The sequence below is a fragment of the Oratosquilla oratoria genome, chromosome 21 (assembly GCF_046742065.1).
Source record: "Oratosquilla oratoria isolate Oo_2021 chromosome 21, ASM4674206v1, whole genome shotgun sequence".
Classification (NCBI taxonomy): Eukaryota; Metazoa; Arthropoda; class Malacostraca; order Stomatopoda; family Squillidae; genus Oratosquilla; species Oratosquilla oratoria.
The window spans coordinates 31,112,077-31,174,126 of record NC_134797.1 but is presented as its reverse complement, the minus strand read 5'-3'; the positions used below and the strand labels follow the sequence as shown (position 1 = coordinate 31,174,126).

Here is a 62,050-nt window from a genome sequence, read left to right as displayed (position 1 = left end):
TGAACAGATGAGAGCTCTTCTCGCTGTATGGCAGATTGGTTAGTCACTACCCCATCGCCTGTTGGCTCCGTGTAGCGTGCAGCTACATTAAGAGGCGGTCAGGGTCGAAGGATTGGGGAGAGAATGTTGATAAGGGCACACTCGCGACGATACGTGACGTCGTACAACAGATGAGACATGATGATCTAGTGAGAGGACGGTGGAACGCACCACAACAGGACCCTGGTGTGGTGAGGTGCGATGCTAGCAGCATAGCAACAGGCGTCGTCTTAGAGATAGGTGTGGTAGTCGAAAATGGAGCGTGCCAGCGAAAAAAAAGGATGTCTACTATCACATCAACGTATCGGAATTGGACGCGGTTATAAAGGGAGTCAAGTTGGCGCTGAAATGGGCTACGTACATACATTACATACTTATACCAAAGGCTTTCCCCCCTTACACGGGGGGTAGCCAAAAAGAAAAAGGCATAGAAACCACTCCCACCCATTCCATTTCCTATATATTCCACTCCCCTCCACCCTCCCTCTTATCTTGGCACCTCCTGGATGACGGGTCATCCCTGCATCCTGTCCACTGCCCTGGGTCAGAAGCAGTGTCGCAAGACACAGCACATCCTCAGCAAGGCCGCTTCATAAATTCGGCGATCCCCCCTCTCCGTCCCCTCATGCAGGAAAGGAGAAGACGGGGAGAAATCCCTTCGGGCTGCGTCAAATTTGTTCTCATACATACTTCCTCATCCCCCACCCACTCCCCCTCATGCATCACAGCATCATCCATACACAACCCTTTTCCATTCACCCCTATCTTCTTTCGTCTCCCGTCCTTCCTCAACAGACATTCCTCTCTTTTGTAATACCCCTTTCACCCCATCCATCTATCTCATCCTAGGACGCCCCCTCATATTCACTCCTTCCACCTCTGCCTTCCACACTTCTTTTACTAATCTTTCTTCACTCATTCTTTCCATGTGTCCAAACCATCCTAATACTCTTTCATCAACCCTATCTTCCAGCTCCCTTTCCACCCCTGTTCTCCTCCTCACCTCCTCATTTCTACGGCTACGTGAGATCGAAATTAGGACTGACTCAGCTAGAGTAGCGGGGTGGATGAACTCAGTGCTGCTGAGAAGAGAATACGCACTAATGGGGCTGCAGAGGTCCTTGTGAAGTAGCACCTTGGGATCCTGAGGGATTTGATAGACGAGTTCGGCGTGAAGATGAGCGTGACCCAGGTGCCGTCGGGAATGAACAAAGCGGATACACTAACCAGGGTGAAGAAAATATGTCTGAAAGTGCCAGAAGAACAAGACGAGGAGAAGTTTGAAGTGTGTGCTGCTGGGTCCCTCTGCGCGAAAGAGTTGCATGGAACTCATCACCTAGGCGTCGATAGGTCATTATTTTTGGCAAGGAAAGTTGACCCAAACAGAACAAAGGAAAAAGTCCGGCGGGCGGTGTGAACGTGCGTCCGATGTCAGTCAATAGACCCCACCCCCAGACCGCACATAGCGGAGGAACTTAGCGTAGAAGAAAACTGGAGGAGGTTGGCGGTTGATGTAACCCACTATCGGCGGGGCATGATGTACTTATAGATGGTTGACTACGGCCCGGGACGCTTCGCTGTCCGGCGGGAGCCGAAGACGGAGACAGGAGAGGAAATTGCACGGGTGATGAATGAGATATTTCTGGAACGGGGTCCAGTGGATGAAATCCTGATGGATAATAGCACCGCATTTCGGCCGGGGGGGCGCTGAAAGAAATGTTGGGCAAGTGGAACACGAGACGTTTCTTTCGGGCTGCTTACCAGCCGAGAGGAAATGGAATAGTAGAACGACACCATCGCACGATTAAATCCATCGCCGAGAGGGCGCTAATACCACCCATAGAGGCAGTCTTCCTGTATAACATGTCCCTTAGGTCAGGCCAAGACGGCTCGGTTCCACAAAGAGCCTTATCTAGATATGACTTACGACATCTCCTGGTAGACCCCGCCTCAGTACAGGTGGGGAAGGAGGTATGGGTGAGGTATGTCACAGTGGACGAGAGGGATCGTAACGGAGATAAATTAGTAGAACAAAATCTCTGTCGAGGGAGTGTCTCGACACATCTTTGATCTTCGTCGTGTGGTGAGTGACGGAGAAAATGAGGAAGAGAGTCACGACGTGGTAGTGAATGAGGGAGCGGCGCCCCGGAGACCCCAGCGCGACAGACATCCTCCAAGATGGCTGCAGGACTACGAAGTAGGAAATGGAGGAGACGAAGAAGACGAAGAATAGGTTGATCTCGAGATCAAAGGTGTATGTGAATGTGGTACAGACGGGGGTACGCAGTTGGCACCCCCGGGGCGGGGTCAAAAGGTGAGAATGAGGCGGGGGTGCCCGCTGGCACGCCAGGGCGTCGGGGCGGGCAGCGAGTGAGACGAGGGGGAAGCTAGCGGAATTGTGCTAGGATTAGGTTTACTAATAGGCAATGGTGTTAGGTAAGTTAGAATAGGGAGTGAGAGAAGTCTGTGGTGCGAAACGAAGGGAGATTAAAGAGTGAAGCAGAAGCAACCGCGGCACCAAAGGTTGCACTGAGATCAACTGAGGGTGCCGCCAAAATTCAGGGCAAAAATTACTGTCACAATTATATTTCTGTATTGTCATCCATTTTTGTTTATTAAAGTAGCGTTAGTGTAAAGATGAGTATTTTCATATTATCCAGGGACAAAATTTTGTTACACTGATGTTGAATCAACAAAATACTGACAAACTAGAATTTAGATTTTCTAATAAGGGTGCCGAGGACTTCTGAAAGGCTTGGCAAGGGTGTCTCAAGCCAGAAAAGGTTGGGAACCACTGATATAGAATATCGAAGCTAAAGGGGGCGGGGGATCCTGAGTAAACGTATGAGTATTCGTCTTAGAGAGTGGATTCGTCAGTTGATTCGAGTACCAGAGTCGGTAATCGGATTCGTCAGCTCTCCTTGGATCCGTGGGATTCGGGTCCAGTACTCGGATCCCGCCTGAAACTACTGCCTACTGTCATTAGTAGTACTGGCGATGATTGCAGTTGACAGCAGATTTTTTTCTTGCCACTATTTCTTTCACTCCGACAGTGGAATTTTTGTGAGATGCACAAATATGTTACTACATTTCTCTAAAGTGTAGTTGCTACAATAATGTGAATTATTTGTTCACCACTATTACTTCCTAATGTGTAAGCGAAGGCGTTGAAATAGAGGTTTCACGTGACTTAGCATGTAGGCCTTTCCCAGTCTTCAGATCTTGCTTTAAGTTGCACAGGAAGCATTAAGGTCCTGGATTGGATTCCCGGGCGGTGGCACCTTTGCAATGACGCATCCTATCACTCGGCAAAATGGCGAGGTGTCTACAAAGTCTTTTGATAGACAGAAAACAAAGGTTTATTGTGGAAGGAGAACTCATCAAATGAGACAATGAGAAGTGGTATCTCACGAGCCAACAATGGAAACAATATCATAGGCTATTCCCAAGACAGTCCTTTGTTTACGTTTGCAGACGACACAAGAAATTATTGACCAATCAGGAACCAGGAAGATAAAGTATAATTGCAGAAAGATGTAAATAAAGTGTGACCTACAAATGTGCACAAAAGAATGACGTGCAGTTCAATGAGGACGACTTTGAGGAATTTGAAAAACAAGAAAAACGGAGCGTATATGGTTACCCCAACAAAAATATCACAAATAAAACGAATAAAGTAAGAGACCCAGGAATTATACTATCTAAAGATACCTCTTTTGATATTCATAGTATGTCATTGGCTAAATACAAGAAAATAATGAGGTATACATTAAGAATGTTCAGAACAAGACCGACACTCATCATCCTATTGAAAATCACAGCAAGAACTAGTCCAGACTAAACATCCTGAATCCGAGACATTAAATTGTTGGCTCAAAGCAATAAAGAAATCGATTTATACCCAATAGAAAAGAGGATGGAAATATATGAAATCACATGCACTTGGAAAATTTTGGAAAATAAAATAATTCCACCAAAAACGGAACCCATCAGGCCTGCAGAAGTCATTAGATGCAGGCCCGCAGCCAAGTGGGAAGGATATTGTGATGGAGGTGCTTAGCCCCCCCCAAACTCTCAAGCTTATATTTTTGTATTTTTCAGCCATTTTTCATACATATGGATTGTCAGAATAAAAATGCAAGTTAGTTTGGAGTTCGGTGCAAACTAAAGGGTTTCGAGAATAATCTTTGCTGCCAACATATATGTCCTAAATCGTTTTACAACTTGGCACTACTTGGACGTGCTTGTACTGTACGACCCGTGCATGATGCTGACAGATGATCTTATTATCTGATGGTTCAGCAGTGGTGTCACAACACTGACGTGTTACTATTTCATTAAGTGCTACACAAGATTAGTTATTCTAATTACGTTCAGCCCTCACCCCAAATATATACAGGACCCCCCCCCCCCCGTCCGCCTCAAGTCATAAATTCAGGCCACGGGCCTGATTAGATGTGAATCCAGAGCTGATAGAAAAGCATATCAAAGAAAGGAATTCGTCTGTTCAAGCAAATACCGAAAGAAATAAGAAGTACCCTGGGTGACAAGACAGATGTGCTCAAGCTAACACTCGATAGCTTCCTAACAAAACAACCTGACCAGCAGGGAATACCAGGATACGTTGCTCAGCGTCTGGCAACTCCGAGAAGCTCCTCATGGTAAATACAAAGCAACTTCAAGGTAAAAAGGGTCGATCAAGTAGCTGCATGGGCGTCCGTTTTTCGTAAAAGAAGGGAAGGGGACAACGGCAAATTTACACTATTATTTGGTGTATTTATGGTCTTGTATTAGAACACTTTACAAGTTTACAAACTTCTCACACAGTGAAGCACGTAAATTATACAAGTGGTTGTTTGAACATACTTTGTCAGAAATACACACTTATATGCACAACTGCAATTCACTAGAGCTTTACAAGAACACTTCCGTCACCATGGAGAGAATTTTCATTTTTTTTATCCGAAGTTTGAGTATTCCTCCTTCCATATCACGATCTTCGCTTCTAAAGTGTGTTTGGACACCTCATGAAATTTATTCCCGAAACTGTGGACGTTGTATTCAAGAACTGCAGATGCTCAACTTACGAAATGCTAGTTAGGTGCCAGAAGTCAAAGGAAAAGACGTGGGTCTCTTGGGTCTGTGAGAGGGTTTCATTTTCCTCGCAGAAAAACCTTTTGAGATGTCGATGATTCCTTATATCACCTTGGCTAGTCGTTCAACACCACGCGACCTTTACAAGCCATACTCAAGCAATATAAACTCAAATTTTCCAAAGCGGGACGGGGAAACTGATTCTGTTGACCCCCACCACTCTCTCTCTAGAGTCTAGACGATCACTCATGAATCACTGAATCAGTATACACTTTCTAAACTTTGAAAATATTTCGGAATTGCTTTTGGGCCGATCATTCCATATGCACCGCAAATTCAAGAAACCAGGCAAAGTCTTGTCCCACAATTGTAATATATGACTGAAACATTCCTTGTCTGTTATCTAATCACATGTATCAACTGTATCTACTGTGCCTACTTTGATATCTTTTATATTTACACCTGGAAAGATAACCATATAATCAAACTAACCCAGCACATACGCACTACGTGGTCTTGTCCACTCGATGTAATGTAGAGATCAGCAACCTATACCAATCATGACTTTACGCGTAAGTAATAAGAACCTTTGGACTATCAAGTGAAAGTGGACCAAAAAAATATGCAGTTGTATGAAGCGTAGGGAGTTCCTAAACAAAAGTCCCAAATCTGCAACGAAAGGAAAAACATTGACAATTTCAGTAGTCATTATTTCTAACTTTCTGTTTATCTATTTGACCGAAATATTGGATAAATATGCTGATCGTTGTTGAATGTAAAGGTATGGCCATGGTTAGCTAGTGGTGCAGCCAGTTTTACATGTATCTTAATTTAGGGTGAAGTTAGCGAAATTTAGATTAAAGCTTTGGGAAAAAATGTCATTTAAGCTTGGCATGTATAATCAAAACGATGAAAAGATTAGCCTTATATCTATTCTTTTACCCAAACAGATAATGCAATTCATTACTTAAGGTGTTAAACTCAACTAGCTTCTAACCTACTAAGTATTTCAGCGGCTTTGATCCATCGTTTTTCGCTCATATTTCCGAAATAACCATTCACATCAGTATGATATATTAGCACAGCCTAATTCACACCCGGCCATAATTTTTGACGTTAGAGTGCATTTACAAGTGTATTTAATTACGGCGTTTACTCTTGACATTAAGTGTGTCGTAGCCGACACCCGTGAAGTAAATCGAACAGGTGAAGTCGTGACGTCATCACAAACTACCTCGTGTATCCCAACTTCACTTGTTCGATTTACTTCACGGGTGTCGGCAACGACACACACGATATCATGAGTAAACACCGTAATGAAATACACTTGTGAATACACTATAACGTCAAAAATTATGGCCGGGTGTGAATTAGGAAATAGACGAATAGATATGGATAGATATATGATCAGAAAACTCAGTGAATAAGAACAGATTATGTTAGAGAATAAACGAAGAAATAGATAAACTAAATAATGAATTTTGTATAAATGATTCAATGAATAACTATATCACTAAATTCGAATAAAGGAATTAATATATAAAGAATAAATTAATTGATAAATGAATAAATGAATGAATGAATTAATTAATGGATATTATATATATATATGTGTATATAAGTAGATGGGTTAGTAAACGTAAGGTTATATAATAAGCACAGGTGGACAAATAATAACTAGACAGAAAAAGAGTGAAATAAAAGGTAAGAAAGAAATTAATATAATTTATGAACTCATAAGTATACAAATGGAAACATATATTACACACATACATACATATATACATACATACATGCATACATACATACATACTCGTACATACGTACATACAAACACACACACACACACACACACACACACACACACACACACACACACACACACACACACGGCTCGGTGGCGGATTGGTAAAGCACTGGCCTCACAAGTCAGAGAACCGGGGTTCGATTCCCCGGCCGGGCGGAGATAAGTTGGGTTTGTCTCCTTTCACGTGTAACCCCTGTTCACCTAGCAGTGAGTAGGTACGGGATATTAGTCAAGGAGCTGTGACCTTGCTGTCCCGGTGTGTGGAGTGTGAGTGGTCTCAGACCTACCCAGAGATCGGCAAATAATGAGCTCTGAGCTCACTGCCGTAGGGTGGTGTCTGGCTGTCTCGACAGAGACTGCAGCAGATCCGAGGTGAAGGTGAACACACACACACACACACACACACACTATAGATCGGTTATATACGAGCTCTGACATCTCTTCCGTGAGGGAAATAGCTGTCGATCATGAGTCCAACACATGATCCAAATACTATGGTGAATAATACACACACACACACACACACACACACACACACACACACACACACACACACACACACATATATATATATATATATATATATATATATATATATATATATATATATATATTTGTTGGAGGCCATGTTGTATACATGATTTCAAGAAATCTACAGCGACAATGGCGTTGTTGAGTTTATATTGAAGTTTTAATTTCTCTCGTGCAACAAGTTTCTGTGTTGGTTCCAAGTAGCTGAGAAGGTGTCCAAAAGAACACCGCATCTAATGTCTTTTGGACACCTCAGCTATTTGGAACCGACACAGAAACTTGTTGCACGAGAGAAATTAAAGCTTCAATATAAACTCAACAACGCCATTGTTGCTGTAGACTTCTTGAAATCATATATATATATTATTAATATATATATATATATATATATATATATATATATCTATATATATATCTATATATATATATATATATATATATATATATATATATATATATATATATATATAAGTATGTATATATATTCGACAACGGTAGTCACCTCTAGGAGGAAACTCTTCCAGCCCTGTCATGCAAATTAAACGTGCACATCCGTCTCTATCTTGGTAGCGTGAAACTCGTCACGTGGGACCTTTTGCGCTCAGATAAAGTTTTTAACTTGGTCTCATTGTGATACTGCGATTTATTTATTTATTATATATATATATATATATATATATATATATATATATATATATATACATATATATATATATATATATATTTGCCAACTGTAAACAATTCTCCACTAATGTATTGGCCCGGAAGGCTTTGGGGACGTAAGGGCCGCAAAGCGGACCAGGTTTTCTATAAAGTATATACAAAAACAGATATGCAAATAAATGGTTGGCTAAGAATATAGTGATACGATTGATGGATGGATATTAATACACACACAAGTAGATATACAAGAAATTAGCATACATAAATGAATAAGTAAATGCATGAACACACACGTGTGTTTGTGTTTATATGTGTGTGTGTGTGTGTGTGTGTGTGTGTGTGTGTGTGTGTGTGTGTGAGAGAGAGAGAGAGAGAGAGAGAGAGAGAGAGAGAGAGAGAGAGAGAGAGAGAGAGAGAGAGAGAGAGAGAGAGAGAGAGAGAGAGAGAGAGAGAGAGATTCATCACGGCCGTGGTCGACAGCTATTACCCTCCCGAGCGAGAACGCAGAATCATATATATAGCCCGATCTATGAGTAATGCTGTGACCTTACACATACACAACTTCTTGCTCACTAGAATTGCCCGGAGTGCCGGCTCGCAGTGCAGCGATCCTGATGTTATTTTGAGTCCTTGTTGGACTTTGAACGCGAGTCACTAAATTAGCCGTCGAAAAGTGTACTGCTGCACCGTCCACGAGTGTAGAAATAAGTAGATAGACACATACATCAGTGAATCTATGTATAGAAATACAGTATTAACAACGTGTCAGAAATTTAGGGTTGAATTAACTAGGACAAATATCGTTTAGAATTATAAACAAAACAGGAGAAGTATTACAGGTTCCACATAATTAATTGAATATTAATTTCTTTAATCGCCTTCAGCATTATATTTGGGCTCCCTCAACATATAGTATCACAGGTTCTTGTGGCGGAAGCCAAAGATTATTGAAGATAAAAATCAGGGCCGCTGTAGGTCGAAAGATATATCAGGAATCAAGTAATTTTTGTGGCCTACTGTGCAAATGGAGGAATTAGCACAGCGTGTCCAAAAGATATGGTGGGGGTCCTTAACATATCTTATCTGTCGTACGGGGCGGTGGTGGGTATCAACTAAGAATTAAGTTATCGTGTAACTTTATACTATTGCTTTTGATTTGAATCGATAGTTCATATTCTCTCACTAGAAACAAATCAACATTGCCAGCATGAATACACACACACACACACACACACACACACACACACACACACACACACACACACACACACACACACACACACAATACATGAATTTAAAAATTGTTTAGATAAAATGAGAAATGAAGACGGGACCCCACGAGCATAGCTCCCCTTCCCGTAAAATACAACTAGGTAAATACAACTAGGTAAATACACACATATATATATATATATATATATATATATATATATATATATATATATGTATGTGTGTGTGTGTGTGTGTGTGTGTGTGTATGTGTGTGTGTGTGTGTGTGTGTGTGTGTGTGTGTGTGTGTGTGTGTGTGTATGTGTATATAGAAACGTAAACACTAATCTTGGTGAGGGAGTTTTTTTTTCGACGTTTCGACAGGAACTGCGCCGCCGCGCCGGGGCGTGCCACGTTCCTCCCATGCAATGTGCCATCCCCCCCCCCCCCCCAATGAATACAGGACTTACACCAATGTGTTTTCTGTAAATTCTCACATACAAACATAATTACGCACATGCCGATTCATCCATATCTTGTATGACCATCTGCAAATATATTCATGTGCATCTGGGGAGGATGTAACTGTTTACTACTTTGTTGGTGTTGATATCCGGATGTCGAAATTAACGACTGAAAATGGGAGAGGAAGTCCTCGGTAGGGGCGTGCCGCATTCCTTCCCTGCCACGGGACTATTAATACAATTAAATCCAAATTAGTTATATACACATACACGACCAAATATATATTAACCTATTCACGAATACACACATACACATCTTCCCAGGACTGAAATTATTTCAGTATTGCTGCGCTGCGAGTCGTGACTCCAACTCGTGGGTGGGGAGTTAGGGATGTGTGTGCGCGCGTGTAAGGTCACTGCATTACCCATAGATCGGTCATATACGAACTCTGAGCTCTTCTCCGGGAGGGAAATAGCTGTCGATCACGAGTCCAACACGTGATCCAAGACCATGGTGAATCACATGATAGAGATGACAGGCTTTTGTCAGGCCCTCCAAGAGCTCCAGCATCTATAATATTGTCACTGTAACCCTGTTTACATCTATACATAAGTTGATTCTCTCCTCTTTGGTCGACCAGGCCTCTAAGAATAGTTCCTACCCAGTGAAGGAGGCACTGAGCATTGTGGCATTGAAAAAAAAAAAAAAAAAAAAAAAATGGACAATTTTTGGAAGGACCTGGAAGGTCTTGCACGGATTCTGAAGTTGTGATCTGAGTACGGAGGTTTCTGCACTTGTGCAACTCACCTAAGTAAAGCTCAAGAATAAACATGTCAAAGATCTTAGGGTTCCATGACCGTGTACTGTTGCATAAGTATATTGTAACTACTATAGTCTTACACAGTAAAAAGTGTATATGTACAACTAAATAAATATTTTGTGTTATTGTAGCTGAAATATCCAACTCTGACTAAATCCATATCCGAAACTTGCATGGCTGGGACGTCCTAGATCGAAATATCGGTCCATCCCGACAAGTATATATGTTTATATATATATATATATATATATATATATATATATATATATATATATATATATATATATGTAAATACTCACGTACGCACACACGCGTACCTCAGTTAAACCCACTCCCATACGCTCATTTACATTTGGTACCTCACTCACATTTGCGGAGTCAAATTCAGTGACTTACCTACATAAGCTGTCACTAAAATAATCCACAAAAGAAGGTAGCAATTAAATGTTCCCTAGCCTGACTGAAAAGTCAGACTATCTGGCGAGATTAAGGGGGTTGTAGCGATGCTATTGTTGGTGAAGAGAAAGAAGTTTTGGTGAGTTCGTCTCCTTTATTGGGAAGAGAGATGTGGGTTTTTGTAAGTGCGTATGGGCCTGTTAATGAGAAGAGCGTAGAGGAAAGGGAGGCTTTTTGGGTATATTTAAATGAGTGCATAGAGGGATTATGGAGAAATGTCAATGTAGTTGTATTGGGAGACCTTAATGCTAGGGTAAGAAACGAACCAATAGACAGAGTGATTGGGAAGTATGGAGTTCCAGGTAAAAATCGTAGTGGAGAATTGATAGTAGAGATGTGTCTTGAAAGAGAATTGATGATAGCAAATACAGTGTTTAGGAAGAAAGTCAAGCGTAAGTACACATGGGAGAGAGTGGTGGATGGAAGGGTGGTAGATAGAGCGTTAATGGACTATATAGTAGTGACCAGGAGTATGATAGGAAGAGTTAAAGATGTACATGTTCTAAGGGGAGAGAGTGGGGAAGTATCAGATCATTTTCTGGTGGAAGGTAAATTGAGAGTGGAGAATAGGTGGAGAAAGAGGAAAAGGGCAGAAGGTAGGGAGGTACTTAGAGTGAACTCCTTAAATGAGCAAGAAAAGGAGAATGAGTATAAAAAGAAGCTGAGAGAGGAGTGGGAGGGAGTGAAGGATAGAGTAGAACTAGGAGTGGAGGAGGAATGGAGATGGTTCAAGGAGGGAGTCATAAGGTGTGCAAAGATGGTAGTGGAACAAGGAGGGCGGGAGGAAATAGAAGGAAGGGTAGTGAGTAATGGGATGAGGAAGCAAAGAAGGGTGTAGAAAAGAAGAAGCAGGCTTTCATAGATTGGCTACAAATTAGGACGAAGGAATCGTATGAGAGGTACAAAGTAAAGAGAAAGGAAGTTAAGCATAATATAAAGGAAGCAAAGAGGAGAGCAGATGTGAAATGGGATAAGAGTATGACAGAAAATTTTGAAAGTAATAAAAAGATGTTTTGGAAAGAAATTAAAAGAGGAAGAGGAGGCGAATCAAGTAGAGAAGAAAAGGTAAAAGGTGCAGATGGAGAGATGATAATGGAAAAGAAGGCAGTGAGAGGAAGGTGGGCAGAGTATTTTAGGGAGTTGCTAAATGTGAAGAAGGATAGGGAGGGGAAGATAGATGCAGTGGGAAGCGCTAAGAAAATGAGAGTGATGAGTGAGGAAAATGGAGGAGATATAGGGAAAGATGAAGTGAAAGCTACTGTTAAGATGATGAGAGCAGGTAAGGCACCTGGGTTGGATGGATGCCATGCAGAATGTCGTGAGATGTCTAGCGTCTATGACGGTGCGGTTTGGAGGGCAGTCAAGGCGGCAGCTGTTGCGTAGACCAGATGGATGTTGGTGACGGTGACCAGTAACCTGTAATAAATGGGAAAGTCAGCACCGAGGAGAGGTGTCCTGACGTTTGCCAGGACGAAGCTCCAGGAGTCGTGGCGACTCCCAGAGGTTAGATGCAGGTCTGCAGTGCATCAGATTGCGGTGGTCCAGTGTCTGTTGTTGGTGCCTGTAGGCTGGCGCTGCTGCTGCGGTGATTATTTCGTCATTAACGTTGCGAAGGACAAATCGGACTGGCGCTAGGGGGCGCAGGAGTCACATCTGACGGCTGTGGGTAGGAGGCGGGCGATGGACAGCATCTCGACGTATGCTGTGCTTGGTTTAATGTTCCCCCGTGGCCGTTGGGAGAGATGGAGCGGTGGTGGGGGCGGCAGCAACGGGAGACGGGTCCATGGTGGTCACTCCGGGGTCACCAGTGTAGCGATGCTACTGTTGGTGAAGAGAAAGAGGTTTTGGTGAGTTCGTCTCCTTTATTGTAAGGTACGAGTGAACTGATTTTATATGCGGCGGGAGCCGCTATATACAGGCGCGGATACAAGGGGGGGGGGCAGCCTCCCCACCCCCAACGCCCCGAGTATGAAGAACAATGCTAATGGTCCATTACCATTATTCACTCATCTCGAGTTTGATTCTCTTAGGATAAACATTTTTTAGTGCGAATTTATTATTTGAATTATATTTGTGAATTATATATGATTTTACATACAATTACGAGCAAAATAGACTTAGGTTTCTGGACCAATCTCCGAGCCAACAGCATTATTCTTGGGGTTAAAATATCTGTGTGTTTCAAGTATCGGTTATCGGTCCCCCCCCCCCAATAACATTCCCGGATCCGCGCCTGGCCATAGCTATCGCGTGGGTAGTCACCCGTGGTGCGTAATTACATAATTGTACTGGGTTAGGTTAGGTCGGGTCAAGCAGGGTCGCACTGGCAGAGAAGCGTCAGGTCGTGGACGACATCATGCACGTTCCATGCCACGTGATTGTCGCGGCTGTACAGGGGAATGGGACTGCCCATATTAGAAGACTGAAGAGACATTCATTACACTATTTGTTTCATTTTTCAGACCCGATATAGAATATGGTGACCAGGTCTGGTGCCCTCACGCAGTGAAGGATATTGAGGCATTGGGGGATTTTCAGCGCAGGGCCTGGCTCTAAGTTATTACTAGAAATAAAAATATGTTTCCTATGAGGAACGACTTAAGAGGTTAAGTTCACCAACACTGGCATATCATAGATTTCGTGGGGACGTTATTGAGGGTTACATTTTAATTGACAATGTGTATAACAGCCATTGTGATTCGGTTTAACGTCACGGTGCCCCTTGCAGAGGACTTTGTAGCGTGGAATCTAATTAACCATACCCTTGGTCCAACTCACAGGTGGCAGAGTTCGAACTGGCTATACCTCGACCTCCGCCGCAAGTAGCGACGCTCTAACCCGCTCGGCCAGCATTACAATGACAGTCATTGTACCTAAGGGACTTTCAGACTGGGGCAGGAAGCAGTACCGAGAGGCAATTCTAAGAAGATTTACAAATCTAAATCAAGGGTAAACTTAAGAAAATATGCATTTCCGTCAAAAGTTGTTAATAACTGGAATATGGTCATACAAAAAAGTCAAATTCATACATACATTGGAAATATCAGGATCAAGTTTATAAACTGTAGAGCTCAAATGATGTACACTGTGTACGGACAAGACCAGTTCTGCTTGCAAGATATACAAATGGAGTCACAGGCTGTATAATTTTCCAGGAGACTGTCTGTGGATATCTGAGAGTAATTATATTTAGAACAGAGGGAGGAATGAAAATGGTCCTGTTATTATGGAAGGAGAGAACGTCAAGAAGGCCTCTTCCACTTTAAAAAATGAGGAATCGTTAAGGAAACAGTTGTCCATATACTGCAGATGCGTACATTTTGGAACAAATTGCAGTAAATTATTCATTATAGTTCCATAGATGAGTTTAAGGCATCGTTTGGCAAATCTCATACTCCGTGCATGACAGTTAAATGCAATCAAATAATCAAATAAATTCATTAATGAATTTGACAGTATCACTACTTGTTAGTTTTTGTATTGGTGTGGTTATCTTTCGGATTTTCTGTAGAAATCAACTCAGTTCTCTGATGTATCGTTTCTTATTCTCTATATTTTGATTTCATAATGCGTTTTGTGAGAAAGAAGGACACTGTTGAAAATAAAAGAAAAACACAGGGTATCGACCACTTGTACTTACAAGACCCGGGCCTTCCCCTCACCGTGGGATGAACTATAATATATCAACGCCACGGCTTCACTCGTTCATTTATTATGGGATATTAATACATACAGCTTGTAGAGACTTGGTGACATCCCTACGGACCAGAGTCACGCAAATTTATTTGATGGTTGAAGATTTTTTTTTTAAATAGTAGCTTCTACTATCCCTCACTTCTACTACACTCCTAATCTTTCCTTTAACACCATCTTGACTTCACCTTTTCGGAACGATATTATTCCTAAATTTTGGAGTATTAATCATCAACGAAACAAGACACTAATTTTCCAATCATTATCGGTATTATTTGACAGAGAATCGCAACATTTTGGGAATTAATTACTTCTTATACAGATTGATTTACAGATATTTTAACAAAACGTTATAAACCTAATATCACTCTCTCTATATATACATGTAGTTTATAAATTTGCTTGTAGTATAAGAATTTCTTTTGTTTGTTTTTTGTTTTGCATTACCCCCTTCAGCTCCCAGCTGTTATTTGTAAACAAAGACGACTGGGGGGTCGTTGGAAATATGAAGTAAAGAAAATGAATGTTGCATTCAATAGTCAGGATGTTCTTCATCTTTCAGTTGCACCAGGGATACGGTCATGGAGCATATTTGTTGGTAATGTATTATATTATTTCCATGTTATAAGTCATACTATAATTAACTGAAATTTTCAATCAAAACCTCCACAAGTCATAATCTCGGGTCAAAACGTTCGCTAGCAACAGCCAAGTACCTTATTTTTTATTTGTATGTATATATAGAGCCGTTTACATTGAAAATATTCTATTGATCTGACAGATAATTTGAAACCGTAAAATGTTACATACATGATATAGTCATTTTGATATACAGGAATACATATATAGACAGTGATTGTAGAATGTGGAGCAGATAAGGGTCACTACTCACTTTTCCTGGTTCGTCCAAATCTTTTGTTAGCTTTTGTTTTGCAATCGTATACACATAAATGAAAAAAACGCTATAGAATTGCGAGGATGTCACAATAAAGCACATGACACTTTATTTCCAAGTACATAACACTTTTAGTCAGTTAATCCCAAACTATTTTTTAAAGGGTAATTTTAATCCAGATATAGATTATATTTCTAAGCGAGAAAATTTTCAATCAAAACAAAGATGATACAAGTGCCTGAGTGAACACTTTCTTTCTGAATGAACTATTGAAAATAACTGCTTGAATGGCTCTCAGCAAAGTTTGAAAGTCACATCAGTGTATCAGGGTTTAACATTTCTATTGAAGTGACTACCAATTATTGGTGACCTTTTGTCAGTACTTTCTTATTCAGGAGAAATTTGGATTGTTCAGTGGATACTTGCAACCTCATATGGTATTTTGGTATTGTCCAGAAGATGTAGATTTAATTAGATAAACTAAAACAGTGACATAAATAATGATGGAGGCCTCCCTTCAGAAATCATGATTAGTAACTTTGTGCATCTCAACAACTGTGAATAAAAGAATTGTCTACTTAATCCTTCCATTTGAAAAAGACCCTAAAATCCTAACCATCTCCAGTTCCTTCCCCATCACCCTTGCATTTACCTAATGTATCACCCCACCTATGTGCGTGTTGAACAATCATGGTGACAAAACACAACCCTGGTGCAGCCCCACCTTGACCTTATACTGCTCATTCTCATCATTTCTAACCTTAACACAAACCATACTAGTCATGTAAAAGCTTTAAACCGTCCTTAACAGCTTTCCCCTTATTCCATGTATCCGCAACACCTCCCACAATGCTTACCTGTCTGCCATGTCAAAAGCTGTCACTAGATTCAGAAAACATCCTTATCTTTTGTTAAAAACTTCTTGCATATCACCCTTACTACAAAAATATGATCCATGCACTCTTTACCTTTCCAAAGCCCACACTGTTCCTCCCCCAATTACTTCCTCTGTTCCCATCCTAATCCTCTCACTTAACAACCTTCAACTACATTTGCCAAGCTGAATCCTCTGAAACTATTACATTCATATTTGTCTTTTCCAGTTCTATGGCACATTCCCCTCCCATAGGCACACATTAAACAAGCTCTCTTGCCAATCCACTATAATTGATCCTCTTTTTATCAGACACTCCACATGATGCCAGTCCAACCCAAATGCCTTAGCCAGATTTCATCACTTTCAGTGCTTACTGTATCATCTTTTCCTATGTCCTATCATTTTCCCCTTCCATCACAATCATTTCCCTAGCTTCCATCACAATCATTTCCACTAGCTTCCATCACAATAATATTCCTAGCTCCTCAAACTGCCACAATTATTCCCTCACAAACATCCTTCATATTCATCAATTCTCTGAAATATTCTATCAAATCTTTACCATACCACATTCACTTCCATTGATATCTCTTTATTTGTACACTTTACCTTTTCCTTTCTACCTGACATGCTCCCTTCATTCTCTTCAGTTCTTACCAAACCATCTTTTTATTCTTTATTTATTAATTTATTTTTTTTGTCAAACTCCTACCCCATTTTACATCTGCCCTACTCTTTGTCTTCCTCACTTTACATAAGAACATAAGAATGAAGGAGACTGCAAGAGACCATAAGGCCTACACTAGGCAGTTCCATGTCTATTACCACCTGTCATCCTGCTTGTTGGTTATGTTGAAAGAGTTATCTCAAAAGGTTGTTGGTTTCATAAGGGTGACTTAATTCGGGCTAGATAAACTCCAAAACGGGAGTTTTCTATTTATTAAACAATGAAGATCTGGTTAAACTACAAATGGGCCCTATGGGCTAAATACTCGTACAATAAGTGCCAGGCCTTGACCTAGGGCACAATAGGCTGGCAGCCTCTCGGTCTGCCTAACCTGGCGTCTGGCAGGTAGGCTCTTCACCTACCCCCAGCTCTGACTACTGGCCGGTAGGCTCTTTGACCTACCCAGCCTCTGGCTGTGTGACATGGGTGTTATAGGGTATATATGTGGTTAGTGGAGGGTTGTAAGTAAAGGCGTTAGTCTCGCTATTCTATGCATGGGGTCAGTTCTATGTATGAGGGTTAGTCCTATAATTGGTGGATATTGTTAGGTATATTATATATATATGTTAGTTTATGCGTAATATACTAGGGCAGTTATAATAAAAGGACTTTTAATAGGTTAGTCTGGTGACATTGGGCATCTATATCTTGTTTGTCTTGAAATGTGCTGTGTTAGGTGTATGTTGTGGGAAATGCAAGGTAAGCAAGAGGGGGAGTCTCACTATGTTGCAAGCATGTGGATCACATGCATGGTGGGTGATGGTTAGTAATGGTTACATTGGGGAGTTGTTCTTGATATCTTATGTTCCCTTTGTTTTGCTGTTTATGTATTAAGCCAGAATGGGTGATATGTGTTCAGATCATCTCTCACTATATATTTGTTTGTGAATTGAGTGGTTGGAGTTGTGGGGTGTAGCCTCAGAGGGGCGGTATGTAAATATTTGTGATGTATGTTTTTTCCATATTTGTGTTTGGTTTGAGATTATTTATGTTGTGTCTGTGAGTGTTTGAGTGGTTTCTTTTATTTTGTTGGAAATGGTTATGTTATTGTGTATTTGTTATGAGATGATGAATAAACTGAGAAATGCAGAAGAAATCACTTGAACGCGTGATACTAGTATGCAGACAAACCACTGGGAAAATGAAAGAGATGAGACCGAGCGCTTTCATATATTCAGACATTTTCAAGGTAAAAATGTCTGAATAGACGAAAGCGCTCGGTCTCATCTCTTTAATTTTCCCAGTGGTTTGTCTGCAAACTGAGAAATGAAAGTAGCTTAAAACACGGACTTGGTTTGCATAAGAAAAAAAAATCAGAAACCAAGTAGAATGAAATAGAATAAAGATGAAAGAGGTATATTTGAAAGAATTTCATAAGTTGACCCTGTGTGGAAACCAGCTGAGCAAAAAGTGGTATGCTGTGATTATTATGATAAATGTCTCTGTTGCAACGAGTGATCATGGATATCAAATGAACATAAAGATATGCCAGACAGTGGCATATTGGCCTATGTATAAACTGTAAAAAAAGAACATAGTATTAAGGGTATAATGATTTTATCATAGATTATAATCTATTGTTTATTTCAGGCATTATGTCAATGGGTATTGGGGCAGCTTATTACAATCCAGGTAAGCTTTAATAATTTTTTTCTGGAAGTTTTCTTGCCTTACATAAATTAATTCGGATATTGTATAATAATAGAATGAGTGTTTTAAGGAAACCAGTGAGTTCCACTTAGAGGTGTACTCACAAGATAGAAATTGGTTAATTGTTACCTTGAGTTTCACTGAATGGAAAACCCACAGTGGCTGGCAACAATCCTTTTGGTCCTTCAATAGATCACTCTGGGAAGAAATGCCTGATTGTTGTCTCAGTCATAAGCATGAAACTCTTTCCAAGTCACCATGTAAAAGTGGTTGGGGAAATGAAGCAGTTGTCAGCTCTCCATATATGAGAAAGTGTAAGAGATATAGTTGAAGTTGGTAGAAAGAGGTCTATGGCTGTATCAGGGGATTGAGTGTCAACCCATCGGGGCTGCATCTCCTGATGAAGGCGAGAGGGCTTACAGGTCTCTCACAAGACTGATAGCAGAGAGAATCATTTGTGTTGCTCTTTTTTAAAACCTCTCGACCTACCTCCCTCTGGAGGCGCAATCCCAAAGGGCTGAAACTCAGTTTCTAGACCTGGCCCAAGATTTCTGTTAACTACAACTGCATTTCATCCACCTTTTCACATAAGGAGAAATGACAATGAGTGAGTGCTCCTTGGTTACTATTTTCAAAGTGGTAACACAGAAGTGGTCCCATGCTAATTCAATACAGACAATAGTCCAATATGTCATCTCAGAGAGATCTATTTGAGGATCTATTGCTTGTTGCCAGCTACTGTCAGGAGGCAGGTTTTCAGCCATTTAGACTCCAGGCAACATTTATTATCATGTACTTTAAGTGTGCATACATGTGAATTTTTGTGTTTTCTTACCTGTTATTTTGCAGTGCATGTTATACTTGTGATATCTTGTTTTATGATCATGAACATTATCGTTTAGCTATTCTTAATGACAGTGATGATGATGATGATTTATTATTATTATTATTATTATTTATTATTATTATTATTATTATTATTAATGTCAAATTTTGTTTAGTGGAAAACTCGAAGCCCCTCAGTGGTAGGCAACAGCTCTTGGTCCCTCCTATTGATCTCTTTGGGAAGAAACTTTGGACTGTTGTCTGGATCTGTATAAGACTCTTTGTCATTGGCAGAAAGTGGTAAAAGGGGAGCAGTCACCAGATGTCAGCTCTCCATGTGCGTAAAGGTGTAAGAAATACAGTCGAAGTTGATAGAGAGAGATCTTGGGCCCAGTTTGGGGACTGAGTGTCAGCCCCTCAGGGATGCACCTCTTGATGGTGAACGTCGAGAGGATTAAGGTTTGAACCCTACCACTGGCCAAGTTGAACCAAGGGCATGGTTCATTAAATTTCACGCTACAAAGTCCTCGGTAAAGGGCACTGTTCAAGCCTCCCAATAGGGGGCGGGAATTTATGACATTAAAACCATATCATCCTTATACTCTACCTCTTGCAGGACCAACACACGGAGGTACCCATCGTTGGTCCCTTTAGTTACTGTTGTTCTGGCTTATCTTGTTTGGAAAATTGCATATTGAACATTTTATGCTGAAACTACACATCATTGGCTCCTAAATGTGGCCATTATTTACTCCAGCTTTACTTTTCATATTCATGGGGGAAACGGAAATGGTTTGGATATCTCGAGAGATGACCGAGAATAGAAGACAAACTAGAGTAAATATATAAGAACGTTTTGCTTTTCTTTAACAGATGAGCACTTGCTTATGAAAGTGGCCTACCTCATAGGATGCCTAATTCTTGGACTTGCATTTCTTGATGATTGGGAGGTAAGGTTATTGTATGGTGCTACATTTCTGTTTTACCTGACATATTTGGGAGTATAGTACAAATAAATTTTCAAAGATAGTCATATGTAAAGATATTAAAACACACGTCATTCCCACTGAAATAAGCATTTATTTAATTTCACTCTTGGAATCATGTAGACAAGCTTATCTCTCTCTCACTCTCACTCTCTCACTCTCTCTCACTCTCTCACTCTCACTCTCACTCTCTCACTCACTCTCTCTCTCTCTCTCACACTCTCTCTCTCTCTCTCACTCTCTCTCTCTCTCTCTCTCTCTCTCTCTCTCTCTCTCTCTCTCTCTCTCTCTCTCTCTCTCTCTCTCTCTCTCTCTCTCTCTCTCTCTCTCTCTCTCTCTCTCTCTCTCCCCCTCCCTCCCTCCCTCCCTCCCTCTCTCTCTCTCCACCTTCTCTTCCTCTCCCTCCCTGTCCCTTACCTCCCTTCCCCCCCCCTCTCTCTCCTCTCTCTCTCTCTCTCTCTCTCTCTTTTTTTTTTTTTTTTTTTTTTTGAGCCACTCCGTCCCTCCCATGCCAACTCATCTCCTCTTACACTCTCCCTGAGTAAGTAATAGAGTCTATAAATGTGAGAGTGTTTGGCAGAGGTTTAAAATAAGTGGGTGTGAATGGAAGGATATAGAAATAAAATCCATTGTTATTTGCGGACGGTTCTGCACATTTATGGCCGATTTTGAAGAGACCAAAGTATTTTGGATTGAGTTTGGCAGTGTGAGGGGAGACTGCGTGAGTATTGGCTGAATGTGACTGTGTTAGGGTGTCCCTGTAGACCAGAGCCACACATTATTTGTCTATACTAGAGCTCAAAATATCTATACTCATAAAAGAATGGTGACACTTTTGTACTACAGCTGTCCCTCTTTTATGTTGTTCCTTTGAACCAATCCTTTATGGCTTCCATGACTGTCTCTTCCTGATCCCCCAATGGTGGTGGTGGTGGGGGTCAATTATCCCACCAGGATTCTCATGCAAGTCATAGAAGTGAGGTTTGGGGTGTCAAGTAAGAACTTTAGTGTAGAAAAGACATTAGAAGTGTGTTTAGAAAAGGAATTGATGATAGAAAACATGGTGTTTAAAAAGAGAGACAGGCATAAGTATACATGGGAAAGTGTGGTGGTTGGTTGGAAGATTGGAAGAATTATGGATGTAAATGTTTTCGGTGGAGACACCAGGAGATGATCAGATCATTATTTGGTAGAAGGGATATTAAGAGTGGAGGAAAAAAGTGGAGAAAGAGGAAATGAGCATGAGGTAGAGAAGGGCTTAGGATAAACAAATTGAATGAGAAAGAAGAGAAAATACCAGAAGAAGCTGAGAGAAATGTGAGAGTAGGTGAGAGGGAGGAGGGAACAGGAGTGGAAGAGTTGGTATGTGGAGGAAGTAATAAAGTGTGCAAAGATGGTATGTGGAATGATGAGGATGAGAGGGGGTTGACAGGCTTTGAAAATGAGCAGCTTTAATCTTCATTTTGTAGAACCACCATATACAATGTGTGAGAAAAATTTGACACAGCCCGAAGGGATTTCTCCCCGTCTTCTCCTTTTCTGCATGAGGGGACGTAGAGGGGGGTCGCTGAATTAATGAAGCGGCCTTGCTGTGGATGTGCTGTGTCTTGCGACACTGCCTCTGACCCAGGGCAAGGGACAAGATGCAGGGATGACCCGTCATCCAGGAGGTGCTAAGATAAGAGGAAGGGAAGAGGGTAGAGGGGAGTGGAGTGTATTAGGGATGGAATGGATGGAAATGGTTTTTATGCCTTTTTCATTTTGGCTACCTCCCTTGTAAGGGGGAAAAAAGCCTTTGGTGTATGTATGTATGTACAATGTACAGGTGTCCATCATTGGTCCTTAGAAGTAAATATTTGGTCATGAATGCAAAGAAAAGGTTGTATGAAGGAATTTGTCTCTGGTGCAGTGTGGAGCAAAGACTTGGATGTAAGGGGGTGAAGGGAATTGTATATTTCTTTTAAATCAAGTGTTTGAGAAATACATTGTGATAGGTATTTCAAGAATGGAAGGAGTGAGAAATGTTGAAGTAAAACTAAGAATGGGTAATGAAGGAAAGCTGTGTCAGATAGTATGGGATTGACTGTTGTTGATGTGGTTTTGGCAAATAGAAAGAATGAATGAGATACAAGTGAAGGAAGTGTGGAAAGCAGAAATAAATAGAGTGAGCCTGAGAGGAAGACTAATAAATGGGGAGAGTGCTGTATTATGTAAACAAAATTTTTGTATATATTTTTTCTTAAGTATTTTAAGTACAGATTGACGTCTCCTTAACGGACGTTAATTAGCTGTGTTTGCGGTGTTTTTGGTGCTGTTGGTTAGTGCTGCGCAATCACTATGCCACCCAAAAACCACTCCAAATCAATGGATTATTCACATCAATGGACACTGTTACCCCCCTTTTAGTCCGTTAATGAGAGGTCAATCTGTAGAGTAATGATCGCTGTTGATGTCAGAACAACTCAGTCCATTTTTTGCTGATATTCTCTACTAGTATTGATTTACAAATTTTTCTTACAGGACTGTGTATTTAGTCATACAAAGGGACAAGTTACCATGACTCGTTGCAATTGGCTTGAGAAATTAACTAGCCGATGTGCAAGTAGAAACACTTTAATCCTTGATTTGGGTTCAATCCTAACTGTCAGGGTTGTTCATGTAAAGAACAAGTAAGTACATATAAACTTTTTTAATCTAACAATTTTGCCTTGACTATGTTGCTTATAGAAATTGATGCATAATTTTTTAGTTAAATCTTCCCTGAATTACATAAACTTTCCAATTTGCTTCTTTTATCGTGTAGTTCACATTGAATTTATGGTAAAGTATGAGCAAAATTTATGAAGTGTTACATATTCAAAGAGGAAATCATTCCTCCTTAGATATAGCAGTGGATACCAAGTTGCCTTAGCTCTGCGACAAGGAGGGTGCCTTCCAATATCAGAGACGTCCAGTGGCATTAAAAGGCAAGTAATCTACAAAATAATGAAAAAGATAATGGTAAAAACTTGATATTTGAAATTCATTCTCTTTACTAGACACTCATGAATTATACACATACCAAAGGGCCTTTTCCTCCCTTGTAAGGGGATGTCTGCGTCAAAGCATTACACCCACCCAATACCCATCCCACACCCATCCAAAACCCATTCATTGCCCCTCCCATCTTAGCATCTCATGGATGAATGATCATCCCAGTCCCTCACAACACTGCTTAGGTCAAAGGCAGGGCAATGGCAACCCTCCTCCTCATCAGATCATTATCTGGTTGATGAGGAAAGGAGAGTGGAAGTTGAAAGAAAAACACTGTGGGTAATGAAATCTTGAAAAGGAAAATAAAAAAGAATACTAGGAGAAACTGAGAGAAATATGGGAGGTAGTGAAGGATGAAGAGAAACAGGAGTATAGGATGAATGGGTATATTACAAGAAGGAAGTACTGAAATGTGCAAAGATGTTATATAAAATGAGGAAAATGGGAGGAAACAGAAGAAGTAGTGAATGGTGGGATGAATAGGTAAAGTAATGGTGGCAGAAGAGAAGTGGGTATATGAAGATTGTTTGCACAGTATAACTAGGAAAGCATATGAGTAGCATAGAAGAGAATAGAAGCAAAATGCAAGATGAGGGAGGCCATGAGGAGAACAGATGTAAAGTGGGGTAGGCGTTTGACAAAGAAATTTGATAAGGAAAAAAAGAAATAGAAAGGAAGTGAAAAGAATGGTAGGGAGTTGGTGAGTCAGGTAGAGAGGAAAAGGTAAAGGGAAGGGTGCAGAAGGACAGTACAGTACTACCTCTCATTAACGGACTAAAAGGGGGTAACGGCGTCCGTTGATGTGAATAATCCGTTGATTTGGAGTGGTTTTTGGGTGGCATAGTGATTGCATGCACTAAACAACAGCACCAAAAACACAACGAAAACACCACAAACACGGCTAATTAACGTCCATTAATGAGAGGTCTCACTGTAATAAGGAGATGGATAGAATATTTCACGGATTTGTTGAAGGGAGAGAGGGATAGGGATGTTTTGATTGTGGCATTGGGACACGAAAATAACCATGGTGGGAGAGGATTGGGGGAAGAGGTGAAGTATAATGTAAAGGAAACAAGTAAACATCTGGGGGAATGATAAGTGTAATGAAAATAAGTATCTGGTATAGATAAACGACTATATGAAGGAATGATTGTGCCTATGATGATGTATGGAGTTGATACTTGAATTTGAAGGAACATAAGAACATATGAATAAAGGAGACTGCAAGAGACCATAAGGCCTACACTAGGCAGCTCTGTAATAAGGCCTACACTAGGCAGCTCCGTAGAAGAAGGAGTTAGAAAGGAAGAGCCTAAACATATTTGAGATGAAGTGTTTAAGAAGTGTGGTGGGAGTTACAAGGATAGGTAGAATGAGAAATATGGATTTGAGGTGGAGAGATCTGGTGGAAGAAGAGCTGGGAAATAGGGTTGATCAAGGGATACTGAGATTGTTTGTGCATGTGGAAAGAATGAGTGAAGAACATCTAAGAAAAAGAGTGTGGAAGGTTGGATTGGATGAAGTAAACTTAAAGGTCAGAGTGCAACAAAAAGAGTGTGGAAGGTTGGATTGGATTAAGTAAACTTAAAGGTCAGATTGCAACAAAAAGAATGTGGAAGGTTGGATTGGATGAAGTAAACTTAAAGGTCAGAATGCAATAGACAAAGTAATTTTTCTGAACTACCCACTCCCTTTTAGAAATAGTTTTGTAAAATATCCCAGTTGATTCCACCGTCATAATAGTCATGTTTTGATTAAACGTGTTTAAAGAGTGGGTTTCCAAAGATTCCCAAGACACACAGTCATTCATCATGCATTGGTGGGATGTCATAGGGGTCAGCATTGTATTGAGCCTTAGGAAAGAATATTGTGCACACACTCACAGTTTCTATTGAAAAATGTCACAGAATTTAATTGAATCTGAAGAATAGGAGTTAGACAGTGGAGGTCATTCATTATCTGTCCAGGAGGTGCCAAGATAAGAGGGAGGGAGGAGGGTGGAGGGGAGTGGAATATATAAGAAATGGAATGAGTGGGAGTGGTTTCTATGCCTTTTTCTTTTTGGCTACCCCCCATGTAGGGGGAAAAAGCCTTTGGTATATGTATGTATTTATCTAGTTGTATTTACCTAGTTGTATTTTACGGGAAGGGGAGCTATGCTCGTGGGGTCCCGTCTTCATTTCTCATTTTATCTAAACAATTTTTAAATTCATGTATTGTTTTTGCACACACCACTTTCTCATCTAACTTGTTCCAACTGTCTATTACTCTGTGTGGAAAGCTGTTCTTTTTCAGATCTCTTCTATAGCTGTCTTTTTTTTATTTTCTTTCCGTGTCCTCTTGTATTTCTGTCATCCCATTTTATCAGATTCTCTCTATCAGTAATTTCTATGCCTTTCATGATTCTGTAAATAGCTATCAAATCTCCTCTCTCTCTTCTTTGCTCTAGTGTCTGTAGTTCAAGTTTTTGTAGTCTCTCTTCATATGATAGTTTTGAGAGTGTTGGTGCCAGTTTTGTAATTGCTCTTTGTATTCTTTCAAGTTTTTTTATACATTTTTTTGTACTTGGTGACCATATTGTTGCTGCATATTCTAATCTTGGTCTTATCAGGGTGTGTATATATGTTTGAGCCCATAATATGATGCCAAATGTCAAAAGATGATCAGGAAATGACTGAACATGCTGAAATTGACCTTTTTGATGATGATGATGAAAATGGGAAGTCTGACCATAGTAGTGAAAAAAGTGGGGAGGAACAGGATCAGGAAGAGGAAAACCAGGGTCACAGGGCAGAAAGAATAGGAAATACTGACTGGTATGTCTAGGGATAGGCTAGGCCTAAGGTGAAACTAGATCATTATCTTATTCTTAGTGTTCTTTGTGTAGGCTGTCATGCTCTGTAGCATGAATATGATATATACATACATACATATACCAAGGCTTTTTTCCCCCTTACCAGGGGGGTAGCCAAAAAGGACAAGGCACAATATGATGATTTTGAATATACTGTACATTGAAGTATGTGCTCTCACTTGATTTAGTTTCTTTCAAAATATTGGGCAAAAGTAATACTTAATCTTACATTTTTAAAGATTTACCTTCAATAATGTGTTGAATATCCTTCCAATTATTCTCACTGAAGTGTTTTATTAAATGCTGGGAAAAATTCTGCCACTGTATTACTGCTTTCTGCCATATACCAGTGTATAAGAGGCAGGTTTTTCGACCTCTACGATGAAGTAATGAAAGAACAAATTTTGGTGGAGACTTCAGCAAACTCAGCTCACCCCCCATCCCCCCACCCCCTGGTCCACCATTGGTTGCTATGTAATGAAGAAGTAGGGTTATACCACCTTTGGGTGTTAGGCTCTGCTGTGGAAGTGCTGTGTCTTGCTGCATTGCAACAGGGATGACTCCTCATTCAGGAATAGCTAAGATAGGAGGGACAACAAATTGGTTTTGGATGGGTGTATGCTTTGACATGGTCACTGCCCATGCAACGGGTGTATGAGCCCTTTGATATATATACATATGTAAATGTTTTCTTGCCTTAGGCCATGGAATATGTAAATAGAAAAATAGATGAATGAGTATCAAGGTAGTGTGAATATTTTCTTTTTAATTTCTCATTAGTGACCAGGATGCCATTGGAAAAATTGTCCGCCAATTCCTCAATTTAGACCGGATAGAGGCTGTTTATACTTTCTACAATGAAGAAGAAGATTATGAATTTCCTTTACAAGAGGTAACTATTGTATCTGTATTTAATCATTGTAATTTTTTTTTTTTTTTTTTGTGGCTTTTGCAGATAGGCTGACTCATAACTGCAATATATTTAAATTTTGCATTTGTTTCTAGTGATTTGTTGCAATGCTGGGATTTGGACATACTAATGGTCTATCAATCCATATACCAATGGCTTCTTCCCTGTTATAGTGGAGGTAGCCATGATAATAATGACAATGATAATAATAGGAAAGATAAGAGGGAGGGTGGAGGGGGGTGGAGTGTATTTAGGGATGGAATGAGTGGGAATAGTTTGATGCCTTTTTCTTTTTGACTACCTCCCTTGTAAGGAGGAAAAAGCCTTGGTATATGTATGTATGTAATAATAATAGTAAGAATTGTTGCCTAAAGTTTTACTGAATGGAAGTCCATGGCCCCACATTGACTGGCAACAGTCACTAGGCCCTCCCATAGATTCTTTGAGAAGAAATTTGTTGTTTATGTTGTATTAGTAGGAGGGACCAATGATGAGTATCTGAAAATGGTTGTTGTTGTTGTTGTTCCCTAGACTGTCTGTCCAAGCAGTCCCGTCTCCCCAAGGAATGCCATAGCCGAAACTGGGTTTTCCCATAAATCCCTTATAGAGTGTATGTTGTGTTGTTGGAGTGCATAATTGTGTATAATGCAGTCTTCCATAGTCTTGAATAGCATGGGGTGAAGTGTTACATCCTGGGCAGCTGTTCCCAATGCGGTCATCCAGCCTCTTCTGGTAGCTTAGAAGTGCTGGGTGGTGACCTTGCAAGGTGAACATCAAAGAGAATTGTCTCCCTGTTGCCCATCTACAAAAATTGACACCCTCACCTTCAGCTGGAGGTGTACACTTGGTCTTTGACGTGGGCTCAAGATCTTTCAGTCAACTTCAGGTGTATTTCTTTTACCTTTTTACATATGGAGAACTAACAAGCAGTGACTGTTCCCCTCTTCCTACTACAACTATAAGCTGGTGACACAGAAACAGTTCCACATGGACGCAACACAGACAGTTGTCCAAAACTTCTTCCCAGAGAGACTTATTGGATTATTGGCAGTCATCACTTGAGATTCAGTCAATGAACTTTAGACAACAATTATTATTATTTATGTGTGATAGTTTCTATATCACCATCTCATAGTAGTAGGAAGGAAGTACCCATTGGTTATCAGTTCTCTGTATGTGAAAAGGTGGAAGACATACAGTTGAAGTTGATGGAGAGAGATCTTGGGCAGGGGCCAATGACAAGTATCTGCTTGTGATGGTCCTATGAGATGGACAGTGGAGGTGTCTATTCTCAGAATCTGTCAGCCCCCTCACCTTCAACAGGAGGTGCAGCCCTGAAGAGCTGACACTCATGTTCAGGACTGGGCCCAAGGTCTCTCTGTTAAATTGAACAGTATTTCTTACACCTTTTCACACATGGAGAGTTGCTAACCAGTGATTGTTCCCTTACTTCTACTAGTTTCATCCAGTGACAGAAACAGTCCCATACCTATACAACATAGACAACACTCCAAAGTTTCTTCCCGGATAGATGTATGGGATAACCTGAAGAAAAAAGAAATTCTGTCATGTAATTGTATTCATATATTTTTACATATCTACACTTTTATCACCAATTTTGCTGCAATTCTTTTCATTCCCAATTCCTCAGTCAAAATTTGTTGGCAGGAGCTCCAGGACACACCAGTCAAATCAACAAGTTTGTCAATTGTTTGGTGATGGTTCTCCAAGATAAGCTAATGAATTTTTGTGTTTTTTTTTCATCTGTTCAGGAGGTCGATGGTTGCCCTGAAGGAGATTGGTTTTCCAGACCATTCCTAAAGTGTGCAAACCACTTGTAAACTGTATTTTGTTCATGGCAGCATCTTTGTAAGCTTTTTGAAGTGTGATAACTGTTTTGGGTGCCATTTTCCCCAGCAAAAAAACAGAATTTCACAGCAGCACACTACTTTCTTTCATCCATCATAAAAATAGACGAAATGGCACAAAACACTTCAAAACGGTGGCCAACCACAGGTCATATGTCTTCCCACGATGACCTCAGTGAGCAGACTGATGCCTAACTGTTGTCTCATGTGACATCTAGTGGCAGAAACATGAACTATTACTGGTTTGTCCCACAGAAAACTATTTCAGTTACTTATGGGTAACCTCTTGTAGGTGTGCCCATCCCTTGGAGATGCACTTACAGGTGGAGGTGGGATATTGATGGGTTTTGGAGATGGGATGAGGTATATAATGAAGAATACCCTATAATGAAAATATGCTTTGAATTTACATATATAGGTATATCATAGATTTTCTGGAAACTGATAGTCTGGCATCACTTAATCTAAACATAAATACTCATGGACATTGGAATTTCTTGTAGCCTGTCAGACTGGTTCACTGTGCTACATTTGCTATCATTTGAGCATATAAAGATCAGTGGCTACTACAGCTCCATTGACTCTGGGAATTTTTTATCATATTTTGCCAACATATAGCTCTAGTCATGACTTCCAAGGGCAGTACAGGTGTCAGTGGTGGAAATGGTAAATGTTGCCTTGAGATTCTTTAGATTAGAGATGGTCAGTGAGAACAGAGGGAAGTGGGAAGTGAGCCAGTTGTTGTTTGCTGATGATACTGTGTTCATGGCTGGATTAGAGAAGTGTCTAAGACAGTGGTGAAGTTTGGGAAGGTATGTGGTAAGAGAAAATTGAAAGTAAATGTGGGTAAATATAAGGTGAGATATACAAGGGGTGATGGTGATAGTGATTTAGAGGCAAGTTTTCAAGGAGGCAGGAGGAAATTAAGAGCTTTAAGTAATTAGGGTTATATGTTACAAGGAATAGAGGAGTGGGGATGGAGATAAATTATAGAGTAAAGGAAGCAAATATATGTGTGGGGGAATGGAAAGTGTCATGAGAAATAGGTATTTGGGGATGAATTATTTGCAAATATATTGTATGAATGGGTGATTGTACCAGTTATATTGTTTGGGGCAGAGACTTGAAATTTAAGGGAGGCAGAAAGAATGAATCTAAATGTGTTTGTGATGCAGTGTTTAACAAGTATGGTGATGGTTATGAGGATGGATGAAGTGAGAAATGAGATGAGGCAGAGAGTGGTGGGTGGAAAAAGAAATGGCAGGTAGGGTTTATGAGAGGATAATGGGATGTTTTAGACATGGAAAGAGTGAGTGAAGAAAAACTAGCAAAAAAGAGTGGGGAAGACAGAGGTGGATTGAGTGAAGTTTAAGGGAAAACTGAGAATGGGATGGATGGATGGGGCAAAGGGGGCTTTGGACACAAGAGGAATGTCTACTGAGCAGGGAAGGGAGAGGGCAAGAGATAGGTGTAAGTGGAAAGTGGTTTGTGAATGCATGAGAAATTTACATGGTCCAAAGGAATTTCTTCTTGTCAGCTCTGTGTTTTCTTGAGTGACTAAGGGGGGGGAAGTGTTGCTATGTAATAAAGCAATGGGATGTAAACTAACTTTGTGTTGGGACCTGGTCTGAAGGTGCTGTGTCTTGCTGCATTACTTCTGACCCAAGCTGTGGGCAGGGGACAGGGATGACCCCTCATTCACAAAGGAGCTAAAATGGAAGGGACAATAAATGGATGTGGTATGGGTGATGGGTGGCTATATGCCTTGACTGCATGTCTGTATGTAATCCTTAATTAACATTTAATGACTGTATTTAAATTCCTTCCAGTCCAAAATATTTAAGATACAGAAGATTCATAGTTAGTGTGTCAAAGATGTTTTACTGAAATATTATTACATGTCCACTGGTCAATCAATCAATCAATCAAATCAGCCATCCTGAGTCCACTGCTGAACAAAGGCCTCCTTCGTAGCATTCCATGATTCACACGACCGCGCCAACCTCTGCCACATCACTCCTGCAAACTTCTTGATCTCGTCTCTCCACCTTCTGTCTGGTCTCCCTCTTCCATGCTTCCTATCTCGTGGCATCCACTCAGTAACACACTTACTCCATTGCTCATCAGTCGTTCGCACTAACTTACCTGCCCAATTCCACTTCCTCTCTTTTACTGCTTCCACAATATCTTTCACTCTAGTCTGCTCTCTTACCCAACTTGCTTTCTTTCGGTCTCTCAGCGTTATTCCCATCATTGATCTCTCCATTCTCCTCTGTGCAGTCCTTAGTTTTGTTTCCATTGCCTTCGTTAGTTTCCAAGTCTCACACCCGTAGATTATTGCTGGCAGAATGCATTGATTGTAAACTTTACGTTTCAAACATAGATGTAGAGAGCCTCTGAGGATCTTATTATACTTACCAAACACTTTCCAACCAATTGTAATGCGTCTCTTTATTTCATTATCATGATCTTTCGTCACTTTCACCATCTGGCCTAAATAATTATACTCTTCAACTTCCTCAAGACTCTCATCATCAATTACAATCTCCTTACTTTGAACTTTCGTATTGAACATTACTTTGGTTTTACTCTTATTCATTTTTAAACCTACTTTGACACTTTCCTTGTTTAGACCACTCAGCATATCTTGCAAGTCTTCTGCTCTTTCTGAAATAATAATGTCATCCGCAAATCTTAAGTGGTTCAAATATTTGCCATCAATCTTTAAACTTTTCTTTTCCCAACTCAGTCTTCTGAAAATATCTTCCAAGCAAGCTGTAAATAGTTTCGGTGAAATTGTATCGCCTTGCCATACTCCTTTCTCGATCTTGATCTTTTCTGTATCTTTATGTAGTCGAATTATAGCGGTACCTTTGACATAAATCTTTTCTAAAACTTTTACGATCTGTCCACTGGTACATACATACATACATATACCAAGGTATTTTCCCCCTTCCAAGGGAGGTAGTCAAAAAGGGAAAGGCATAAAAACACTCCCACCCATTTCATCCCTAAATACACTCCACACCCCTCCCACCCTCCCTCTCATCTGAGCACCTCCTGGATGACGGGTCATCCCTGCACCCTGCCCACCGCCCTGGGTCAGAAGCAGTGTCACAAGACACAGCACATCCACAGCAAGGCCGCTTCATTTAATTGGCGACCCCCCCTCTCCGTCCCCCTGCGTCAAAATCTACTCACACACACTACCCCCCCACCCCTCTTCCAAAGCTTCTCATTAGGACGTCCCCTCATGTTCACTCCCTCCACATCTGCCTTCCATACCTCTTTTACTAGTCTTTCTTCACTCATTCTTTCCATGTGTCCAAACCATCCTAATATTCTTTCATCAACCCTATCTCCCAGCTCCTTTTTCACCCCTGTCCACTGGTAGTGTGGCAAAAAGTGATATCTGTTACAGTTGTGGAACCAAAGGTGCCAGAAAATCAGAGGCGTACTTTTACCCTATTTTTCCTAAAAGAAGTATGAGAAACTTGGGAAATATATTGGAAATTACTGAAAGTATAATTGTATGTTGGATGCTGGTGGAATGGGTCACTACTTGATGTGGACTTAAGGATCGGAGGCATCCCTGCTTGGTGGAGTAAGTTTGTTGTAAGGACATACTACTTTTAATTCTCTGCTCCAAAATGTCCTCCAACAGGTGGCACTGTTCTAGCCTTCTCCATGAGGGGAAGTTTGTGATATTAAACTGAATCATAGTTGTGCATACAGTATTGACAATTCACTGCATATTAAGAATTTTTTTTTTTTCTAATTTCAAATCTTAATGGCCATTTATGTACATGTTTCTACTGCAGTACTAACAAGCCTTGTTTTTCTTATGTGTGGATCATCTGTAGTAATGTGTTTTAATTTGTAGGTTGAAAGCCTGGAGGGTAGTCGGAACTTCAACTTTGAAGAGATCAAATTAGAAGATGAACCTGAAGAAGAATTGTATAATGAATCTGATAGTTCAAGTTCAGATGACCAGTTGTTTGAGGAGTTTTAGTATTGCACTCCTTATATGTCTTAGGTAGATATGAAAATTGGCTTCCTGAATATCTGTCCAAGCCAGAAGTGGATTTATAATAATTCCATAATTTATGCTAAATACGGACAAAATTAGAGCTTTCTTTTTGTGTAAGATATGATTTTAAGACACCGTTTGATTAATTCTTCTGAAATGATTATTTTGATTTTACTGTATTGATTTAAGGTTGCACATCTTATTTTGCTGAGATAGAGACTGACAATGCAAGGAAAGCTTTTGCATTTATTTCTAATAACTTTATTTATTCTTTCTAAGGCATGCTTTGACCCAACCACCCCTTTTACGATGGGGTGTATACATATGTGTAGTCTACATATGTTGCAGTATGTCTTCTATCATAGGCAATGAAAAAAACTGCGTGAAATCTCTCATGCGTGCTGATTTTATGGTATGAAATAGTGATTTCCATATTGTACTCACAAGAATACACATATTCTCTCTCTTTCTCCCTTCTCTCTTCTAACTCTCTCTCTCCAACCCCTCTCTCACTCTCTATCCATCCCTACTCTCTCACTCTCTTTCTCTCCAACCCCCACTCTCTCACTCTCTCTTTTTCTTTCTTTCTTACTTTCACTTTTACTCTCTCTCTCTCTCTCTCTCTCTCTCTCTCTCTCTCTCTCTCTCTCTCTCTCTCTCTCTCTCTCTCTCTCTCTCTCTCTCTCTCTCTCTCTCTCTCTTTCTCTCTCTCTTCCTCCCTCACCTCCCCGTCTTTATCTCTTTCTTCCTCTCTCCCTCTCCCCACCCTGTTTCTCTCCATTTCCCTTCACACCCCCTTCCCCTCTCCTTCTTTCACTTTGTCTATACATATGAATATATCTGCAATTGTATGAGGTCCATTTTCAAAAAGTATCCGACCTTGGTCCATAAAGAAAAGATTTGTGTACATTTCACAAATTTTATTTAATCATCGTCAAAGTACTCCCCTTGGGAGTGCACACACTCTCAGTGGTGCTGCCACTGCTGGTAATATCTCTGGAATACCGAAATCAGAATGTTGTAGAGCTCGGCTGTCGTTTTTCTCACAATTTCCTTCTCGACTGAAAGTGCTTCCCTTTCAGGGTTGTTTTCAGTTTAAGGAACAGCCAGAAGTCACAAGGTGCCATGTCTGGAGAGTAAGGAGGGTGTCAAACAAGTGAAGTGTCGTTTTTGGCCGGGTAAGCTTGGATCAGGTGGGCAGAATGAGTATGCGCATTATTGTGGTTAAGTTGCCAGTTTTGTGCTGTCCACATTTCCGGTCGTTTTTGTCGTACAGGATCACAAAGGTGTCGCATAACTTCCAGATATTACTCCTAATTAATTGCTTGTCCTGCTGGTGCATATTCATGATGCACAATACCACTGGGGAAAAAACAAAACTAAACATGTCAACATCACCTGTTGCTGAGAACCTGTCATGCTTTTTTGGGTCTTGGTGATGTCTGATGCTACCATGGTGATGACTGAAATTTTGTTTCTGGGTCATATTCATACACCCATGTGTCATCACCAGTGATGATGGTCTTCATGAAGTCAGAGTCACTGTTAGCACAGTCAGACAGGTCTTGTGCAATATCCAGGTGGAGCTGTTTCTGCTGTTCTGCCAGCAAATTGGGAATGAATTTCGCTGACATGCATTGCATGACCAGATCTTCTATTAAAATTGTATGAACTGATCCTGTGCTTATCACTGCTTCTCTGATATTCTTGTTGATAATTATATGATGGTTGTCCTCCACTGTTTGATGAACATTCGCAATGAATTCTTTGTTTCTGCTGGTGGATGGCCTGCCAGACCATGGCTTGCTCTGAACTGAGGTATGTCCTTGCTTGAAGTGGTTATACCACTCCTTTATCTGTGTTATTACCATGCTTTCATTGCCAAAGGCTTGCTGAATCTTCTGGATAGTTTGTACTCGCATATCACCAAACTTCTGGTAGAACTTAATGCAGTAGCACTGCTCGATGTGCTCTGACATGTTGTGTAAGGACAATAGTCTGACGAGCATATGCTGGATGTCTGCATTCTAGCCTTCGCAGGCAGGAACTGGCATGCACTACAGCTGTCAAAATTTCCATGCATGCACAGTAAGGGTGCCATCAACTACCACAAAAATGAATTGCTGAATGGTAAATTATATTTCTTTTTATGGACATAGGTTGGAAACTTTTTTAATGGACCTCGTATAAAGTAAAAATTTAGATATAATATGGTGAAGGAGCAGTCATTTTGGTTTTGAGGTGCAAGTATACTGTAATAGAAAAATACTGTGCATGAGAAGAAATATTGGAATGAAGAATGAATCCTGGAGTTGACAAAAAGAAATCCATTCATGTAGGGGATGTAAGTATTAACATGACTTTGCAGTCCAGTACAAAAAGGGCCAATATTACATTTATGTATTTATTTATTTAGTCATATTTCATTCAGTTTGTTTAGTGTAGTTAGGAAGGCATATGGGAAGGTTTAATTGAGAGGATTAGAGGAGAGGAACAGAGAGAGTGAGTAATTGGTGAGGAACATTGTGGGTATAGGAAAGGTAGGACTTACGTGGATTAGATTTTTGTGGAAAGGCAGATATGTGAGAAAGCTTTAGGAAAAGGTAAGGATGTTTTTTGGGCCTCTGGAATTGGAAAAGGCTAATGACAAGGTAGACAGAAAAGCATTGTGGGAGGTTTTGCAGATACATGGGATTGGGGGAAAGCTGTTAAGGGTAGTCAAATTTTTTTAGGAGAGTAGTAGAGCATGAAATGGAGAGAGCAAGGGGTTTGAGGTAAAGATGGGACTGCGACAGGGATGTGTCATGTCACCATGGTTGTTCAATGTGTACATGGATGGGGTTGTGTGGGAGGTAAAGGCGAGGGTAATGGGCGGGGACTGGAGATGGCTAAAGAAAATGGAGAAAAGTGGGAGGTAAGCCAGAGGTTGTTTGCTGACAACACTGTGACTGTGGCAGGGTCAGAGGAGGGATCAAGGGAATTAGTGACAGAGTTTGGGAGGGTATGTGATAGGAGAGAGTTAAAGGTAAATGTGGGTAAAAGTACATACATATACCAAAGGCTTCTTTCCCCCTTGCATGGGAGGTAGTCAAAAAGAAAAAGGCATAGAAACCACTCCCACCCATTCCATCCCATACATACTCCACTCCCCTCCACCCTCTTCCCTCCCTCACATCTTGGCACCTCCTGGATGACAGGTCATCCCTGCATCCTGTCCACTGCCCTGGGTCAGAAGCAGTGTTGCAAGACACAGCACATCCACAACAAGGCTACTTCATTAATTCGGCGACCCCCCCCCTCTCTGTCCCCTCATGCAGAAAAGGAGAAGATGGGGAGAAATCCCTTCGGGCTGCATAAATTTATTTCTCATACATACTCCCTCATCCCCCATCCCCCACCCACTCCCCCTCATGCATCACAACATCATCTATACACAACCCTTCTCCATTCACCCCTATCTTCTTTCGTCTCCCGTCCTTCCTCAACAGACATTCCTCTCTTTCAGGTGAAAGTAAGTAGATGAAATGTACAAGGGGGAGGATGGCAGTGAGTTGGAAGTAAGTCTGAAAGGAGAGAGGCAGGAGGAAATGTATAGTTTTAGATATTTGGGGTCACATGTGACAGGAAAGGGATGGATGGGAGTAGAAGTAAATTGTGGACTGAGAGAAGCAAGTAAATGTCTTGTGGGATTGAAAAGAAAAGTGTCATGAGAAATAGGCATATGGGAATGGATGCAGAAGGAGACTATATGAAGGGATGATTGTGCTGACGTCATTGTATGGGGCAGAGACCTGGATTTTAAGAAAGGTAGAGAGAAAAAGTTTAAATGTGTTTGAGAAGTAAAGTAGGGGTTACAAGGTTGGATAGAGTGAGAAACAAGGAGGTGAGGAGGAGAGCTGGGGTGGAAAAGGAGATGGCAGGTAGGCCTGGTGAAGGAATATTGGGATGGTTTAGACACATGGAAAGAATGAGTGAAGAAAGATGATTAAAATAGGTGTGGAAGGAGTGAACTTGAAGGGACAACCAAGGACGAGATGGATGGATGGGGTGAAAGGGGTTTTGAGCAAGAGGGGAATGTCTGTTGAGCTAGGAAGAGAGAAGGCAGGAGATAGGGGTGAGTGGGGAATGGCTGTGTATAGATGTTACTGTGATGCAAGGAAGGAAGGAAGGGGGTGGGGGATGAGGGGTTAGCGAGTGGTTATGTGTGAATGATATTTTGATGCAGCCCGAAGGGATTTCTCCCCATCTCTTTTTTTCTGCATGTGGGGATGGAGAAGGGGGTCGCCGATTTAATGAAGCAGTCTTGATGTGGATGTGCTGTGTCTTGCGACACTGCTTCTGACTCGGGGATGACCCATCATCCAGGAAGAGCCAAGATAAGGGGGAGTGAGTGGAGTATGTGGGGATGGAATGGGTTGGAGTGGAGTATGTGGGGATGGAATGGGTGGGAGTGGATTTTTGGCTACCTTCCTTGTAAGGGGGAAACCTTTGGTATATGTATGTATGTTTATTTATTTCATCCAAGGAATTTTTAAAAAGATTTCAAGTATTGCTATATTATTGATTTGGGATTTGAGATGGTTAGAGATAGTGGGGAGATGTGAGAGATGAGCTAGTTGTTGTTTGTATATGACAGTGTGATTGTGGCAGGGACAGAGGAGGGATTAAGGCAGTTAGTGACAGAGTTTGGGAAGGTATGTGATAGGAGAAAGTTGAAGGTAAATGTGGGTAAAAGTAAGGTGATGAGATGTACAATGGGAGAGGATGGCAGCAAGTTGAACGTAAGTTTTAAAGGAGAGATGCTAGAGGAAGTGGACAGTTTTAAGTATTTGGGGTCACGTGTGGTAGGAAATGGAGGAGTGGAGGTGGAGGTAATCTGTAGATTGAGAGAACCAAGTAAATGTCTAACAGGGTTCAGAAGTGTCTTGAGAAATGAATATTTGAGAATGGATGAAAAAAAAAAATGTAGGGGTGATTGTGCCTACAATAGCGTACATTGTGAAGACTGGGATTTAAGATAATCAGAAAGAAGTTTGAGGTGAAATTTCTGAGAAGTATGGTAGGGGTTACAAGGTTGGATAGATTGAGTAATAAAGAGGAGAGTGGGGGTGGAAAGGGAGCTAGAAGTTAGGGTTGATGAAAGGTTATTGGGATGGCTTGGACACACAAAAAAGAATGAGTGAAGAAAGATTAGCAAAAGAGCTGTGGAAAGCAGAGGTAGATGGAGTGAACTTGAGGGGACTACCAGTGATGAAATAGATGGATAGGGTGAAAGGGGGCTTTGAACAGAAGGTGAATGTCTGTTGAGCAAAGAAGGGAGAAGGCAGGGGATCGGGGTGAGTGGAGAATGGTTGTGAATGGATGATATTTTGATGCAGCCTGAAGGGATTACTCCCTGTTTTCTCTATTTTCTGTATGAGGGAATGGGAAGTGGGGAGGGGGTTGCTATGTAAGTGAAGAGGCCCTGCTGTGGATGTGCTGTGTCTTGCTGCATTGCTTCTGACCTGGGTGGTGGACAGGAGACAAGGGTGGCCCTTCATCCACAAGGAGCTAAGATAGGAGGGAAACAAGAGTGGTGTTTGGAGTGGAATAGGTGGGAGTGGGTGCATGCCTTTGACTTGGGTACCTTCCTTATAAGGGGTAAGAAACCCGTGGTATATAGATACCCATTAGATTTATGTCTTCAAAGCAGATATGTTTGAATGCTGTGTATGGAGTATATGTGATAGATAATGGGAGGCCAATTTATTTATTTATTTATTTATTTAATTATTCTCTCTCTCTCTCTTTCTCTCTCTCTCTCACTCCCTCTCTCTCTCACTCCCCCTCTCTTCCTCTCTTTCACTACCCCTCTCTCCCTCTCTCTCACTACCCCTCTCTCCCTCTCTCTCACTACCCCTCTCTCTCACTACCCCTCTCTCCCTCTCTTTCACTCCCCCTCTCTCCTTCTCTTTCACTCCCCCTCTCTCCCTCTCTCTCACTCCCTCTCTCTCACTCCCCCATTCTCCCTCTCTCATATGTGACATATCCTGGAATTGTCATTTTGAGTTTGATACTGAATTTATATTATAGTCTTCCATGTTGGAAGTGTTCGCTGTCTATATACCAATGGCTTCCCCCCTAAGGGTATTTCCCCTGGGCAACCGAAGCTGCTCCCAGGGATTCGTAGGGCTTGTTGTGATGATTTGGCCCCCAACTCCTTCTGAGGGAGTAGGGGAGTGGTCCCACAACGTAGATGCTGCCTCATCTGGACAAAAGAATGCAAATACATACCACACCTCTTTATCAACAACACCCTCAAGTTAATTGACAAAGCACACATGAAAGATTTTGCAGTTATTTCTTTGATTGTAAAGTTTAGTTCTAAAGTTGATAAAGTGTACTTACTGGTCTGCTATCAGGAACAAAAATTACATGATAAAGATTTGTCATAGTAATGTGCTGAAAATAAATATTGAGTGGATACAGACTGTGGTTAAATTTTCCCAGTCCGTAACTACTGAAATATTTCAATGTGCCTCTTCCTTTAAGTTCAGAGGAGTCTTTGTGATTCCAGGAATATTCTAGATATGCAAAAATGTAGTTACCATTAGAGACTGAAAGTAGAAAGTATCAACATACTGTAACAGTATAGTGGCCTAAAGATTGCCTTATTTTTCAAGAATATCCATTATGGTGCATCTCATGATCCCATGTATATATATTTTGCCTCTTTCAATATTTTGCACTGAGGGCAGTGATTTCATTATGTGTATGTGTGTGTATACATGACTGATTTCAGTCTGCAAGGTGCTGGAGCATTTGATTTTGTCTATACTCTTTAAATGTTTAAATCTGGTAGAAACATTGCTCTTATTTTTGTATAGCTTTAATTTTATTGAAAAAAGTACAGGTGATTCACATTTTATGTGACTGCAGTTTAAAACAATGCAATGGATGCTGAGTAGAATTTTATGTGTAGTTCAGTATGTAGAACATCCACTAGATGTCTTTCCTTGAAGTGATAGCGTCTTTGCCTTGTGCTGTCCTACCACGCTGCTATATCACATTGCCGCACCTCAATTTTTGTGTTAAAAGAAATATGTATATTTTCTTGACCCAGAAACTTGTTACACTTACAATGTCTCAGGAATGCAACTCCCCCCAACCTTATAGGTATTCTTATGGGGAAATGAACTTCATGAAAATTCCATTGTGTAACATCTCAGAGTATGCATCTGTCATGTAAATTGAGTCACCTGTATTGCCTTTTTTCTAGACTTCTTCCATAAAATTGGTTGTAATTAAACACATTTATTTACATTGTGTGAAACCGTGTAGTCATAGACAAAGAGCTTTAATTTTCTTGTTGTGATGGCCCTTTATTTCCCTTTTTTATTATCTTAGTTCCTGATGTACGACTATCAAAATGATAGTTTAGATAAATTGCAGGTCACAACATTTAATTGCACCTGTTTCTGAGAATGAACTCATGAATGGGCTAATTTATGATGCTTCCAGTCACATGAAATAGCATAAAGCAAAAGCAGCATATTGTAATCAGATGAAAACCAAGCCTTAATCACTGGCTTTGACATATTTGCAAAAAAAAAAATTGTACAGTCACCTATGCTGATAAGTACCACTGTGGCTAGTTGGTGCTTCTAACAAGAACTGTTACCTTAAGTTTCACTGACTGAAAGACTGCAGCTCTACAGTGATGATGATGGTTTAACGTCACAATGTCCCCCTTATCGGAAGGCTAGGATGGTGCCCCTTACAGAGGGCTTTGTAGCATGGAACTTCATGAACCATGCCCTTGGTTCAACTCTGCCGGTGGCTCTACAGTGGCTGGCAATATTTCTTGGGCTCTGCTGTGATCCTCTCTAGGAAGAAAAGTTGGACTGTTATCTGTGTTGTGTTGGTGTGGGATTGTTGTTTCTGTGTCACCAGAAGGAGGGAGCAGTTGCCAGCTATCTGCTGTCTATATGTGAAAAGGATGAGGAAATACAGTCAGTGTTGTATATGACAGCTTGTGTCCAGTCTGGAGACTAAATATTAGCCTCCTTTGACTGTACCTCTAGATGAAAGTGAGGATGTTGATGGGTTTTGAAAACATGATGCAGTACATATATCAAAAACAAAAATTTCTCTCTTATAAGGCAGTGGTTGAATCAGAGCATTCATCTATACCCATCCAAGAACCCATTATTTGTCCCTCCCATTTTAGCAGCCTGTGAATGAAAACCATCCTCATTCCCTGCCATATTGATTGGATCAGAAGTAGTTCAGCAAACCACATCACCACCAGAACAGGGCCCAACAACTGGAGCTTGTTTATTCCCACTGTTTCATTACGTGGTGACCCCCCCTCTCCCCCTGATCCACTCAAGAAAGTTACAGAGTGGACATAGAGAAATCCCTTCAATCCATGACGTTTACTCCTCCATTTACAACCACTCTTCATTCACATCTTTCGTTTTCCCTATCCCTTCCATGCTTGAGATATTCTTTTTGCATCCAGTTTCCCCTTCATCCCATCCATTCACCTAATTCTAGGTCCTTCCCTGAAGCTCCCTACATCCACTTCTTCTTCCCACATTTCTTTTGCTAGCCTTTCTTCACTCATTCCTTTCATACGGCCAAACCATGCCAGCATTCTTTGGTCAACCCCATCTGCCAGCTCCTTCCACCCCTCATGATCTCTGCCTCACCCCCACATTGCTCACTCTATCCAGCATCAAAACCACCACACATACTTCTTAAACACTTCATTCAAACATTTTTATGCTCTGTCTTCTTCATATTTAGAGTCTGCTCTATACAGTGCCATAGGCATAATAACGCCTTTGTACATTTTTTTTTTCGTCCTCAGATGCCCTTTAAACCTGCCTCCAATCCATTACTACCCTCACCCCTTATACATCTCATCACCTTAATTTTGCCCACATTTACTTTTAGCTTCTTCCTCTCACATGCCTTCCCAAACTTTGCCATAAACTGATTCAGTCTAATCTTGTACTCAATTACAATACAGGTGTAGTGCCATTTGCAAACAACTCTAGCTCCAAACCCCTACCTAGCACTCTGATATTTATTTCTTACCACCCCATCCATGTACTTTGAACAATCATGGTGACATTACATAATCCTAGTGCAGCCCCACCTTCATCTCATACCACTTACTCTCTCCATGTCTTGCCCTCACATGAACTCTACTGAGTTACCTGACTTGTCTTGTAGTTTTGGTGTTAACACCATGGCCTGTCTGGGGACACACCATGTTATGTATGGTGAAAACTGCATGTGAAGTTTCTTTGTTATGTTGGAGTGGTTGGGGTTATGAATGAAGTCTGAAACTAGTGTAATCAACTCGGTCATACTGGTTAGGTGCTAGCATGTATAAATGCGGCACTAATCTACTGCATCTCTGATCCATTGTGGAAAGAGGTTGGATAGTCCTGAAAGCCCTAAAAGTATTTTTCCAATGACTGGGGATTGAAATCAGACCTTCCATGTTACAAGGCAGGAACATTACCCACTCCTCCACAGACTTCCCCCATCCCATCTCATAATGCCTCTCCATCAACACTGTCATATGCCTCCTCTGAATCCATAGAACCCTATGACATCCTCACCCTTTGCCAGGAAATTTTTACATATGTTATCTTATGAAAATTTTATCTACACACCCTCTTCCTTCACACTGCTCTCCCCAAATTACTCCCTGTCCCCCCTAATCCTTTCAGTTAACACCCTTCCATTCACAATTAAAAGTGTGATCCCTCCCAAGCTATTACATTTGCATTTATCCCCTTTTCCCTCGAATAGTGGAACTATATATGTACTCTTTCAGTCTAATGCATATTACCTAAACAGTATTTCATGTATACAATACCTATATGCTGCAGTGACCCAAAAGATACCAGCTACCATAATATTTATATGTGCAGTTGATTGTATTAACACAATTAGGAAGCAAATTTGAAGTAACTGTGTAGATATGCTTTTTTCTCATATGTGCTCAATAATAACAGTGATCTAGCATGATGTAAAAGAACATAGACCATAAATTTTCACTCATTTTCAAACAGCACATGGTGGGCCAAAGTTGTAATTTTCTTTATATGTAGGCCATGTTTATCTAAATCTTGATCAAATGAGGGTAATTTATTTAGTAACTGTTCTTTATATGCATGATTTTTTTTGTGTATGGAAACTATTGTGCCATTATTTAATATAGTGGATGATTGCTAAGAAAATATGCAAACAAATTAAACTGTAGGGTTTGTGATAATTTTGTATAAGCCTTTATAAAATAATAACACTAATTATAAAAGAGCTGCTTGAAGTATTATTTGTCCTTACTTGAACATTCTTGACACTTCATCCAGGAGAAGCCGAGATAAAAGGGAGGGAGGGGGATGAGTGCGAGTGGGGTATGTAGGGATGGAATGGGTTGGAGTGGATTTTGTGCCTTTGTTTTTTGGTGACCTTTGTAAGGGGTGGGGAAAGCCTTTGGTATATGTATGTACTTGAACATTCAACTTAATTTTTTTTTTTTCTATCCATTGACAGCACTGTAAGTATAAGTATACATATACATACATATACCAAAGGCTTTTCCCCCTTACAAGGGAGGTAGCCAAAAAAGAATAAGGCATAATAGCCATTCCCACCCATTCCATCCCGAATACACTCCACTCCCCTCCCTCTTATCTTGGCACCTCCTGGATGACAGGTCATCCCTGCATCTTGTCCACTGCCCTGGGTCAGAGGCAGTGTCGCAAGACACAGCACATCAACAGCAAGGCCGCTTCATTAAATCAGCGACCCCACCTCATGCAGAAAAGGAGAAGACGGGGAGAAATCCCTTTGGGTTGCATCAAAATTTTCACATGTACTCCCTCATCCCCCATCCATTCCACCTCATACATCACAACATCTTCCACATACAACCATTCTCCTTTCACCCATCTTCTGTCCTCTTCCGTCCTTCCTCAACACACATTCCCCTCTTCCCCAATGCCCGTTAAAAAGAAAAAAAATTAACCCATTCCATCTTTACCAGTATGTTCCTCAGCACTACCTACTCCCCTTTCATTTCATTTCCAAAATTCCCCATTAATCACTCAGTCAGACACCTCCCTAAGACACACCCACCCATGCTCATTTCCCACAACCTCCTAGACCTGCCTGGAATTCTCTCCCCTTCGTTCAGTTTGCTTACTTAGCCCTAGGACCTCTATCCTCCTCTTACCCTCTACCTCAGTGATCTGATAATTCACCGCTCCCCTGCCAAACACATACATGTCCAGAATGCCTACTCACTTCCTGGGCACTACTACAATCTATCAGCACAGCATGGGTCACCACCCTGGACCATCCACATCCATGTCTGTCTCTTTCCAAACACTGGTATCATCATCCCCCCAACCCCAGTAAACACCTTCAACGTCTCTTTTACAGCTCTCTCTCTCGCCACTTTATCCATCTGCTAATTTCAATATTCAGAGGAAAATCAAGACTCGATTAAATTCTTAATACATGTATTTACAAAATTTACATCATATTTATGCTGCTATGCTGTGACAGGAATCATAGGCTTTAGCATTAACCATCTTCAATATTGTTTGGAGTGATTTTCCTGGACCACACTCAAAAGTGTTAGGAAAAGAAATGCCCTTTTCCCGTTCATATAATATATGCAATGTTTGCTCCCATTTGACAGGTTTACAGATCTGTTTGGGCAAACATTTTTTGATCTGTTTGGTACTTTTATATGACCTCCCATCCAAATTTGAATGTACAGGAATCAGGGGAGGATCAAAATCAATCTTGTCCAATATCTGAAAAAAAAAGAGCAACTGAAAAATTCTTTACCTAAATAACTCCTTCACATTTATTAAAAACTTTAGCTTTATATTTAAACCAAATCAAATAATATATACTGACAAGTTTTAAACACTGTAAGGTAGCTTTTAACCCTTTCTACTCAATGCCTTCTACAGATTTTGAGGAGGATGAAGGATATCACAAGAAGAGTGAATATAAGTTATGTAGGTGTTTGGGGATCAATTGATCAATCAGTTGCCCCTTGTCTCCCTTGCAAAAGACCACCTGCAGCCTTCAGGTAACTAGCAACAGCCTCTGGACAGGACCATAAGTCACTCAGAGAAGGTATATTGTGTTGTTGTGAGGTATTATTGTATGAGGTGTTCTGTGTCTTCTGTGTGGTGGTGGTTGCATCTGGGGCAGTTTGAATTTAAGGCCAGATCTATTCTATGTTGGTATTGTTTTAATGCTGGATAGTGTCCTAAGTGCAGGGAAGCCAATGTGGTTCTTGTCATGAGTGGGAGTTTTTTTTTTCTGTGGGGCTTATGTCTAGGAGTTGTTTGAGGATTTTGAAAGGAATAAAAATATGTGAAAACATAAATCAGGGAGAAATGAGAGAGAAAAGGTATACAGTTATCAATGGAATAGAAGGCTGTGAGAGGGAGATAGGCAGAATATTTCAAGGAACTGCTGAATGTATAGGATACAGGTTTTGATTGTTGCAGTGGGAGATACTAGAAGAAAGTTAAGGCTATCATAAAAGAGGTGAAAGCAGTTTTGAAATAAATGAAAAATAAAGAGGGACCTGGATGAGATGGATGTAAATGTGGAATGTGACAAATGGTGGAGTAGTTATTGTAGAGTGGCTGGTGAGGTTGTTCAATGTGTGTCTAAGGGAAGGAAGTGTCCTGGTGAATTGGAGAAGTATATGTGTAATCACACTATAGTGAGACAAGTATGAATGTAGTATCTTTAGAGGGATCAGCCTATTGAGTGTGGTTGGTGAGGTGTATGGAAAGGCGATTGTGCCTATAACACAGTATGGGACAACAGATGGTTTTTGGACAGGCATGGAATGAGTGAAGGGTGGATTGTGCCTTAATCTAAACAACCCCTTGTAAGGAGGAATAGACCTTTGGTACATGTGTGTATTATTCAGTTAAGCTTATCTATATATCAAGGGTCCCCCCCTTTATAAGGGAGGTAGCCATATTCAGTTAAGGGGTTAATATATTCATACAAGTATTTATTATGAATGGTGGAACATTTTTGTGGTCTTAACTACCTTTTTCAAAGCTGGAACAGCTGGCTCCATTAGACCTGTGTGGAATGCTCCTGATACAGGAAGCCTCTTCAATCGTCTTAACTTAAAATCTGCCTTATTTTTCTCAATAAATTCCAATGCCTTAAAAAGGAAAAATCCATTAAGAAAATATACATATGGAGTATACAGTAACAATGATTACATAGTATATGTAATATCAAAAGATGCAACTAATTTTGAAAACCTCACCTCATCATTTCCAGCAATAACTTTGCAATGGGGATAAAGATAATTTGCAACTCTACAGTCTACCATGGAAAGACCTTTGGCTTGACAAAATTCTTTGGCGACAGAACATGCAAAGCCAAGTCTTGAGTCTGGACCATACAACACTGTCATCATCCCACTTGAATTCATTTCAGAAGCAAGCTGCATTGCTTCTGCTCGTACCTTGACCAAACGTATTGCTGTAAGAAATGTTTGTATTAAGTCCTTTGCTCAACGAATATATGGTGATTACATAACTAATCAAAGTTAATTACTGATTCAATAATAAAGATAATAATTGTCTCCTTGGGTTTCATACATACATATCCCAAGGCTTTTTCCCCCTTACAAGGGAGGTAGCCAAAAAGAAAAAGGCATAAAATCATTCCCACCCATTCCATCCCTAAATACACTCCACTCCACTCCCCTCCACCCTCCCTCTTATCTTAGCACCTCCTGGATAATGGGTCATCCTTGCACCTTGTCCACTGCCCTGGGTCAGAGGCAGTGTCGCAAGGCACAGCACATCCACAGCAAGGCCGCTTGGGTTTCACCAAGTGGAAAACACACAGCACCACAGTCACTGACAACAGCCCTTGAGTCCTTCCACAGACTGCTCTGGGAAGAAACACTGAACTGTTGTCTATGTTGTATTGGTGTGAAAATATTTCCATGTCACTGACTAAAAGTGGTAGCAGGAGGGGAGCAGTTGCTGACCAGGTTTCTATATGTGAAATGGTGTAAGAAATACAACAGATATTGAGAGAGAGAAATTTTGGGCCCAGTCCAGTGGCTGAATGTCAACCCCTCAGGGCTGCATCTCCTGATGTAGGCGATGGGATTGAGAGTTTGAAAATGGACAGCAGTGCAGTCCATCTTGTAGAACCACCACATGTAGGTACTCATCATCGGTCCCAACTGATTTAAAATCTCAAGGAACTCACCATCTTCAAAAGACATGGCTCCAGCAAATGTAAGTGCTGTAATTTCACCTACACTAAATCCAGCCGTCCCTACACATGATTCTAAGGCACTAGGTCTCTCGTCACGTAATCTGCAAGCAGAACCAATAAGATTAGCAGGGTAACCTTTACATTAGTCTAGAGCAGGGGTTCCCAAACTTTTCAGCTCATCGACCCCTTAGTAAAGTTTAAGATTTTCTATAGACCCCCAAACTATTAATTCACGAATTATGTCAGTTTATTATCATTATTGGTGTTGTTATTGTTATTAATATTAGTAATACTATTATTATCATTATCATTATTATTATTACTATTATAATTTTAGTTATCAATAATGTTCTTATCATCATTTTGATCCGTTATAAAAGGGCTAAATGGCAATATTCATCAAGGCAACGGTGTTCCAATAATGAGACAGACACTTTCACATAAACATAAGTGTTTTAAAATGAATATTTATAATTTACCAATAGCTTTAAGAGTGATATTACATATTCTTTATTATATTACTATAAGTAATATTCAAGCCAATAATATTACACAAGCTCATCATAATTTACCAATAGCTTTAAGAGTGATATTACATATTCTTTATTATATTACTATAAGTAATATTCAAGCCACTAATATTACACAAGCTCATCATCTTGATGTTCATTCATGATGTGGTTGTGTGTATGTGAGATTCTCCCTACATACACAGAATAGGGAGGATTTTCAACTCAGAGTGAACTGGCATGGTTCTTCTTTAAATTTAGATATTGGTTGGTTGATCATTCTCCCTCTTTCAGTACGGGAACAAAACAGGATCATTTCATGTTAACCATTTAATTTTAAAGACTGCCTTTCGACCCCATAGTAATTTACTGAACTCTTTCGACCCCCTGGATGGTTTCATCGCACCCTGGGGGTCGATATCGACCCCCTAGCAATCTACTGACCCCCTTTTGACCCCTTGGCTATTTGTCGACCCCTTGGATGGTCTCATCGACCCCTTGGATGGTCTCATCGACCCCTGGGGGTTGATATCGACCACTTTGGGAACCCCTGGCCAAGAGTATAATGTTCAGTTAATTCTTGTTCAAATTAAATGTAGTAAAACTTCAAAGATCCAGGCTAATTAGAGGGGTTGGGGGTTTGGGTTAGTCTGTCTGGATCTTGAAAAAATTGGATCTTTCCAAAGTTATACAATAGGCCCAACCAAACTCTAATCTAACCAAATAAGTATGTAAATAAAGCATGTCACACTCAATGGTAGCATAAATATTATAAAGATTGAATATAAATTCTCACATAAACAAAGTATTAGACACACCAGTATAGTACTGAATACACAATTCTTATGTTTACATGTACCACTTTCTAAGTGTGAATTTAAAAGATGTAAATTACTGCTCATTCTACTTGTGCTTTCCAAACTCTCTTTGTTACTCTTTCACCATTCATCATTCATTCTTTCCATATGCCTCACTTACAGCTGTCTATCTAGCTATATACCAAAAAGCCTTTCCCCCTTATAAGGAAGGTAGCCAAGGCATGCACCCACCTATTTCTTTCATTCTTATAAATCTCTTGGTTATTTGTGGATTAAGGGCCATCCCTGGCTCCTGCCCACTCCCTGGGTCAGAAGCAATGCAGCAAGACATAACACATATACAACAGGGGTCAACAACCAAAGCTGGTTTGCTCCCATTGCTCCATGTACATAGAGACTCTCCCTCCCTGTCCCCTCACAACCATTCTTCACTCACACCTGTCTCCTACCCTCTTCTTTCCTTGCTCAATTACATAATCCCAACAAATAAATGTACTGTAAATGCACTAAAGACTTACTTTTCCACTGCTGCTAAAGATGCTACCACAACTGCTGGCTGTTGATGTACCGTGCGACTCAATTCTTTCAAGGGACCATTAAGGCTCATCTCCAGCAAATCATAACCAAGAATTTCTGATGCAACACTGTACATTTCCTTTACATTAGGGTACTTCAAGAGATCTTTTCCCATACCTATAATATTGAACAAGAAGAAATTATAAGTTTAATTACAAATAATCATTAAGGATTTAACTGCCTTACTGCTGCTCTGGGTTTCTCTTACAAGGAAACTGTGGGCCCTTGTCAACTGGCACTGGTCTCCAGACCCTCCTAAAGATATTAGTATCTTAAGAGAAGATGCATTGCCCTACTGTCTATGGTAGTTATGGGGCTTTACCCATGTAACTGGCTGTATGAGGGAAAAACTGTTGCTGGTTGACTGTTCTCATGTGAAAAACAAAAGGAAAATTAATGGAAATTGTGTATGACAAAGATCTTGGGCCTGTTCTGGAGACTGCGCCAGCCCCTTGGGACTACATCTTCAAAACAATAACATTCCATGGTTGTGAATATCAATGCTATATCTAGGTAGGTAAGGTATAGGAAGATGACCCATTTTCTTACCAACATATTGTGTTCCTTGTCCTGGGAAGAGAAGAATTGATGTCTCCTTTGGATCAATTCTTGGAGGTCTATAGGAATATTTGGCTTGACTCTGTCTGTAATAAGAAAATATGATCACTATTTAATCCTCCTAAGGAACTACTAATATGGAGTGTTATCTAAACATTACACATTCATCTTTTAACATTTTCTTCTTTTGAATATGTAAATGATCCTTATACTAGAGTACTAGATGCACAGTTATATGCAGTCAACATTTTAGAAAGTGACATCCCTATGAACCCAAGTCAAGCACCATTCTTTATTTAATTAGAGACAAAGCATTGTTCAAGGAACCAATGGTGGGTACTTGCAAGTGGGCATCTGAAGGGAACATGTGTAATGGGAGTGAGAAGGGTTAGGATATTCTCTCATACTTGGTTGCTTTATGGGTAACAGCTGATTAGATTTGGGGGGGAGGGGTCGGACTTAGTAATTGAAACTCAGCAGTTTCATATGATTTCATCATTAACCAAGGTTCCTGTTGATGACTTGTCAGCATGCTCTTCCTTTGTAATACTTTATCTACTATATATGTACAACATTATCATATTTTATGGGTTACATAAAAATTAGAAAGCAAATTCTGTCATTATAAAAGCAATGGTTCTCACCCAAAATTACTGTTATGTGGATAAGGCCCACTGGTCCATATATCCTCAGGTCCCTGTGGGTCATCTTGGTAGGTTGCAGAGTTATCAAGTAATGTCTTTGGGTTTTCCTTCTCAATTAATTCTTGTACAAATGAGTCTGAATCCGAGGACTTCTCAGAACTATCTATAAAGAGTACAAAAAATTATTCCTGGTGTTTCCAAAATTTGGTTTAGTAAAGCACATTATGTACATCAGTTCATTTGTCATCTATATGACTTATGTTGTGCCAAGCTGTATACAACAATTCATAATTTATCTTGCCTTTTTCCTCTTCCTTTACAGGTGAGCTTTCCTGGTTATGTCTTAAACGTCTAACATGAACAGTTGAGCTGGTATGAAATGAAGAACCTGGGAAATAATTTTCAAAAACTTGTAAAGAGCAAGATATGGACCTCCTACTCAACACTCTTCGCAGCAGCATGATTTGGTTCTGTTCTGTTAAAAATAAAATATGCCAACATCAGGAAAAGAGATATATACTTTTAGGGAAAAACTGATAATACTAAATACACAATATCAAAAAGCTATTTTGCTCCTATGGTAAAGGGATCAATGGTAGGTGCCTGTACTTTGTAGTAACTTTTATGGGAGTCAAATTCTGCATCTCATATCTTTATAATTTTCTTTAAACCAAGTTGTTAGTTACATTGAACTCTAAATACATATCGTGCCCTTATTCCTTTCCAGATACCTGTGTGACAAGCCTATGGCCATCAATGAGAATTATCTCCTTACTGTCTCCAAACCCCACTGACACCCTCACCTCTACCTTGAAATACAATTCCTTTTCTTACTTATGATTACATATGTGTCAACTACACCTAACCATGACTTGATGAAAGTTTAAGGATGATAAGTAAAATGTATAATCACTGGCTGAGAATGGTGATTATGTTTGTATAACAGAAGCTGATTATATCTAACCAGAGATCCTTAAACTTTGTGTACATACATACATATACCAAAGGCTTTTTCCCCCTTATAAGGGAGGTAGCCAAAAAACAAAGGCATAAAACCACTCCCACACATTCCATCCCCATCACAATCCACTCCCCTCCACCCTCTTATCTTGGCACCTCCTGGATGATGGCTTGTCCCTACATCTCGCCCACTGCCCTGGGTCAGAAGCAGTGTCGTAAGACACAGCACATCCACAGCAAGGCTGCTTCATTAAATCGGTGACCCCCTTCTCCGTCCCCTCATGCAGAAAAAGAGAAGATGGGGAGAAATCCCTTCAGGCTGCATCAAATTATTTCTCACACATACTCCCTCACCCCCCATTCCACCTCATGCATCACAGCATCATCCATATACAACCATTCTCCATTCACCCCTGTCTTCTGTCCTCTCCTGTCCTTCCTCAAGAGACATTTCCTTCTTTCCCAATGCCCCCCTTTACTCCATCCATCCATCTCATACTAGGTCACCCCCTCATGTTCACTTCTTCCACCTCTGCCTTCCACACCTCTTTTACTAGTCTTTCTTCACTCATTCTTTCCATATGTCCAGACCATCCCAATACTCTTTCATCAACCCTATCTCCCAACTCCCTTTCCACCCCTGTTCTCCTCCTCACCTCATTTCTTACTCTATCCAGCCTAGTAACCCCTATCATAGTTCTCGGACACTTCATCTCAAATACATTCTAACTCCTTCTCTCTTCCTCTCTTATGTTCCATGTTTCTGCCCTGTACAGTGCTGTCGGTACAATCACTCCTTCATACAATCTCCTTTTAGTATCCATTCCCAAATGTCTATTTCTCATTACACTTTTTAATCCACCAAGGCATTTACTTGCTTCTCTCAATCTACATTCTACCTCCAACTCCACTCCTCCCTTTCCTGCCACATTCGCAACCAGTATCTAAAAATATCCACTTACTCCAGTCGCTCTCCTTTAATGCTCACTTCCAGTCTGCTGCCACTTTCTCTCCTTGTACATCTTATCACCTTACTTTTACCAACATTATCTTCAACTTCCTTCTTTCACACACCTTCCCAAACTCTGTCACTAACTTCCTCAATCCTTTCCCTGATCCTGCTACAAATGCAGCGTCGTCTGCAAACAACAGCTGGCTTATCTCCCACTTTTCTCCATTTTCTTTAACCATTTTCAATCCCTGACCTACTACCCTTGCATTTACCTCTCACACCAACCCATCCATGTATAAATTGAACAGCCAGGGTGACATAACACATCCCTGATGAAGTCCCACCTTTACCTCAAACCACTCACTATCTCCATTTCTAATCCTGACACATGCTCTACTACTCTCGTAAAAACTCGACAGCTTCTTACAGCTTTCCTCCTATCCTGTATATCTGCAATAGCTCCCACAGTGCCTTCCTGTCTACCCTGTCATGAGCCTTTTCCAAATTCATAAAAAACATCCTTACCTTTTCCTCTATAGCTTTCTCACATATCCGTCTTACCACAAAAATCTGATCTATGCAACCCCTACCTGTCCTAAACCCACACTTTTCCTCACCAATTACTCCAGTTCTTAACAAAGAAAAAGGGGATAAGTGTGAGTGTAGTAGTTTCAGATGGATTAGCTTGTTAAGTGTAGTTGGGAAGGCTTATGGGAGGGTCTTGATTGAGAGGATTAGGAGAGGAACTTTGTGTAGATATCACAAAAAAAATCATATCCACTATTATGTTAAAATCTGAGTATTGAAGCTACAAACTGTACCAGTAATGGTCAAGATGGTGGAACAACTAGAAACTGGAATAACATCTGCCAAGTTAGGTATGATATAATCTAATCTATTCTTTCTCATAACCAAATCTAACCTTATAGCACTACTCTATATTCATAATTTGCTGATAAGATTACCATTAAGAAATACAAACAACTTTATTATGTAAATGTAATGTAGGTAATGTCTCCAGACCCCCTCAGTAATAGTAAAGATTCCAGGAACTCACAGATATATCACTATATAATTATACATTTTGTGTGACTTCCAGTGGGGGTCAGGGGGCTGCGAGCCTAGGCTGAGTCTCTGGGCTGAATCGCTAGTACACAAATGCATGCAAGCTGTTCCATTGATGTATCTATCGATATAATTCGGCCTAAATAAAATCTCAGTCATCACCTTGCTATACATACACTTGCACACCACACCACACAATGCTACACAAAACAAATCACTTGTGGGCCAGCACAAAATAAACCGCTTACACACAGGTGCACCCAACATACGAATTGCCCAACACTTCACATCAACCAAAAATTATTTGACCACAACAAAAGTTTTTTTAACAGGATCGTTTATTATAATCGGGAATTAAGGACAATCAGGAATTAATGACAAAAACTCGAGATCATTATCAGGAAAAGAAAACAATCGGAAGAATATCATGCCAGCCCACAAGATGGAGGGCAGAGCTATCCCTTTTCAAAACTCATCAACTCTCACTTCCAATATGAGCCAGGTTCTGTCAACTTCAATTATATTTCTTATACCTTTTCGCACATGGAGAACTGACAACCAATAACTGCCCCCCCCTTTCTATTGCTCTCAGCTGATGACACAGAATCAGTCCCACACCAATGATTAATTAATTGTTGCCTTGAATTTCAATGAAAGGAAAACCCACAGTCCTACAATGGCTGGCAACAGTCCTCAGGCCATCCCACAGATCTCTCTGAGAAGAAACATTGGACTAATGTCTGTGTTGTATTAGTGTGGGACTATTTCTGCATCCCCTGTAGGGGGAGGCTGTCAACTATCCATGAGTGAAAAAATGTAGGATACACTGTTGAATTTAGTTGAGAGAGATCTTAGGCTCAGTTTGGGTATCACTGCACCTCTTGATGGAGGTGAGGGAACTGATGGGTTTTGAAAATTGGCAGCATCATGGTCTATCTTGCAGGACCACCACAACATAGACGAAAACCTAAAGTTTCTTCCCAGAGAGATCTGTGGGAGGGTGACCCCTGCCAGCCATTAGTACTAACAATTTAACAAATTGCTCTTTGAATATTTAACAAAACTGGTAAATTCCATAATTTCTATTATTACATATGGGAGGACTGTAATTTCTCCAGTCTCCTTTGTAATAGTAATAGTATACATATGCATGTACTAGCCACCTGACAGGACAAGATTAATGACTGCTATAGATCTAAGTTATTTTTCCATGGATTTCACAAGTTCACCACACTGGTATTGCTTACAACCTCGGCAGTGGGTGGAAGATGGGCACAACCCTTCATCCACAAGGAGCTAAGATAAAAGAGAAAATAAATGAGTGTATGCCTTGGCTTGGGTACCACCATTATGAGAGCAAAATGGCTTTTAACCGATTAAACTCCGATGACAAGATTCTTGTCATTTGGTCAAATAAAACAAAAAATCATAAAACACCAAAATGTTTGATCAAACACCACAAAAACATGACATCAGTCCTCGCTTCGCGAAGCGAGGACTGATGTAATATTTTTCTGGTGTTTGATCAAACATTTTGGTGTTTTATGATTTTTTTTTTATTTGACCAAATAACAAGAAATTTGTCATCGGAATTTAATGGGTTAAATATATCTCCATCACCATTGGGGATTTCAAAAGTATGTATGTTTATGTGGATGCATATGACATATGTTTAGCACCAGAGAGATGGAATGATCCAGTTGTGTTGCCATATAGGACCACTATCTTCTAGGAATAACAATACGGGAGTCCTCTCACTTAAAATAAAATCTGGAACACCTAAGAATTGGAAAGTTAAACTTAATTCATTGGGGCCTTTGACAACTTCAAAGTTAGATATGCATCAAATAAAAATCAAATGTTTGAACCATGGTCCAATAAAATGATAGGATAGAATATTTAAGAACTTTGCCCCCAAACTATCTAATAGGCTCCTAGTTGATATACTAGCCACAACAGATACAAAACAACTTAGAAAGACTAGCAAAAATTAATGGAGTGCAAAATGGAACAAATCACTTGTGAAAGTAAAATCTTTCAGATGATCATCCTGGCTGTCACAGGGATTGCTCCGGGGACCATCCAACGTATTGCCAGTTGACCACTCTAGTCTCTACCAATAACACCACTGAACCCTTAGTGGTGTTAACGGTAAAACGGCTGACTGGTAATATGTTGGTCCTCGCATCGTTCCCCACGAGAGCCAGGCTGATTATTTAAATGCAAAATTAATCCAAAACTGAACAGGGTTTCAAGAATTAATCTGTGATTAACTTCTCATGCAGATACAGATTACAGTAACAGTGTACAGTATCATGATCATAGTATGGGCAATAGACTAGTAACAAATCCCTGCTATACACCTATAGGCAGTCCCTACAAGTGGATCTGTTAGCGACGCCGAATAACCGTGGTGGCCCACCTTAGCTGTGTTCGTAGAAGTTGGGATTCATCCAATGTATCAAAAAGTAGGATGAACAAAACAAGGTAATTAGTGTCTCCTGCTCACTGGCACTGCTGACAAATCTCAATTGAGATATTACGATATCACATTGGTTTGGAATTATTCAAGACTATGCTAACGGTGATTGATTCCTGGTTTAAACTAGATGTTGTTTATCCATACATGCAACTGCATATCACTTTACTCTGCAAAATCAACTTACTAAAACAAATTGCATTCCTACCTCAGTACCGCCTCTACCGTACTCAGATTTCCTACCCGTGTTATTGTTTACATCTGGTGAAAATACCTCTTCTGATGTTTGGAAATCACTATATTAAAAGTAATTAGTTATCTTTAAACTTAAAATGATATTCATGTTTAGTTTACTTTTCCATGTTTATATCTTATTTATTTTCATTGCATGTCACAAGTGATTCAGAGCGTAAAGTGAAAAACGGGTTGGGGACTCCGGCAATCTAGAGTTGCCGCGAATTCTTGAAAACGCTGACCATTGAGGAATATGAGAAAGCTCGCCGATAGTGAATAGTCGTCTGTTCCATAGATGTCACTAGCATCAATTTGTAGGTTACAACTAATTGCCCTACAGTGACTCCATTAAAAAGATGGAAATGAACTGTAAAATAATATTAAACATTGCCCTAAACGTAACGAAACAGAATCTCAATGCATATTGATAACCATGCATTTTCATGGCCAGTATAAAACTGTTGCCGTGATAACAGCATTATTGCTGATCGTTCTTTTTTCATTAGACGCTCTACAATGTAACAATGTGAACAGATAGATGCCATCACATCTGGAAATAACTATAGGCAACAGTAACCTTAACGGTAAATAACGATGAGGGTGCTTTGAATTCGAAAAAAAACATGCAAAAGATTAATTAATTGGTTCTAACACTACATATGAAGTTTAGTAATCTCTCGGTGATCATATGAAATCCAGTGACCATGTTTTTTTTCAAGGCTGGAAAAATAACTGAAGGCCTTCCGTAATTGGGAAAATGAAAGCAATTCCCTTTTGAGTTAGGAAAAATACCAGAGAACAGTAGTGTCATCTAAACGAAAGATGAAAAAATACCGCTACAGTACCAGCAAATGATCTTAAAGTTTAATTCATATTTTGTTGGACAGCCGCTAGGTGACATTACTGATTTGTCAACATTCGGAGTGTGCTAATCTGACAGGTCAACATTGTCTTTGACTGAACAATGAGCTGTAGATTTGAAGTATTATTTGAAAGTGTTAGTGAATGGATTTTGTTTTACCGTATGTTCTCTACATGAAATTCTATAACTCAAGCTCTATATTTCACAGACTCCATGAGTACGGGATAAGGTAAGGTTCAGTGAATTAGTATGTTATGGATATAAAAGTATTGGTTATAAGTATTTTTAAAAATAAAACAATGTCATTGGGAGATGTTATATTAGAAATGCTTGTAATTATATAGTGAATGGTTTGATTTTGCAAAGCTTTTTCTTTGCCCAAACTAAAGGGTAGCAAATTGCATGTTTGCTGTTCACAGCCTGTGACCTTTGACATTGTTTTGTCACATTCCAATATTATTGAATCGTTTTGCAATCTTCATAATATCTTGTCACATTTCCTAGTGTTTTGTATTTGTGTTGCTGCTTCGACTGAGTATGTAGATTTTTTTGATAAAATATATATCTATGTGCTTAATCTGTTCATTGTACATTTGGGATTTGAGTTATTATCGTTATAATATATTTATTCTTGATTTGGTTTATGCTTGTTTTATGTTTATATAATTTCTTTGGTGCTACTATAGCGTGATGTCTAACACACTATAGCGTGAGGTCTACTACACTATAGCGTGAGGTCTATCACACTATAGCGTGAGGTCTATCACACTATAGCGTGAGGTCTATCGCACTATAGCATGAGGTCTCCCATACTATAGCGTGAGGTCTACTTCTCGTTAGTACTATAGCGTGAGGTCTACCATTTCCATACATTTATTTTAGCGATAAACACATATTTTGTACATATCCTAGGAATGACTTAGATAGATAATTGGATTTCTAATTACATTCATATTAAAGGAAGAAATGTAAAAATAAACATATATATTTCCATACATTTATTCTAGCGATACACACCTCGTACATCTTCTAAGAACGTCACAAATAGGTTAGGTTAGGTCAGGTCACGTGGACAGGTGAAGGGAGCGTCCCAAAGAACGCGGATCAGGCGGTAGACCTCACGCTGTAATAGCGCCATTTCTTTTCTATACTTGATCATACTTCTGGCACGGAAATTATGTTTTTCGGTCGTGTTTGTCAGGAACTTGACGCAAGTTTTATATATATATATTTCATAAACATGTGGTTTCGGACGTTAAGTAAACTCATTAATTATTTACTTTATGTAACGCTCTGTGATTTCTTTAAGGAATTGTTTATTGGCAAGAAATCGCCGGATACTAATAAAGATAAGATCGGTAGTGAATTTTGAAAATAGTAGATTTGGTATGTAAGTCTTTGTAACGCATGTCAATGCTGTCTTATGGAAACTATAGAAAAGTATGGATAATAACCTAATTTAGTATAACCTAACATAGGGAATATATTATACTGGAGAGACGTCGTTCTAACTTTCGCCTTCCTGTGTATTCGCTCATGAGCCCGTTGTGTGTGTGTGGGGGGGGAGATTGGCAACTTGAATGAAAAGATTAGGAACTTCCTTCTTATCAGAGGAAAAATTCTGGTTTGGATCGGTTATTCTAACAATGTTCAATGATTTCGTAAGAAGGAACACAGCTATCGCATATAGAAAACATCATGATATGTCGACATTTGAAAACAACTTGTCGACATTTGTAGGGACGACGAAAATGGCATTTTTTCGCACCGAACTTGTTAGTTTGTTTACTTTCTTGATTACTTGATGAGGCTTAAAGGTCAAGGCCTCAGCTATGGGGATCCATCGCTGCTTCTCAGTCCTGCGTCGGGACAGGCGACGACATTTTGGATATCCTTCAGGAAACTATTCATCTTGGTCTTACATTGGTGCAGCGAGCTTTTCTTTCGGTGCTTTTGGGAGACTGTTAAAGAGCTCTGTAGGATCGTATGTTTTTTTTTTTTTTTAATTATTATTATTATTATTATTATTATTATTATTTTTTTTTTATTTTTTTTTTTTTAGGCAAAGGTCTCCTTTCCGACGCGGTCAATGTAGTGTAATACTATGTCACCAGTGTCGCATGTATTTAACGTGCTTTTTCAATTATATTTTTTCATGCGTACTGTGTTTCCAGTCTCTTCCAGTGGTCCAGTGTGTACCGTTGGGGGTGTCTTTAGGGTTTGAATATATGCAGTCTGAAGACGTTATCACATTAGGCTGTTTTCCCTCCAACTGTTGAAGCAAATTTGTAACCCAAAGCTTTAGGGAAGGAATCTGATATGTCGAAGGAAAATTATTTTCCTCTAGCACATCAAATGCTTTGGGAAAGAGGGGAATGTCTGTTGAGGAAGGACGGGAGAGGACAGAAGACAGGGGTGAATGGAGAATGGTTGTATATGGACGATGCTGTGATGCATGAGGTGGAATGGGGGGTGAGGTAGTATGTGTGAGAAAAAATTGACGCAGCCCGAAGGGATTTCTCCCCGTCCTCTCCTTTTATGCAATGGGGGGACGGAGAGGTGGGGTCGCCGATTTAATGAAGCGGCCTTGCTGTGGATGTGCTGTGTCTTGCGACACTGCCTTTGACCCAGGGCAGTGGACAAGGTGCAAGGATGACCCGTCATCCAGGAGGTGCTAAGATAAGAGGGAGGGTGGAGTGTATTCAGGGATGGAATGGGTGGAAATGATTTTATGCCTTTTCCTTTTTGGCTACCTCCCTTGTAAGGGGAAAAAAGCCTTGGTATATGTATGTATGTATGGTTTTTTTTTTGCATCCGACCCAGATATGGAGCAGAAGGTCTGTCGGCATGCTCCGCCTTTGTAATCTTTTGTAATATATATATATATATATATATATATATATATATATATATATTTATATTTATATATATATATATATATATATTTATATTTATATATATATTAATGGTGGGGTATGGCCCAAGTAACACACCAGTAGTCGATTCCGGCAGTGATTATAATCATGACCAGGATTATTATTTATTTGTGTAGTCACCCCTGACACACGTTCGTTTTCTATGTTTTGCTTTGGCGGAGGTTTGTACTCTACGGGTGCTTCAAGCTGAATATGTCTTGTTAAGCGAAGTGGGAAAGGGAAGATTCATGAGTATGCATGAGTTAAGTGGATTTGAGAGAAAGGCTTGGGGCATCATAGGAAAGGAAAGCAGATAGAACAAGAGATGAGGGGGAGATAATGGGACAATTAAGAGTTGGTAGGATGGTGTGGATGTTATGTAAAATAATTGTGGAAGGACAAGTAATGGAAGAAAAAAATCATTATCGAATTAAAAAAAAATAATAATGAATAAAGAATATAAATGAAAAATAAAAAATAAGTCTTTCACGGGTCAGAGCTGTACAAATTTTTATTTGTTATTATTTTTGTTTCTTATGATTGAGGCTTGCGAGTGTTACAACCTTCCATTATTAATTCCAATTCACTGCTAAAGGAGAGTTGGAAGGAGAACTCCAAAACAAAATCTTGGGAAGTGAGTATATATATATATAATTATTATTGTTTCCTCGAGTTTCACTAATTTGAAACTGCAGTCCAACAGCGGCTGGCAATGGTTCAAATGTAGGACTGTTTCTGTACCTTATGTGAAAAAGTTGAGGAACTATAGTCGAAATTGAAGGGGAGATCCTGGGCTTGGCCAGGAGACCGAATGTCAGCCCCTTGGGGCTGCGCTTCTGGACGGAGGTAAGGGTGTTGACTGGGTTTGAAGACGAGCGGCAGGGAGATGATTCTCTCGGACGTCCCTTTTTCAAGACCACTATTTGAAAGTACCTTTCGTTGCTTTCTTCATGAAAATAGAATCCAGTATAAGGAAACTGAAAGCGAGGAGTAGTGTGTATGTGTGTGCGTGTGTGTGTGAGTTTGTGTGTCTGTGTGTGTGTGTGTGTGTGTGTGTGTGTGTGTGTGTGTGTGTGTGTATGTGTGTGGGTGTGTGGGTGTGTGGGTGTAAGTTTGTGTGTCTATGTCTGTGTGTGTGTGTGTGTGTTTGTGTGTGTGTGTGTGTGTGTGTGTGTGAATGGAGAGGGTAAGGTAAATGGTAGATTGAAGAAATGCATCATTGATAGAATGAGGAACATGGAAACTTATACGAGAGAAAGAGGGAGAGAGAAAACAGAGATGGAGAAATGGGGAGCAACTGCTAAAGACAAAAATCAGTGATTAGGAAAATTACACAAGAAAACTAAGTGAATTACAAAGCGACTGGGTTAAATCGTGTTGCATGGCGTTGCTGAGATTTGTTTAATCATATAAACTTTGGTATAAAACGTGTAATATATCAACTCTCATTTACCACGCCGTCCACCAGAAACTCCATACTTGAGGCTATGAAGAAAGCTGGATAGGAAAGATCTTTGAAGAATTTAAGAAAACGAGAGAAAATAATAAAAAAAATAAAATCGAGGGAGAACTGGAGAAGGCAGAGCTCAGAAAAGGAAGGAGAAAATTGGATGAATATGGGGAATTTTTATTGATAAATAATACTCGACAACAGAGACAAACGACTTGTGTGTTTGGCAAAAGTGGCGTTGGGAGTGGATTAAGGAAACTTTGGACAGAAAGAAACAAGGAAAGGAGAGGTAGGA

At 40.2% G+C, this 62,050-nt stretch overlaps 3 protein-coding genes across 4 annotated transcripts; 1 reads left to right on the top strand and 2 right to left on the bottom strand.

The window, feature by feature from the left end:
- The first annotated feature begins 15,241 nt into the window (after positions 1 to 15,241).
- LOC143036826 (cytochrome b-245 chaperone 1-like) lies at positions 15,242 to 37,112 on the top strand. The gene is made up of 7 exons (XM_076204630.1): positions 15,242 to 15,375; positions 18,867 to 18,908; positions 20,625 to 20,701; positions 23,258 to 23,406; positions 23,620 to 23,703; positions 27,408 to 27,519; positions 33,289 to 37,112. Exons 1-7 carry the CDS (start codon positions 15,297 to 15,299, stop codon positions 33,415 to 33,417), a joined length of 672 nt encoding a protein of 223 aa, XP_076060745.1. The 5' UTR covers positions 15,242 to 15,296; the 3' UTR covers positions 33,418 to 37,112.
- Positions 34,884 to 35,414, bottom strand: LOC143037048 (protein GVQW3-like). Its single transcript, XM_076205158.1, has one exon. The coding sequence runs from the start codon at positions 35,412 to 35,414 to the stop codon at positions 34,884 to 34,886; it is 531 nt and encodes a 176-aa protein (XP_076061273.1).
- Positions 37,113 to 44,946: 7,834 nt separating the features above from the next.
- On the bottom strand, positions 44,947 to 56,618 carry beg (malonyl-CoA-acyl carrier protein transacylase beg). Of its 2 annotated transcripts, none has more exons than XM_076204628.1 (9): positions 56,503 to 56,618; positions 51,140 to 51,313; positions 50,839 to 51,001; positions 50,186 to 50,280; positions 49,579 to 49,753; positions 47,725 to 47,834; positions 46,763 to 46,980; positions 46,535 to 46,654; positions 44,947 to 45,263 (listed from the first exon to the last, which is right to left on the bottom strand). In XM_076204628.1, the coding sequence occupies exons 2-9, from the start codon at positions 51,297 to 51,299 to the stop codon at positions 44,988 to 44,990; spliced, it is 1,317 nt and encodes a 438-aa protein (XP_076060743.1). In that variant the 5' UTR covers positions 51,300 to 51,313; positions 56,503 to 56,618; the 3' UTR covers positions 44,947 to 44,987. The 2 variants fall into 2 exon arrangements, with proteins under 2 accessions (XP_076060743.1, XP_076060744.1); XM_076204629.1 differs by having other exon boundaries at positions 56,482 to 56,569.
- Between the last annotated feature and the right edge of the window lie 5,432 nt (positions 56,619 to 62,050).

Excerpts from the sequence above, each read along its gene's own strand:
- LOC143036826 (XM_076204630.1), top strand. The coding sequence starts at position 15,297 with ATGAATGTTGCATTCAATAGTCAGGATGTTCTTCATCTTTCAGTTGCA. Across the intron at positions 15,376-18,866 it reads GTCATGGAGCATATTTGTTG|GCATTATGTCAATGGGTATT; the intron begins GTAATGTATTAT and ends TGTTTATTTCAG. Across the intron at positions 23,407-23,619 it reads GTTGTTCATGTAAAGAACAA|ATATAGCAGTGGATACCAAG; the intron begins GTAAGTACATAT and ends ATTCCTCCTTAG.
- LOC143037048 (XM_076205158.1), bottom strand. The coding sequence starts at position 35,414 with ATGTCAGAGCACATCGAGCAGTGCTACTGCATTAAGTTCTACCAGAAG.
- beg (XM_076204628.1), bottom strand. The coding sequence starts at position 51,299 with ATGCTGCTGCGAAGAGTGTTGAGTAGGAGGTCCATATCTTGCTCTTTA. Across the intron at positions 47,835-49,578 it reads TCTTTAGCAGCAGTGGAAAA|ATTACGTGACGAGAGACCTA; the intron begins GTAAGTCTTTAG and ends TTCTGCTTGCAG. Across the intron at positions 46,655-46,762 it reads TTATTGCTGGAAATGATGAG|GCATTGGAATTTATTGAGAA; the intron begins GTGAGGTTTTCA and ends TTCCTTTTTAAG.